At 38.3% G+C, this 62,570-nt stretch overlaps 9 protein-coding genes across 16 annotated transcripts; 5 read left to right on the top strand and 4 right to left on the bottom strand.

Moving 5' to 3' along the window:
* Positions 1–10,396: 10,396 nt before the first annotated feature.
* Positions 10,397–14,522, top strand: LOC108871319. Of its 5 annotated transcripts, XR_004449019.1 has the most exons (4): positions 10,397–11,050; positions 11,150–12,443; positions 12,558–12,642; positions 12,717–14,522. XR_004449019.1 is itself a non-coding variant. In XM_033274367.1 (3 exons), exons 1-3 carry the CDS (start codon positions 10,445–10,447, stop codon positions 11,462–11,464), a joined length of 867 nt encoding a protein of 288 aa, XP_033130258.1. In that variant the 5' UTR covers positions 10,397–10,444; the 3' UTR covers positions 11,465–14,522. The 5 variants fall into 5 exon arrangements, 2 of the variants coding, with proteins under 2 accessions (XP_033130258.1, XP_033130249.1); XR_004449018.1 differs by having other exon boundaries at positions 11,150–11,793; positions 11,884–14,522; XR_004449017.1 differs by having other exon boundaries at positions 12,558–14,522.
* An 8,954-nt stretch (positions 14,523–23,476) lies between these two features.
* On the bottom strand, positions 23,477–24,013 carry LOC117126685. Its single transcript, XM_033275486.1, has one exon. The coding sequence runs from the start codon at positions 24,011–24,013 to the stop codon at positions 23,477–23,479; it is 537 nt and encodes a 178-aa protein (XP_033131377.1).
* Positions 24,014–27,325: 3,312 nt separating this feature from the next.
* On the top strand, positions 27,326–28,937 carry LOC103827969 (probable calcium-binding protein CML20). Its single transcript, XM_009103536.3, has 6 exons — positions 27,326–27,452; positions 27,869–28,023; positions 28,098–28,125; positions 28,212–28,364; positions 28,453–28,555; positions 28,644–28,937. Exons 1-6 carry the CDS (start codon positions 27,450–27,452, stop codon positions 28,709–28,711), a joined length of 510 nt encoding a protein of 169 aa, XP_009101784.1. The 5' UTR covers positions 27,326–27,449; the 3' UTR covers positions 28,712–28,937.
* A 796-nt stretch (positions 28,938–29,733) lies between these two features.
* LOC103828540 lies at positions 29,734–30,081 on the bottom strand. Its single transcript, XM_009104149.1, has one exon. It carries the CDS (start codon positions 30,079–30,081, stop codon positions 29,734–29,736), a length of 348 nt encoding a protein of 115 aa, XP_009102397.1.
* A 666-nt stretch (positions 30,082–30,747) lies between these two features.
* Positions 30,748–46,759, bottom strand: LOC103827977. Of its 4 annotated transcripts, XM_033282294.1 has the most exons (39): positions 46,422–46,702; positions 46,239–46,332; positions 43,949–46,173; positions 43,303–43,417; positions 41,951–42,724; positions 41,618–41,867; positions 41,078–41,544; positions 40,840–40,963; positions 40,635–40,759; positions 39,853–40,484; positions 39,624–39,741; positions 39,434–39,550; positions 39,231–39,325; positions 38,795–38,937; positions 38,645–38,700; positions 38,336–38,549; positions 37,669–38,088; positions 37,320–37,597; positions 37,159–37,244; positions 37,000–37,086; positions 36,657–36,921; positions 36,164–36,559; positions 35,978–36,074; positions 35,553–35,872; positions 35,310–35,426; positions 35,058–35,225; positions 34,733–34,858; positions 34,547–34,636; positions 34,330–34,436; positions 34,093–34,241; positions 33,915–33,997; positions 33,737–33,832; positions 33,511–33,633; positions 33,218–33,301; positions 32,990–33,130; positions 32,542–32,904; positions 31,982–31,988; positions 31,671–31,697; positions 30,748–30,825 (listed from the first exon to the last, which is right to left on the bottom strand). In XM_033282294.1, exons 1-36 carry the CDS (start codon positions 46,700–46,702, stop codon positions 32,551–32,553), a joined length of 9,417 nt encoding a protein of 3,138 aa, XP_033138185.1. In that variant the 3' UTR covers positions 30,748–30,825; positions 31,671–31,697; positions 31,982–31,988; positions 32,542–32,550. The 4 variants fall into 4 exon arrangements, 3 of the variants coding, with proteins under 3 accessions (XP_033138185.1, XP_009101795.1, XP_009101803.1); XM_009103547.3 differs by lacking the exons at positions 30,748–30,825; positions 31,671–31,697; positions 31,982–31,988 and having other exon boundaries at positions 32,521–32,904; positions 46,422–46,759; XM_009103555.3 differs by lacking the exons at positions 30,748–30,825; positions 31,671–31,697; positions 31,982–31,988 and having other exon boundaries at positions 32,521–32,904; positions 36,164–36,556; positions 46,422–46,759.
* LOC103828547 (PRA1 family protein B2-like) lies at positions 31,167–31,520 on the top strand. The gene has a single exon (XM_009104159.1). The coding sequence runs from the start codon at positions 31,167–31,169 to the stop codon at positions 31,518–31,520; it is 354 nt and encodes a 117-aa protein (XP_009102407.1).
* On the bottom strand, positions 31,850–32,203 carry LOC103828558 (PRA1 family protein B2-like). The gene has a single exon (XM_009104169.1). The coding sequence runs from the start codon at positions 32,201–32,203 to the stop codon at positions 31,850–31,852; it is 354 nt and encodes a 117-aa protein (XP_009102417.1).
* An 854-nt stretch (positions 46,760–47,613) lies between the features above and the next one.
* On the top strand, positions 47,614–48,588 carry LOC103828570. The gene has a single exon (XM_033275481.1). The coding sequence runs from the start codon at positions 47,614–47,616 to the stop codon at positions 48,586–48,588; it is 975 nt and encodes a 324-aa protein (XP_033131372.1).
* Positions 48,589–55,028: 6,440 nt separating this feature from the next.
* LOC103827999 (GDSL esterase/lipase At3g50400) lies at positions 55,029–59,439 on the top strand. The gene is made up of 5 exons (XM_009103573.2): positions 55,029–57,560; positions 57,661–57,791; positions 58,012–58,257; positions 58,345–58,603; positions 58,978–59,439. The coding sequence occupies exons 1-5, from the start codon at positions 57,299–57,301 to the stop codon at positions 59,199–59,201; spliced, it is 1,122 nt and encodes a 373-aa protein (XP_009101821.1). The 5' UTR covers positions 55,029–57,298; the 3' UTR covers positions 59,202–59,439.
* Positions 59,440–62,570: the final 3,131 nt, after the last annotated feature.

Genomic DNA, 62,570 nt, shown 5'->3' with positions numbered 1-62,570 from the left:
CAATGTCGCAATAATAATTATGAAAAATGTCAAATCTCTTGGTGTGATGAGTTGGTTTTGTAACTGATTTTTCTTGTTGGTTGATGTTAAGAGAACATAGGAGCTCAAGGTTTGGTATATTATACTTCCTTTCGACTGATTGAAAAGATAGAACATGAAAATGACCAAAATAATATCATATATAATTAGTAATTACATATGGATAAATATTAAATCTACTAGCACTGATAAAAGATAATTACCAAACCTAGTGCATATTCTAACTAATTTTTCGAGACTGGTCGGACGACTAAGCCATGATAATTGTATTTGTCCAGAAACAATGGTATGTGTTGGACTTTAGTGGACCAAAGGAGAACAATTCGACCACAAAGGAGGGACCGGAACTGCACCTTCAAGCTTTCCAGAGCGTATATCTTGTTGTAGCCTACTCTGACGGATATAGTATTAGTTTCCGCTGTTTTTAAAATAATTTTACTAAGCGAAATCGAATCCGAGTTGTTTTTGTATCCTATTCAAATTGTAATATGGAAGAAAACATTATAAGATGTATTGATTTGATCGTTTATTCTTTTTACCTTCATTTATCGCATTTTAAGGCGAACCACTCAATATAATAACAAAATCTACAAAGAAGACATATCTTAGTCATGGACTAGTATTAATATATGCTAAAACCTCATAACCAATACAAATGATATATAGCTATATATATATAAATTGCAAGAGGGTTAAAAGCTCGATCACGCAATTAATTTATACCAAAATATCACTACCAATGTGCTCAGCACCTTATCACACTACCTTCCACAGTAAACCTACTTTACGAATAATGATGAGAAGTAGACCGTATTATAAATGTAAACTAGGTCTCAACCCATACAACCGGACAGATTTTTGTTTTTGTATATATTTTGTTTTTAATTTTAAATTGATATATATTATAATATATATGTATCTATCAATTTTTAAAACATAATAAGTTTACGGTATATATTTTTTATTGAATAAATTATTTCAAACTTTCACATGTATTTGTATCTTCTTCTATATATACATTTTTAGATTATTATTTCATTGTTAAAATCGTAACTATATATATAAAAATTAGAAAAATATTATTTATTGTTATATTTAAAGATATTGTAATATTTCACAAATTTAGAAATTAAACTTTTCGTTTCATATATTTATATTATCGAGTAAATAATTAAATATTTAGTTTCTGTTTAATTTCTAAAATAAACTATATAGTTTAAAATTTGTTTTCATTGGTTTTTTTTTTTTTTGACAACAACAAAGAGACTCATATAGTCTTTGAAAACCAAAACGGTAACTCCACATCCATATGGACAACGAAAGACGGCTGTCTCCTGGCACTCCGTGCTAGGCTGTCCGCCTTTTTATTTTGCGTCCGCGAGATATGAATGATCTGTGAGCTGTGAAAACTAGCCTTCAAAATCGTGAGATCTGCCAAGTAAGCTTCAAAAGCTGGCCATTCCTCTGGTTCCGAAACCATCTTTACCAATTGGGAACAATCCGTTGCAAATGTAACCTGAAATTGACGTAAGTTTCTCATACATTCCATAGCCCAAAGTAGTGCTTCCATCTCTGCGTGAAGGGGAGACAGAGGAGCCCTAACATTCCTTGCACCCATCAAACCGTCAAAACCTTCTAAAGTACTATACCAACCTTGTCCGGCCATTGGATCACATTCTTTCCAGGAGGCATCCACAAAACACCATCGTCCTGGTTTTGATTGTAAAGTCCCCACTTCTATGTTTGGTACCACCTTTGTGTGCAGAATTTGTGCCTCCGCCCATAGAGTGGATTCGACCTCTGCCAAATTAAGAGTGTCCCTGGGGTCTATATCAATATTACTAAATACTTTATTATTCCTGTCTTTCCAGATATACCATAGAATCCATGCAAATTGGTGATCATCCATTTTCGGGATAACTCTCGAAAATAGGTGATCCATATTTGTGAAAAGCGAGCTTGTTGGAAAGATAGCCGGATTTGATGATATTTTAGAGAGAGCCCACACCTGAATCGCTGGAGGACACTCAAAAAACACATGGTTTATCGATTCCTCGGGATTTCCACATCTCGCACAACACACATCCCCTTTTATTCCTCTCGCATTCAAATTATTTTTAACCGCTATACATCCTGAAACCAACTGCCACAAGAAATGTTTTAACTTTGGTGGACATCGTATAGTCCAACAAAGTGATTTCAAAATGTCCACTGTGGGGCCAAACACTGTCAATGGTCTTTCCCTATCTGGGTAGGCCCGTTCCACCTGGTAACCCGATTTAACCGTGTATCTCCTATTGTTTGTGAAATGCCATCCATCTTTATCTGTACCCTGAATCCGACTCAAAGGTACACTTTCAATTATCTTCACATCCTGGGGATCCACTAAAAACCGAAGAGCCTGCGAGTTCCAAGTTCGCGAAGTAGGATCTATTAAAGAGTCCACTGTAAGGTCTGGATAGTTATCGTGCAAATTTTTAGTTGCTGGTCTCGGGCGGGTGGTTGGGAGCCAAAGATCATTCCATACAGAGATGGATGATCCTGGTCCCACCCTTTTGATGAGTCCTTTGCTTACCAGAGATCTAGCTGAAATAATACTCCGCCAACCATATGATGCGGAATATGAGCGAATCGGCTCCAGGGGTGATGCATTCCTGTAATACCAACCTTTAAGAACACGTGCAAATAAGGTGTTTGGCTTGTCTATCAAGCGCCATAACTGCTTGCCGAGCATTGCCGTGTTAAAATCTGTTATGTCCTTAAAACCCAATCCCCCCCTCCTCCTTGCTGACACAAATTTTGTCCCATGATTTCCAATGCATGCCTTTTGTACTCCCCCCTGGACTCCACCAAAACTGAGCTACTGCAGCGGTTAATTTCTTCGCGGTTGCCTTTGGCAATCGATAACAGGACATAACATGATTTGGTAGTGCCATAACTACTGATATGATGATTACCTCCTTTCCTCCTTTGGAAAAGAATTTGAAAGTCCACCCATTTATCCTATTTGCCAGCCGTTCCTGTACAAAACTGAAAACTTGTATCTTTGATCCGCCAATATTCTCTGGCAGTCCGAGATAAGATCCCATTCCTCCTAGATTTTGTATACCCAATATGTCTCTCATCTCTTGTCTCTGAGATTCCTCAATCTTGTGTCCAAATTGGATCGAAGATTTTTGGAAATTAATAAGTTGGCCAGAAACCTCATACTCTTTTAAAATCCGTAGTATTGTTTGACACTCCTCTCTTTGTGCCTTGCAGAAGAAAAGACTATCATCTGCAAAAAGCAAATGAGAAATCGGGGGGCATGCTCTGGCCACTTTCATACCCGTTATTTGTTTCTCTCTCTCTGCCTTTTTGATATTTGCTATTAAAGCCCCAGTACACATAATAAAAAGATATGGGGATAATGGGTCCCCTTGCCTTAAACCTCTATTTGGAATTATGAGCCCCCTCGGTTGACCATTAAGTAACACCCGATATTGCACCGACGATATGCACTCCCTCATTAGTTTAATTCAATGAGGATTGAAACCCATTTTCTGCAGTAAAGCATAGATAAAACTCCATTCCACTCTATCATACGCCTTACTCATGTCCGTTTTGATTGCCATATATTTTCCTTTGCATGCCTTATTGGTGCGCAACCCATGAAACATCTCCTGTGCTATTTGAATATTGTCAGAAATTAACCTTCCTGCCACAAATGCCGATTGAGTTTCCGAAATAAGAGAGGGAAGATAAGATTTTAGGCGTTGGCACAAAACCTTGGAGATAATCTTATATCCTACATTGCATAAGCTTATTGGTCTTAGCTCTGTCATCCTCGTGGGCCTCTCTATTTTTGGAATCATACATATATTCGTTATATTTAACCTTGGATCCAATTCCCCTGTAACCAGAAAGTTGTTTACCATTTCCACTAAATCGTCTTTAATTATATGCCATGAATGTTGAAAGAAGAGAGCCGTCATTCCGTCTGGACCTGGTGCCTTCTCTGGATGCATCATAAACAAAGTTTGTCTTACCTCTTCCTCCGTTGCTAACCTTAAAAGCCTTTGATTCATTTGTGCCGTAATACCTGGTGGTACCTCTGCCAGAAAACTATCGAACACCGTTGGGTTTGTAGTACTAAATAGGTTTTCAAAATAGTCCACTGCCACTTTTTCAACCCCATTGTCCTCTGTAATCCAATTACCTGTCTCATCATGGAGGCCCACTATCCTATTGCGGGCTCTTCGTTGCTTCGTTAATGCATGATAAAATTGTGTATTCAGATCACCGGATGTGTACCACATATTCCTGCTTTTCTGATACCAGTATTCCTCTTCATCCTTATATGCGTCCTGTAGTTTCCTGGAAACTTCCAATATTTCCTCCTGAGATCTGTTATCATCAGTCTGCACCTCTTCCAAGGCTTGTTGAAGATCTTTTATCTTATCCTTCCCATACGGTGGATTGGCTTTCCGCCATTTTGAAATCTCGTGACGGCAATTAGTGATTTTACTGACAAAATCCCTTGTTTCCCCATTGCCATCCTTAGACCAGCCTAAAGTGATTGATTCAATGAGTCCCTCCTGGCCAAGCCATCTTTTGTCAAACCGAAATTGTCCTTTTTTCTTTATTACTTTGTCCTCAAGGTAGGCCACCACCGGTCGATGATCAGACCCAACCAATCCTAGATATTCTGTGTAAGAACATGGAAATAAGGTATGCCATTCTTCGTTCGCCAGAGCCCGATCTAACCGGCATCGAACTGTCACTGCCCCTTTCCCTTTACCTCGACGACCTTGCCAGGACATTTTGTTACCCTTCGCCGGAAATTCTATTAAACCACTGTTTCTGATCATGTTATTAAAAGGAACAAAAGAGTCAGCACTCCTGACAGCTCCCCCATCTTTTTCGTGATTACCGGTAATCTCATTTAGGTCGCCAATAATGAACCAAGGTTCGGTACGTGCGAGCCCATATCTAGTTAACCTTTCCCACACATGCTCCCGCATCTTCTGTACCGGATCTCCATATACAAATGTTAAGAAATACTTTTACCCAGTGCCACCGCTTCCACGTCTATCATTCGATTGCTTGTATATAAAATGTTAATTTGAAACTCATTATTATAAAAAAGCGCCAGACCACCACTTCGTCCAATTGGGTCCACTGTAACCATATTATCATAGCCAAAATGAGATTGAAAATACTGAACAAAATTAGTATCCTGTTTTGTTTCAGATAAAAATAAAAAATCCGGTTTGTGCTTATCCCATATTTCCCTGAGGTACCTAATGGTCCTCTTACTTCCCACTCCTCTGCAATTCCAACTTAAAACTCTCATTTAAAAAATAAAATCTGGTTGCTCCGTGAAGCTAGAGACTTCTAATTTAATGAAGTTCTTAGTCTCATTGTTTCCCTTTCTAACCATACGCCAAAATCCATGCCTCCTTATAGTTTTCCTTGTATTTATCATCCCCGGCCATTCCTTCAAATATTCCAGTTGCCTGTAGCGTTTATATACTGAAAAGAATGTAAGGTAATCCCTGACCTTCTAACGTTTACGAATAAAAGAGCTATCATTTAAAAAATTATGTAGCCATCTCAAAATATCAAGTAGCCTTCTCTGAATCCATATAACCAAAATATGGTCCCACACAATATTTAAAAAAACGCTAGTTTCCCATGCTAAGCAATTTTTCCACCTATAATACAAATTACAAAAACCATACTCCGTAAAAACCACAAAGCCCCACACTCGGTTGAAACCTTTCTCCAGTACGGTAATACCTTCAAACCCAAGCAACCTACTTACTACATTCCAGCCGTCATGTGAGCATTCTCTCCCACACTGCCCTCCCTTCACATAAACGAATGTGTTTAAAGAGACACAATTCATCTCCCTTGCCATCTTCCTTTGCATCTCCCATATAAAAACCTTTATAAACGAGAACCTAAACTCGATCTTGTCTCTCCACAACGATTGAGCTTGTGTGTCTACGCCCCCTGCTCCCACCCAAGATGCGACATTCCTATTCTCTCCTGGCAAAACGTAATAGCACCTGCACCACAAACCAACAATATATGCCTGATACCATCTAGTGATTCTCCAAAGTGATCCAATAGTCGTGGCCACTCTCCTATTAAAGTAGCTAACCTCAACTATCCAGGCTAACATAAAAAAGACCCAAGATCCAGGTAACACAATAATAAGCCCTCTAGTTCGTGTCTGTGTTCGGTTTGATGAGACCGAACACAATAGCTTTTCCAATCCTGATACCAATGAATTCCAAATTCCCACACATATCTTACAAAACCAAGTGAACGTAAGAGAATCAAAACAAACCAATACATTATCAATGAAAATGAAATCCTCAGAACACCAATACCAGTAAACTATAAAGCACTTTTTATTCCAAAGCATGATCTTATAAATAGATCTTACCCACAACCAAATCATCAATAAACCTAAAGACATCCAAAAGACCTCAAAGACAAAATAAATCAGAATGCTCAGAGAGCTTATTAGAAAAATTACAACACTTGAAACACTGCAAATACTGAAACCAGAACCCAAGGATACCTTCCTTAACTTCTCAACTGGACTAGCTTGATCCATAACTACTGGCTTGATTCTATCAATTTCTCGACTATCCTGATATCCTATATCGATGATGATTGAATTCTGAATCCTTTCCTCAGACCTTGATGATTTACCAGATCTGTCAGACTCTGCCATTCCTTTCCTCAAAAATCCCTTACTAGAATCGAAACGAGATCTTATTTCCAGATCTCTTTCTCGCTTCCGTAAGTGCCTGTATCCACCATCTGGATGATGATCGATCCAAATCCTCTGAAACCGTATAAACCGTTGATTCCACCGTTGATTTCCCGGATCCCACCGTCGTATGGCCATAGAAACCCTAGATCGCCTGCATAGTCGTCGGCGGCGCTAGTCGAGAGCATTTGTTTTCATTGGTTTAAAGTAGTAAAGATTAATCATTGTTAGATAATACTTCCTCCGTCCTTTAATGATAGACTTTCTAGAAAAAATGTTGTTTCAGAAAGATGTATTTTTTTGTGTTTTCTATGAAAAAAATGTAAACTTCAAGAAAATTAATTGACTTTATTGAATTACTATTGGTTTAAAGTTATTGAAAATTGAAAATTACTTAAACAATACATTTATTATGGTAGTTTAATGTGTTTTCTTAATATATGTGAAAATACTAAAAAGTCTATCTTTTAAGAACGGAGAAAGTATAATTTTTGTTATTTAAAAAAATCTTTATAATTTTAAAAGTTAACATCGACAAATATTTAACATATGGATGTATAGTATTACAACATTAAATTATATATATTTCATTTATATTATCTATAAATCCAACTATTGATAACCCAATAAAAATTCTGGTAGACTAAAAATTTAAATGATAAGATTATAAATTAAATGTAATATAACTTTGTAGGAATTTGTCCATAATTCATTAGGTCAATTTAAAAAAAACATACATTGTGACTTCTGTTTTAATATATATAATAGATATATCAAGTTGCTATTTATAATTTAACTCATATCCACAACAAAATACAGTATATCATGTTCTAATCAAATATACAATCTATTACAGTTAAAGTCGTCTGAAGTAAAAAAAAAAAAAGTCTTATGAATTCTATTTAAGGTCTTATGAATATTTAGAATAAATATAATAGCAACACACAGAGCCGGCCTATATCGTTTCAACGATAGACTAGCATGTATTACTAAAGATGCATAGCAATACAAATAAATTCAAATAGGCTTTAATGCTTCCCCATGTGCTTAATACATCATTAGTTATTATCCTCCACATAACATGTCTGCAAATAAACCTTTTTTTTTTGCAAGTAGAAGCAAACCGTAAGATAATTCGGTTTGTGACTTGTTGCAATTAATGATAAATGATTAAACAAAAAAGTAGGTATATGTTAAAAAAAAAAAAAACATGTCTGCAAATAATTATGAGAACACGTAGACCGTATTGAATATGCATGTAGTTTTTTTTTTTGTTGTCATCGAATATGCATGGTAGTTATATAATGTTTTTTGGAACCTTTAGATACATATATCATGTTGCTTAATTTAAATATTTCTCTAACTTTTGTTTTGGTAATATTACAGATATAGTTATCAACTTATCATTACTATTTCAATTGTATTGGTAAATAGTGCCAATATTTTATTGTTTCTAAATGAAACGGAGAGACTTTGATCGATCATGCAAAAAACAACGGTACAAAGTTCATTTAGTAAATTTTTTTTGTTATGGCTATGTAGTTAGAAGGGGAATTGCACTGTATGACGTCCAATAACCGCATAATTCACTCGATGGCTACTTTCCCTAACTCACCGATATATGACTCACCTTTTATAAAATATTGCCATTTTGCTCTCCTTATTTACCGGGAGTAACGAGCAAAAAAATAAAGATTAAGTAAAAATTTAAACTGTTCACGCAACTGTCGTGGCGCATCGTTAACCCACATTTTTTTTTTTACTTTACCATTCCTCTCTCTGTAAACTAAGCACTATTCTTCTCTTTCATCACCACCGCAAATTGACATCGTGTTTTCCCTGACAATAAACTACTCGTCACCGCGATACTACTTCACGGACCGACGAATCGGAAAACGAAAAGCATTCTACAGTTCTTCTTCCGGCAAAGAAGACTCCGGTACTCTTGTAAGTTCGAATTTACTTTTCTATTTTCTTGAAATTTTCAGTTACTCCCACCGGATTTGAGTCTTCTTGTCCGTTTCTTTGTTCTTTTCAACTATAAGAGAGATTTAATTGCCTATTTCTTTTCTGTACTGTATCGTTTTACTGGTCTCTCCACGTGGTAGGTCATTCGAAGAAAGATACAAAAATCGAGTCTGTGCCTTCGTTTGGAATGTTATAATTGTGATTTATGCGTCGTCGCTTTCGGTTATCTTTTTATTTCGTTTTCAACCGTCATTATCTGAACACGAAAAATAGATTTTGAATATGAAAGTGGTTTCATTGTTCAATGCGGGATTTAGGATATTTCATAAATATAACCATACTAGACCATTTATGTTCTGCAATTGTAATATAGTATGTGAATAATATAGTGATGCCGTGTGCTATTCCATTTAGTAGGAATTTCGTTTTTTGTTAGGTTTGCCGAATCTTGTACTTCATATTTGTGCAGTTACTAGACCATCTCCGTCACTGGAATCGCATTCAATATGTATATGGAATAGTATTGCAAGTAGCTACTCTATTCCATGTCTCTGTCAAACTAACTGGTTGCATTGTTTTCATGGTTGGCAGTGCCAAAATGGACGAATTAGGTCTTCCTCTGAGAATGTTTGAGGCGGGTTCGGAACCATCAGAGCGGAAACGGGTTAATAACTACTTCAACCTACGATGAATTGACATCATAAAGAGTGCACTAGAGGAAGAAGACTTGGAAATGTTGAATCAGTCGCAGTTCTGGAGAGTTTTGCAAATGGGCTCGCATACTTTTTAGTAATGTTCCTCCATTACTGCCTCTCACGCCAGTTGGTCACTGCAAAAGAGTATGAACTTTGGTGGATCTTCGTTGGTAAGCCGATACGCTATGCCATACAAGACTTTGCTATGGTCACCGGACTGAACTGTGCCGACGGGGTTGGGTTAACTGGAGAACCCCCGAGAAAGGTAAGCCCACACCTGGATGGATCATGGGGCGGCTTGTGAGGGGTAAAAAATACAAGGATCGGTTAACCCGTTTGCGGCTTTCGTTGTTGGTTTTGGTGGAAGGAATTCTGTGTCCAACATGTGGGACAACTAATATCAGACCCAAAATAGTGAGCATGCTTGGTGATCTTGACGCTTTCCTGAAGTATCCATGGGGCAGGGAGTCATTTTTACTGACGGTTAGAAGTACAAAAGCAAGATCTGCAGTTAATTATGTGAAGGATACAATGGCCCTTCAAGGATTTACCCATGCTATGGTATTGGTTACTCTGACTGCATGTCCTTCTATCATTATTAAGACTGGCGGTGCGGATCCTCTAGCAGATTCCAATTTGTCCAGCGAAGAGATTATCAGGAGAGTTGTTGAGAGAAAGGTGGTAGTCAACATTTTCTCGGCCAAGTCGGTCGATCAACTGGGACAGGTTAGTCAACGTATTTGTCTATTTCATATATATATATCATTCCATATGTCAATTCATACCATACTATTTCCGTTTCAAAAACCTACACCTGTTTTTATTTGACCACACTATTTACTTACTATTTCCTGCCTTTCACTATCCTGTATTTGTGTTGCAGGCATATGTACGGTCTTTGATTAGCACAGATGAAGTAGGGGAGGATCTTTATCGTGGGTTGGGAGATAAGGAAGATACGAGTGTTGATACCATGGTTGCTTTGATTGACGATGATTACCCATTTGAGCATAACACTTGGTCAGGTGGTGTGAAAGCGGATGATGTTAAACTGAAGAAGGGTCATGCACAAACTTCGGAGTCAAGTGATGAAAATGTTCCTGACCCGGTTGAAAAGGATAATGCTCATCGTGGTGGCGTAGAGAGTGGTGGTTACCCTGGAGATCCGAGAGGGCAATCATCAGCTAACCCCTCGGGTGCCCCGCATGGTGGTGAGAGTTTCCATGTTGATGTCGAAACATTACTTAGGCGTGCAGCTGAGGTATACGAGGATAAGGTAATTGCAATGTTTGAGGGCTATATTCTGAGTTTGAAGGGACATTTTAATTCTGAAATGGGAGGCCTTCGAACCGACTTACAAGCAGCTACCACCGCGATTGCCCATTTGGAAACTACAGTCACAAGGGAGTTTGATAAGATCAATCAGTTACTTAAGTCTGGGCTTAGAGGTGCGGATATGGGAGCAACGTATGGGTTCAGTCCTGGGAGACATTCGTCACCATTCCCAGGTCAGAATGATGATTTCAACTATACAGAGGTTAATCCCGATCGACACACTACACATACTGGTGTTCCCGAGGTAAATCTCAATACAATGAAATTATTATTCTATAGTATAACATTCCATTAGCTCATCAGACTATTCCATATCATACTAATTGTTTGTATTATTCTCCAGTCAACACCGCGAGATGGAGAGGATGTTGCGGCAACAGAGACCGCCTCGGTTGGTTTGGGACAGAATCTGGATGAAGGAGAAAGGGGTGGAGGACTATCTCCGGGTAAACAGACCGACTCAACTCATGGACCCGAATTTAGAGCTGAGACAGGGGTCGAGCATGGGGGAGATGCTGACATTGGACATGACCCCATAAACGTGGAGGTGGGCGAGCATGGGGGAGATGCTGACATTGGACATGACCCCATAAACGTGGAGGTTTGTCCTTTAAATTCTGTTGTGTTTTATACCATTCTATGCAGTTCATGGGAGTAGACCCTTTCCATATTGAGATTTGTCACTGACATTACCATACTATTTTAATTTAGAATCCCTCGCCTTCGGTAAACGTCGCATCCCCTAACAATTCTGATGCCTCCAATCCTCCTTCTCCTCGAGTTGATGTGGTAAGAATGAGTAGAAACCTGATAAGCAGTCAAATTGTCGGCTTTGTCTTAATATTATAATAATGTATATTGGCTCAGTTAATTGAAAAATGTGGTTAATCTATCTAGGACGAAGTGAATGTATCATCGGAACGCCGCGTTGATGACCCAGTGTCTGGCGTCGTTAATAAAATTCTATCAGAAGCGGGCATTGATAAAGTAAGTTCTCTATACTATATTTGCATATATAAATCTATATAACTACTCCATTTGTTAATAGATTCCATTCTATGTGCTTTACATTGGCAGAACCCGGTCCGATCCTTCGCTGGTTCTGGAACTGATGTACCTCAGACATCATCAGATGTCAATCCGGAGAAAGTGGGTCTTGATGGTGTGCATGCCGATCGTGGTGAGGCTGCTGTTGGGAATAAGGGTGAGGATGTGGCTGAAGATGATGTTACAATTACTAAAGTTCAGGTATAATGCTTTACATTCTTCCCAGCTCAAATGTAAAGTGTGTTTGCAGAGGTGATAAGTTTATGTTAATAGGCTGGACGAGTGAACACTGATGCAGCCGGTGGTCAAGCCGATGGTGGCAGGCGTTTTAGTAGACGTACGCATACAAGTACGAAATGCTACACTCCTCCTGCACCCGCCGTCCGTAAGAAAGATGGAAACAAGAAAGTGGCGCGTCAAACTGATGATAATCCTGCACCTCCTAAACGGGTTAAAAAGGTGGCGGCTGAGCCAAGTAACCCAAAGCCTCGTCCTCAAGAAAAACACACCTTTATAGGTGGCTTCTCCCCATTTTCTCCGCCAACCCCAGCTGCAAGAGAGGCCTTCCTGAAGACAATGGCGGAGGCAAAGTAAGTTGAAAGAATAGCATGGTTACTATTCCATTTGAAAACTATATATTCCATATGACATAATATGGTATAGTCAGGCAATAATCAACTAACGGTATTACCACTTGCCTTCAGATCAAATGCGCCATCCCTCGGGTCAATCAGTTCCATTGCTTCTTTGGATGATCTGTTCAATTGCACCGGTGTTTGTTCGTATGAGGTAAGTTATAATCCTCACTCCTTTGCATAAATTTTGTTTCTTTGTTTTCCTTCTTATTTATGTCTACTTTGTAGGCTGTGGATCGTGTTGTAGGTTGGATAAGAAAGAGGCGTGACAGCAATCCATCTTCAAAATTTGACTTCATCCCTCTACCTTTCTTTATCGATCTGATCCGAAGTTATCTTGCTTTTGAAGCCATGCAAGATAAGTCCGCCTTCACTTTTCCGGTGTCTCTGCGCAGTCAGTTCATGCACCGGCCACAGTGGTTTACGCAAGTAGACTTTCTCTACACTCTGATTCTGGTTAAAGACAGACACTGGATTGGTATGATAGTAGATTTGCCTATGTGGGCCATCTATGTGGTGGACGCGAACCAGACATGTCCTCCTATTTCAGTGTTGAAAGATGTCGTCAAACTTCACGACCTCGTGAGTTGCCCCACATGGTATCGAGGTTCTGTCTAACTTCACGACCTCGTGAGTTGAATTAACTTCCGTTCCCCATATCTCGCTTAGACATACCAGTTCTACTAGAACATCCAGGTATTAATCGCCTCTCATTTAAATTTTTATTTAACACACCGCACTATACCATACGCATAACCTCCTATACTATGTGAGGTAAATAGTATAGCATTCCCCAAAGTATTTATAATAATCATTTTCCTGTTGTTAGGGTACGCCGCGGTTGTGGCACTGATTTTGTTAGAGATTGCTGCCGTGGGGAAGCCTTTGATTGATCTGGCTCTCACTGAAGACGAGGTCCGTGTTGCAGCGGAGAACTATGCGATCTCTACCCTGGGTATGTTTAAGGTGGTCCCCCCTAATCCTGCAGTTTAGTCGTTTTCAGAACTGTACTACTTTATGTTCATTCGTGTTTGATGTAATCCACATTGTGTTGCTGTATTCCCTTTCTCCTACCTCTTTATGTTTTACTCTGTAATCCTTTGTTTCTTCAGAATAACAAACGATGATTTCTTATGTTTAACTTATGATGTCCTCAGTCCCAGGTTTCTTTATTCCATGCAATGAAAATAGTATATTTTTCGGGAGTTAGTGTTTACCGTTTAGAGTACTGATAGTACAACATGTGGAACGAAGGATATGCTAAGTCAGTCTCTCTTGAGTCATACCCAAGTTTATGTTCATCTACAAAATCCTATGTAAATTAAACACATCCCATATATGACGGTTGATAAATTCACATTGGAAGGAGTAATGGTACTATCTATATGATTAAGGGGTCGGGGAGGGTTTGGGTTTAGTTTTCAAAAATGGTGGGGTTGTTGGTGTTTACGTTTGTATCAGACAAGTGGGTATTGTATTGGGTTTAGGGTTTTTTGGGGGGGGGGGGGTGGGGTGGGGGGTTTGGGTTTAGTTTTCCGGACGGGTTGGTTTGTTGTGTTTAGGTTTTCTTTTTAGTGTTAGTGAGTGGAAATGTATTGGGTATAGTGTTGAGGATGTGTTCTTTGGTTTCCTGGGGTTGGATTGTTGGGTTTGTGTGTCTTTTTAGGGGGTGTTTTCCAAATTTTTTTAACTCTGTAGAGTTCCTTTTGTAATGGTTATTGGTTTGTATGCGAATTTCAGCTTAACCATATAAACCGTCGTATAGTATAGTCTTCTAAAGAATGGTATAGTACGTTGAAGCTTATGGGTTCATTATAAGATATTTATGTTGTTTATGGTTATTGGGGGGGGGGGAGGTTTGGGTTTCGTTTTCTGTAAGCGTGTGGATGTTATGTTTAGTATTTCGATTGGTAACGACTTAGAGGACTAATTATAGTATAGTGCTGGCAAAAACTGTATAGAATAAACAATGTAAACACTAAATGCTTGTCAGATATGTGGACATAGTACATAACTGCACTATTAATATTACACAAAAAAAGAGGTCTACCGGTGTTCCGTACAACAACCACAACATGTCTAAAAGGGGGCATTCTATTGGGTTTCGGGTATATGAGGGTGTGGTGGGGGTTTGGGTTTAGTTTTCCATACGGGTTGGTTTGTTGTGCTAAGGTGGAAATGTTAACGTCTGTACAGGTATTGGGTTTAACTGTATAGAGTTCCTTTTGTAATGGTTATTGGTTTGTGTGCTTATTTCAACTTCACCATATTAACTTTAATATAGTATAGTCTTATAAGAAATGGTATAGTACGCTGAAGCGTTACTTGTAGGATATTTATGTTGTTTATGGTTATTGGGGGGGGGAGGGTTGGGTTTCGTTTTCTGTAAGCGTGTGGATGATATGTTTAGTATTTCGATTGGTACCGACATAGAGGACTAATTATAGTATAGTACTGGTAATAACTGGTATAGTATGATCAATCTACACACGAAATGCTTCTAAGATATGTGAACATACTACATAACTGCATTATTAATATTACACAAAAGAAAAAGTCTACCGGTGTTCCGTACAACAACCACAACATGTCTAAAATGGGGCATTGTACTGGGTTTAGGGTTTATGGGGGTGGGGTGGGGGTTTGGGCTTAGTTTTCCCTACGGGTTGGTTTGTTGTGCTGAGGTGGAAATGTTAACTTGTGGAAAGGTATTGGGTTTAGTGTTGATGAAGGGTTGTTTGGGGTGTTGGGGTTGGATGTTGGATTTATGGGTATATTTCATGTATGACGATTTATAATATCACGTTACATTGGGTAATCGTAATGTGTATAGGGTTACGGGTGTGAGGGTGAGGGGGGAGGGGGGGTTGGGTTTAGTTTTCAATAAGGGTGGGGGTGTTGATGTTTAGGTTTTGGATTTAAAATCATATATGAGTGTTATTGTATTGGATTAAAATGTGTTATTGTATTGGATTTAGAATCATATATGAGTGGAGATGTTGTGTTTAGGATTTCTATTGTTAACGGTTCGAATGTATTAGCAATAGTATAGTACTAATCGCAAATGGTATAGAAACATCAACATAAACGCTTAAGGCTTATAAGGTGTGAGCAAATAGAGGAGAACGGCATTATTAATATTAGACAAAAGAGAAGGTATGGGGTGTTCCGTACAACAACCACAAGAGTTGTGATTTAAAGGGGTCTACATAACATAATATGTACATACCAAATAGATAGATATATAACCGTGAAGCATATACCATTCTATTTGGTTAAAACACTGTTTTCACCCATTTCCACTTCCTGTACATGCCCGGTCTTTAGACGATACTGGCTACTGCATAATCACCCAGTTCCCAAAATATTTCATCGAACTGCCTTCTGCTGCCTTCTCCTTAGTTATAGCTTATCATATTGGGTTGCGGCATGATGCCCTGTTGTGTCCCGAACGGCCACAACGTTTGCATTTTCTGTTTGACGAGCTTCCTCCTTTCTACATACCAAAGTTAAACGGATATCATTCTTGCCTAAATGTAGAATATATACCGTTTGTGGGAACCGAAATTCACACTGTCGATTTCCGTTTAAATAAGGAAACTAAGAAAACCCTAGTTTCCCAGAGGACCCGGATATCTGTTAATTACCACACGTTAAGCAATCAGAACACGAGAATAACAACGATAAAAATAAGAAATCGAAAAGAGAGCAAAGTAGATCTTATTCCGAATCTGCGTATGAGCGTTACAACAAGGTATAAGCCTGGGCTCGAGAGCTGTCGGCGAGATTCCTAGTTCTAGCAACCCTAAGACGGCTAAACCTAATTGAGTCGCAGCTCGAAATAACAAAAACGGAAAATTGCCTAAATTGCTCTAAGTGCTAAGTTTGCTCTGAAAAAGTTCATCTCTTGCTCCTCGCCTAGGACTCCTTATATACTAGCTCCAAGGTCGGTTTACGCTTTTACTCTTCTGCCCTTAAGCCGTCATAGCATAAAAATGGAGATATTCCATTTTTCCCGATCTTCACAATTATCTTCAAAACTTCCGTATTTATCCGCGGAAACTTGACATTTATCCTTCCTCGTGGGCCAAGCGTGAACCATGCTGTGGTTCACGGGCTTTTGGTTAGGAAAAATCGTAGGATGGGCCTCGAGTCGTGTTTTAGGTCCCTTTGGGCCGTTTTCCGACTCGACACGTTTACTACGAGTTTTCCGCGGTTTCTAATCCGCGAAGTTTTATCGATGAATTAGAATGGCGGGAAACATGGACTGAGCTTGCTACGGTCTTCGGGAGATAGCATTCGAAGGTTTGACGAGAATGCATGGACTGGTGTCGTATCGATGTTCGGAAAGGTTCAATCGCTACACAGCGACCGAACTTTGGCTCGAGCCCGGTCGCTACGTAGCGACCGAGTGAGACGAGTGCTCGGTCGCTACGTAGCGACCGAGCTTTGGCTTGAGCTCGGTCGCTACGTAGCGACCGAGCGGGACGATCGCTCGGTCGCTACGTAGCGACCGAGCAGGACGAGCGCTCGGTCGCTACGTAGCGACCGAGCTTGGCTGAGCTCGGTCGCTACGTAGCGACCGAGCTTGGTTTGTTCGGTTTGAATCCCAAAGGATACTTCTTTGTAAAAACCTCGTATATGTTATTTTTACGAAAATTACGTCTCTTCTTTTACTAACTCTTTCAGAAATACGATCTACGAGGATTTTCGGGTGGTAATTCCGTCGTAACCGTTTTTGACCCCAACAACGTTCCATATTAATAGGTATTACGACAATATTTACATATTGTACTATATATTTGGTCCATTTGAACAATTTCCTATTCCGGCTGACTATTCCATAAGTTTAGCTAACTATTCCGTTCTTTGATTACAAATTTCATCAATGGTAGAGTAGATTACCTTGTACTCCCCACGTGATAGGATGCGGACTTTTCTAGGACGCCTAGGTGGGCGGCGTACTGCTGGTGGAAGTAATGGAGCTCTAGTTCCAGATCCGAGTTCTAATCCACCAACAGATGGGACCGGATAGATTTTTCCGATGAAGCCTTTGCGCCATGTTGGTACGCGGTAAGCCGGTGCCACCAGCGCATCTGATGGAAATCCAACCCTGGTGGAACAAGCTAGCGCATGCATACAGGGTATCCCTATTAGTTGATACTCACCACATGTGCAAGTACCGGGACCCAATAAAACTGTGAAGCACTCCCCGGCGGAGTCCTGCACTTGGTATTCAAGATCGGCTATATCACGTACAGCCATAGCGGTGGAGAGATCAAAATTTTCCTCCACGAGTTTCCTGACATTTGGGGTGATAGTTCCTTGCTCCCGGGTTGATTTCGCTCGACGCAATGCGAACCAAGACAGAACTGTTGTACGTATGTACTCAAACATGGTAATGAGGGGATATTCACGTGCTTCCTTAAGCACCCCATTCCAGGATTCAGCTATGTTTGAATCCATGATGTTAAACCTATTCCCCTTGAAATGAACCCTAGTCCACTGGTCGAACCTTGTTAACAACTTTAATAAGTAGTGGCCAGTTTTATATTTAGTACTTTATTGTATTAGATAGAATGGAAATAAAGCAATATAGTATAGTATCGTCCGAAATTATATAATATCAGATATAATCGTCACCTATATCAACCAAGTAAGCCGCGCAATTTGGGCTGATTTTCTGAATTTCAATAAACTTCTTATTAAAGTCAGTCACGGTGAAAGCTCTTGCAGCAGCGGACATAAAAGCTCTTGCAGCAGCGGACATAAGGTTGGCGAGTCTGCTACTCTTGTATTTTGCCATCACATTTCTCCACAGATGGACAACACATATGACATGCTGAGCATGGTTGTATACCTGTACAAGTACAAAAATATTATATAGTCAGTTAATGTTACATATAGTATAGTTGAAAAATGGAATATGTTAACTTTAAAGTTCACTGAAGATTGTCCGGATATTTACCTTCCTCAGTCCAGTGGCGATACTTGGATGGCGATCAGAGATGAAAACCAAGCCCGGGGTATCGACAACAAAAGCTTGTAGCCTCTGGAAAAACCATTCCCAGGCATCGTCGTTTTCGCTATTAACAACAGCAAACGCAAGGGGAAATATTTGGAAATTCCCATCTTGTGCTGAGGCTGAAAGTAGACACCCACCATACTTCCCTTTAAGCTACGTCCCATCAACAACAATAACTTTCCGCATACACGAATACCCTGCCACCGATGCTCCATAAGCAACAAAACAGTATTGAAACCGTGTTCCACCTTCTTCTTCATCCGTACTTTCCACGTAGCATACGGTTCCTACATTAGAAGACTGAAGGAGTGCCAAATATGGAGGTATCAGTGCATAACTCCCAACCATGGTCCCCATTGCCTGCTCCATCGCCATCTCTCTAGCTCTCCAAGCTTTCCAGTATGAAACGTTGACATGAAATTCATCTAGCAATATTTTCCTTATTGCGGCGGCAGTGGGGCCCTTCTTAATACCAACAAAACGAGATTGCAATATCTGGCCAATCACGATAGTCGTTGCAAGTTTGTGGTAGTTTCTACGGTCCTCAACGGTGCAAGAGTGAACTAGGTTAGCTTGTCTGACTTGGAAGTTCCCACTGGCATCTAACAAGACCGCATACACGCGCCATGGGCATGCATCACCAACGCATTGTGCAAGTAGTATGGAAGGGCTTGAACGAGTTGTCTTGAAATGGACCTTCCGGTTTATAGCATGTATTGCAAGTTTGATTTTGCAGTCGGCTTTGGATTTGAGAACACGACCCACATAAAAGTCATCTCCCTCGTATTGGATGTCGGCCAGAGCCGTGTCAACCCCTACAAAGTCAATGAAACATTCAGCTGCATGTCAATTGTTTTATATAGTATGGAATTAGTTACTACATTCCAAATATAGTATAGAAAGCGGGCATTAGAAATCCATTCTATCAAAATTCATTCCTTATGATGTAGGTTTACATTTCTATTTACTTAGAAGTTATTTTTTACCTGTTCCCTCCCGATTGTTGAATACAGGTGGAGCATCCCTTCCAAAAAAAGCTGGCGTATACGGGTTGTTTAGCATCTCGTGGAGTGCTTCATCGAATTTACCCCAGTGTAGACCATCGTCTACTGGTAATTCTTCAGAATCATCTGAACCAGAGTTTGAATCTCCAACTCCACCGTCAGTGTCTGGAATGCCAACATTTCCAAATAATAGACGTCTCCGGACCGGCCTAGACCCTTCTCCGGTTTCACCACCAACCGGGGGAACAACAGGAACGACCATGTCATCATCTGAGTCAGACTCTGATTCTGTTTCCTCTTCCACAGGACGTTTGTTTTTTTCCCTATCACTCGGGCCTGTCTGACGACTGGTAGCGCGGGTGGGATCACCTCTTTCTGTGATTACTATTCCACCTGGAGAAGGTGGAATAGTTGGGAGTCGTTCTCTAGATCGCACCGCCTTTGAAACAGAATAGTCCGGAACTTCATGTGAAATCGCCTTTGTTTTCGGTTGAGTGAGTGGAATGGTCAGTGGGGTTTCGGATAGTGCAAAGGTATGCCAGTCTTCTTCATCGATTCCATCTCCACCATCCTCGGCCATATGCACCCTCTGTTCTGTCTCGCGCTTCTTAGTAAGTAGCTTCCCTCCATGTGATTGGCGGTAGATAGAGACATATAGAGGAACTTCTTCAATAGATCTCCTCATGTTTAGAAACACACCGACTTCGGTGTCCTCGGTTATGTACTGAGGCATTTCGAGCTCCGCATCTCCAAAGCTCACCCATTCGGGATATTGATATGAAAGCTTGAGCGTAGCATCTGTCGATGATAGTTGATAGCGTTCTCTCACCGAAGTCAATAACTCTGTCATCGTCATCCCGGAGAAAATTCGAATGAAATGTTCTACTTTGGCCGTTATGTTAGGTTCAAATATCCACTGTTGATCGCTATCACGGACCCACGTCCCATGGACAAGTAAGACTTTATCCTGCCCTGTCATCTGTAGGTTGGAGGAAAAAAATTACTATCTCAGATCTACATCAAATGGTCCATTCCATATTGAGACAATCGTACATATTAAACACTATACTGATCATCAACTACAAATACAGATAAATACAAGGATTAGTTGGTTGTTACTGATGATTACCTGTTCGAATCTGCTGAGCATTAACTCGTTCTCTGCTTTCACCTTCGTCAATGTCTTTTTCTTACTTAACAAGAGATGGACAGACTGTCAAAATATATGGAATGCTAGATATTTTCTGAGGGTGGTCTATTCTCATCCACATATTTACTGAACTCAGTAAATAGCATGCGGTTATTTTCATGAGGACGTGACTTCTACTCTCTCCTTATGATATGCACAGTGCATGGTGAATATCATCCATTCCTCCTTCCCGCAACGTCATCTCTTTCTCTATCACATCGTCATCTATTTAATTTCCTAAACGTCATTTATCTCTCTCTCACCGAAGACTTGTAAGCGTGGAGGGTAGAACCAGATGAGGTGAGAGACAATTGTTACCCATTTAATTATGTCAAAATCATGTTCATATACTTAATTTCTCTTCCAGACTTAGCTATTTCGCCAATTAGCCCTAGTTACAATTCATAATTTTATTTTAGGATTTGACATTAAATATTAAATAGGGGAAATTATTTTTTTAGAGCAAAAACATGATAATTATGTCCCTTTAGACTAATATCTATTTTGTGTCATTTTTACCTATAACACCCTTTAATATTTTTGAAAATAAATATAATAAATAGTTTTACAAACAAAAAAAAATTAGAAAAATAGTAACTTTTAATAAAATACCAATATGAACTTAGTGGTATTTTTTCAGTTCTAAAAATGTTTAAATCATAAATTTCAAATTATGTTCTAAATAAAGTGGAAATGACATTCTACGAAATAGAAAACAAAATCCATTTTTTTTCATTGAATCTACAATGTTTAGAATATGTGATATACGTAAATAAGAGTATTCTAAAAATATTTAGAATACACATTTCGCGCTTCACCTACCGATCTAAAATATTAAAAAAATCAAAATCTACACATTAATATAAATCTACAACACGTAGAAACCGACTTCTACAGATTTATTGTAAATCTAAAACATATAAAATCAAAATCTACACATTACTATAATTTTAAAAACCTGTAGAAATTGATTTCTATATATTAGTTGTATTCTACGGATAATTAATCAGTTCCTAAAAATATGGAAACAAAGTATTTGAGAATATTCACTTTCATATTTTGAAAAAATCGATTTTTTTATAAAAAAAACAAAAAAAAACGAAAAAACAAAAAATTACAACTTTAAGGGCATTATTGCCATTTTGAAACTAATTAGTCTACTAAAACATAAAGTATATGAGATTAGTCTAAAGGGATATAGTTATCATTTTTTTAATTAAAAAAAACAATTTTCCCTATTAAATAAAGGGATAATTTGCAAAATACCCTATATAGGATTTGAAATTTGAAAATTGCATTTTCTATTTTAATTTTTGAAAACTACACTTCTTTAATTAAGAATTGACTTTTTTACCCAATATATTTCAATAATTAAGATATTAATTCGAAATTAATATATAAATTCGAAATTAATAAAATAATATCAAAATTATTTTGTTTAACATAAACATGTTATTTTATCATTTATAATAACAAAGATAAATATGTGAACTATGATTTGTTTTGACTTTATCATGAAGTTTATACAGATTTTCTTTTATTTTTTTTCTTCAACTTATATAAACAAGTCACGTTGTTAAAAGAAAAAGCAAATCACGTTTGTCTCCTACTATCTTTTATTTAGTTATATTGAAATTTTGTGTTCGTTGGTTTGACATGGTATCATGATGGGAGGATGAAACTTGCGGATGTTAAATTGACAGAGTTTGAACCGGGAGTGGAGATGGAAAAGGAGGGCGAGCTGCCTTTGTCGAAAGTAGCAATTGATGATATCTTCTGATGGAACAGGCTAAGTAGGAAAAATACATTAACAAATGAGCAGTCTCATCATTCAAAATTCAAGTTCTTTTATCTTATCATTCCACCATTGCTCTTCAGTTACTTCCTAGTCACTTAACACACAAGTTCCACGTTTATGAGGTTCTTGCAGTTGAGAGACTAGTACTAGTCACAATAGTAACAATACTAAATATTGCAGGACTTATCCTGTGTCAACATGACATTGTAGTCCCTGATTGTTACAACATTTATAAACTCCAATATTCACATGATTGTTTTCACACCTCCTCGAAGTATTGTGTTGTTGTGCGTGAATCTTCTCCACGTCTTCTTCGGTTGTCTCTACAACCGGATAATGCCTCCTTTCACTCATAGGTAAGCATCTCCTTCTTGTGCCGAGTAGCCTTGCTCTGTTTCTTCCAACATGCGGCCTCTCCCGTGTAGTCGTTTTTAATAAAAGACTCCACACCACTCTCGTTAATGAGCCAGGGGTTATGCGTTTATCTTCTCTATGGCGGGGAGTTTCAGGTATAAATGTAACAATCTCTTAGGTTATAGTTTAACTACACCACTGTGCTGTCTTTGGACTACTACTGTCTAGTTTCTACCAAATCTATGTTTTTAACTTCTTTAAAGGGTAACAAGTGTAGCAGAGACAAACGGTCTTGGACAAAGTAGGAGCTAAAGAAATACAAAACAAAAAGTAGGAGCTAAAGAGTTCTCTCATGGGATCAATCAGATAAGAGTATGGAACTAGAACGAGCATTTACAGATTTTGTGCTCTGCAATTTCAGAGTCCATCTACCGCATAAACGACACTTGCATCGAACTTGAACAGAAGCAGAGTTCTTCAAAAGGTGTAGAACAAATGGAAAACATAACAAATGTTGTGAAAATAATCAACCTTATTACAAAATAAAAACTAAAACAATTACCAAAACCTAGAGTAACCAAAACCAAACATTGCAGAAAAAATATCTAGAACAAACGTCTAGAACAGAACAAACTTCAAACTCCAAAGTCGCAACTGACACGATTGTGTCCTGAACGATGACATCTTGAGCAAGCTTGTTTTCGTGCTTTTTTTTTGAGCTGTTGCTTGTTCTCCAAAGCATTCATATCTTCTTTTCACAGGTCTTCCAGCACCTCTTTTAACATCAGGAGGAAAGCATTTATAAGCCACAACATGTGGAGGTATTTCGCTTGCTTCCAGCAACTCATCTATGGGTCTTATACTCTCTGAATATGCAGCACACATGTTTGCCTTTGAGTAGTACTGATGCATAAATAACCCAGGGTTAAAGCCTCGACTTGTTGCAGCCTTAGCAGCATGCTTACAAGGGATCTTGTCAACATTAAACACATTACATGTGCAAGTCATTTGTTGAAGATCAACCAAGTAATTTCTTGACCCATCAGTAACCTGAAACTCATGTTGATTTACAGACTGAACATCAAAAGTAGACGCCAAATCACACCTTCTATTGAGCTTCTTTTCAACTTTAGGCGTGAGAGAAGATTTGAGCATCGCATCACTTTCTCGACGGTTGAAAAACCACCGTGTAAGCAGAATTAGAAATTGAAATCTGATTGATGAATCAACAAATCTCTTGAGCTGAGAGGAAGAATCTGTAAAACTAGAGAGAAAGGAAAAAATTTTCATAAATTGAATGGATACGAGAAGAAGACGAGAAGACGAGACTAGTCTTGCGTTCTTTAATTTTTTTTCAAAATAAAAAAATAAACTTAAGATATATTAAAAATATATGGGAAAGATATTGTGTAGTATATTAAGAAGATATTCCCTATTCTCTAACGATTTTCTTTTAAAATAATTTTTTTTTAAAAATTTTAATAGGAATTGATAAATATTAAGATTGGGCAATTTGGTAAATTTATATATAGATAAGTGTATTTTTCAAAAAACTTAAACAAAAGTGTATTTTTCAAATTATATTCTTATTGAAGTGCATTTATCCAAATTTTCCCTTAAATATAACCAACGATTCTTTCTTTTTTTAACAATACAATTCTAGTTTCTTCATATTACTAATGCAGGCCTATAATATAAAAATAGACGATTCTATTCAAAGTAGAAGACACTTTATTGCTTGATTCGCTACCACTTTGTTATAAGAAAAATCATTCACACTTTGTTGTTATTAAATTGACACTCGTGTGGCTGATATATCTCAGATCTCTTCTTTACAAATCGATTCTGGTAGGTTATATGAAGGCTATAAAACCTACAACTGTAGAAGCAAGCGTGCGTGTGGTGGCGAGGACTAAAGTGAGTTTCTCAATGTTGTCTTCATTTTTTTTGTCCAAGATATGTTTTCTTTTTTAGTTTTGAATTTTGATATTTCTTTTATTTTTATGTTGGAATGAGGTTTGAAAATTGCAAGTGTGAAAGTTGGTTCACTCTATTTTTTCTTCAAAATAGAGTAACTTTAGTTAGATTCTACTCAAATAATATTTTATTTGTGAAAAATAAAGTGATGAACAAAATTTAAAGAAATTTTTTAAAATAAAGTGATGAACAAATAAAATTTTAATTTTTCTCAAAATATTATATAAAGGAAAGTTTTAATTCTATAAGTTTGATACCACTTTTTAAATTTACTTTTAAAATATAATCATTTTCGAAAATACCACAAAATTTTGATTAAAAGATTAAATTAACTCTCATAAATCATTTATAAATATTTAAGAATGATTTATAAGACATTTATAGAAGTTTATAAACTCAATCCCACCCCTAAATACTAAACCCTAAACAATTATCATTCAACCTTAAACTCAAAGGTTATAGTATTTTTTGATTGAGTGTATTTTGGAAAGCGGTAGTCAACTTAGGATATTTTAATCAATTTCTTATGATATAATAGCTTTCTTACATTTTCTGTTTATATTTAATAAACGAAATTATATATAAAATAGGCTATAAATATATATTATTTTTATGTATTATCTTCTATAAATATGTTAATAGAAAACTATGCATATTTAGCTAAATATACAAATATTTTTACAGTATAACTTCCTTGCACTAAGTTATTATGCATGTTGTTTCTACATCATCTAAATATGTAACTTTAGTGTTTGTTAGTAGGTTCTAAGGATATCAGAGAAAGTCTTCGGCCATTTAAAAAAGAGAAATTTAATATGATAATCTTCAATTTTTTAATTAAAAGAAATCTAACTCATAAGCCCATCACTTTAATCTCTATTTTTAATCAAATACAAATAAATCTCTTTTTTTTTACCTATCCATTTTAGTCTCTTTAAAAATTAGATCATTTTTTTAGTTATATTTAATGAATGATTTTTGATGGGACCGTAATAGATTAGTCAACAAAATATAATAATTTTTGGTTCCAGTTTTAAAATTTAAGGAAATATATTATTTTTAAATTTAAGTTTTTTCAAAGAATTATGAAATTTTTAATATGTTACAAATAAGTTAAATTTTATGAACAATAATATTCAATAAAAGTTTTTATTTGTTTACAACATATATATTATGACACATGTATGCATATTTTATTTTCTTTTAGTTAGAACTAAAATTTTGTTTATATATCTAACTTACATCATATTTAAACATTCAATATTCAATCAAATATAATAATTCTGTAAATTAGTTTGATTAGTTAGATATACATGTATTCTATTTTGAGTGTGATTGGTTATTTTTATAGTAAATGAGAGAAATATAAATAGGTGGAATATGGAGGAAAAGTAAAAGTGGGAAAGAGAAAAAAGTAGAGTAAATATATTTACTCTTGATCAATTTTAGAATCTTCGATTGCTGATATATGTGTGTCCCATTACTTCAACAAAAATTTTATCAAAAAGATTTGAAATTCTGAAAAAAAATATAGTATCATTGTAGCATTTACAACTCTTTTCTGAACATGAATATTGTATTCCAAAAAAATCGCACAAAATCCTCTATTTCTCGTCCAGACTCTAGATATCTTTTCAATAACACAATATACAGATACATGACATCGATTAAATATTTCTTTTTATTCTTAAGAGGAAGACCATTGTTGAAATGAAACATGTGATACCTAATAACCTCATTCCAAAAAGATTTACAAGGAGCCAAAAAAATATCTCGTATTTACTTACATGCATATGTTATACGTAAAAACTGTAAAATGTATCATATATATAGAATTTTCCAATTAACTATACTATATTTTCGGTTATTAATATGTATTATATAAATATAATAAAACAAAAATAAAAGGGTAATCTTACCTTACACGAGAGAGGAGCATACTTCACCACAACAAGAGAGTTTTATTTTGTCAAAGTATAGAACTAGTAAGATTATATTTATGGATAATGAATGAATATTTATAGAATTAATTTATTTTATTGAAATTATTTATTGGCTAGAAAAAAATGGAATAAAAAACAACATCAAAAGCACTAAAGTTAGAAATACATGCAGATGAACTGTATTTGTGCAGAAAAACACAAAAAAAAAAATTATACTTTATGGAGTTTTCCTTCATTTTTTTAATTTTACGTTAAAAAACACTTGAATGATTTTTACAGTACATAAAAGCCCATGTGCGACTTGTCATTGTACTGCTTCTCTGTTTAAACACTTTGATCTGCATTTATTTTGTTTGATGTGCATTTTTTAATTTACATCACCATTCATTCCAAATCTAAGTGTTAAATTGAGTTCCACCAAAAACGGTTCAAAGCAGATTGAATCATGTTGCAAAGCAACACAAAGTTTAGCTGAATGAATTAGTTAGTTCGTTTTTGGATTCAGGAGTCGCAATTTGGGCCGGCGTATTTGTCTTCGTTAATGGGCCTTTCAGTAATAGCTGATCGATCTTTCCCTGGTATGAAAGTAGAGAGAAACGCTTTAGATTACTTTTGGAGAAATCGACGCGGAAAGAGCTTCTTCTTCCATCTCTCCGATTCGCTAACAAGGAATGGTTCGTAACTTCCGATTTGTCTCACTATGTGTGTTAACGATCAGCAATTTCTTAAGATTATTAGATCAAAGTTTTTTGTGCTGAGATATAACGGTTTAAGATCTAAATCGAGATTGTTTGAATCAATCAAGGATGATTGAGATTGATATAGTGTATCTCCTAGCTTGGAGATTCTTATGCTAAAAAGATGTCTTTTCTTACATGCCCGTGTTAAAAGTTTAGATTTTTAGTAAAATTGAGATCTCTTGTCTTGTCTTGTGTTAGTTTCTCTATGAGTGCTTCCTGTTCTTGAAACTTAGTTGTGTCTTAGTGTTAAAAGTTTATATTTTTCTTTTGTTTCTAGTATAGTTGAGCTATGTCTCGTGTTGGTTAGTCTATATGAGATGATTGATGTTGTTTAATTGTTTCTTCTGCAGTCGAGTCTATACAGAGGTGTTTCGAGGAAAGAGAAACCCAGACGTCATCATGGGTTGAATCAGCAGAAGAGGCAAGAGATCAAGGAAGCTTTTGATCTCTTTGACACTGATGGCTCTGGTACCATTGATGCTAAAGAGCTTAATGTTGCTATGAGGTGAATCTTTTTTGGAGTTTTGTAACGTTTTCTTTTTGTTTTTAAATACTAATCTTTCAAGTTATGTGATTTAGGGCGCTTGGTTTCGAGATGACGGAAGAGGTAACAGATACGTTTCTTTTACTTCTTTAAAGAATGAAGATTCTGATACATATCCTCTTTGTTTTGGTTTGGTATAATGATTGAAGCAAATCGAGAAAATGATAGCAGATGTGGACAAGGATGGAAGTGGAGCCATAGATTACGATGAGTTTTATTATATGATGACTGCTAAGATCGGTGAACGTGACACCAAAGAAGAGCTCACCAAGGCTTTCAAGATCATTGATCTTGACAATAATGTATGTATCTATAATGCTTTCTTTCTTTATCTCTGAGAGGATTACAATATCTAGTACAAAAGGTCATTCTTGTACATATTTGTTGCAGGGGAAGATATCTGCTGATGATATCAAACGCATGGCAAAGGACTTGGGTGAAAACTTCACTGATGCTGAGATTCGTGAGATGGTTGAAGAAGCTGACCGTGACCGTAAGTTCCTTAAATTTCTCTATCTCTCTTGGGCAAAGCACGCTTGGTGAAGAAACATGATTGACACTAAAATAAATACAAAATGCAGGTGATGGTGAAGTTAATATGGAAGAGTTCATGAGGATGATGAAGAGAACTGCTGCTTATGAGTACTAAAATATAGTTGTTGTTGTATTGATACTGATGAGGTCTCTGTTATATATACTTCCTTTTAGCCGAGGCATTACTATGTCTTTACCAAAGATACCATGTTTCGGTTTTTATCTATCTTAGTGACAGAAGTTTGGTCTTTTGTGTTGGTTTATGTTGTATAAAAGAATCTCCTTGGATTACTTTGCAAAAGATCTTAAATGTCTAATGAGTTGATGACCCTTCTGTTAAATCTCATTGGTTTATTCAAACTCTTTTGGATTTTGGTGCGCATAAGAATGATGGATTTCATGTGAAATTTCGTTTCAGATAAACCAGGAGAAGTTTTTATGTTTTTTTACCCCATACGTTAAAGGATTATCTAATATTTAGCCCATAACTATTAATTTCATACATTAAACCCAATTCTCTGACTTCAATCATGCAACTTTGTTAGGTTCGACTGGTGACCATTTCGGAAACAAGATGAACGAATAGAAAAGAAACGTAGAGGAATTGAATTACAGGAATGAAAAGGAATGGTTGTTCCATCCCATATTTAATAAAGGAATTAATTTGTTCTTTATTTCTCTACAAAAAAAAAGAATGGTAGGGAATGAAAAGGAAAAATTATTCCTTATGAATGGTGATTTTTTTAAGGAATGTTAGGGAATGCATTTGTTCCTCGTCGTTCCTTGGTCACCGTTCATATAGCCATAGTAAACAATCAATTTTGATTCAAACATGATAGAACTTGACCTTGACAACATGAACAACAGAAGAAAAACGTTATACTTGGCCATTCACAAGAGTTTTGTTATACAATTGTTGAAACCCTAGTTCCCATATTAAAACATATCAATTTCATAATTAGTACCCAACTATATGTCTTCAGTTCACGCAATTAAACAATCAATTTTATTCAAACATGATACAATACAATTTAACCTAGTCAACAACAAATAGATTCATTACAAAACTTTTCAGAAAATAAAAGCCTAGTCTGGATCTTCTACACGCTTCGTGTCTTCCAAGCAAGACCCTTGTCTTCATCTACTTGCAAGAACACCCTTGTTCAAGTGATAAAGAAGGGATTTAGACTCAGACCTGATTTTAGGGTTACCATTGGTGGCGAGGAATTGAAGAGAGCGCAAGGCATTAGTTTTGGTGATGAGACGAGGAGTGAGAGGCATGCTTCTTATCATTCTCAGAACTTCAACGCACCGTATTGCTTCGGGAGAGACGGTGTAGTATCCTTTGTCTCTTGCGATATGAGCGGCTCTTGTAGCGACGCTGAGAAGTACTTCTACGTCTTTACTTCTCACGCTTCTTCTTTTTTTGCTTCTTCTCTTGACATCTTTCGTGAGTTCGGGAGGAAGATCATCGGACAAAGCCATCTTTTTTTTTTCTTGAGACACAAACAAGACGAAGACTGAGAAAGAGAGCGAATGAGGAGTGGTGGGTGTGAGAGGAGAGGAGACTCCTTTTGTTTACTTTATATAGATGGACTTATTTGGTTTTCGGAAAAAAGAACTAATTTCCTTTTCTCTTTTAAAACGAAAACCAATTTCCTTTTTCTGTAGCTTGCGGGTCAAGTATGAAAAAAAAACACGGTTTGGAGACTTATCATTCGGTTTTGCTGCTGGTTCAATTTCCCGTTCCCGGATCTTAGCTGTTTTCCCGGTTTAATATGCATCTTTTAAATATTTTAGTTTTTAATGATAACTAGAAACCGACCTAATGGAACTATGGTGGTAGAGCTTAGGGGCCAAGTCTAAACACACACGGTTTTGCAAAGCTTTAACGGTAGTTACATAAAAACACGGTTTTGAGATTTATCATTCCGTTTGCTACTGGTTCAGCTTCACTTTCGTCGGTTTTAGCTGTTTTCCCGGTTTAATATGCATCTTTTGTTTTTAATATTGATACTTCGAACCAGAAAGATAACCGGTCGGGTCTGGGTTTCGAATCTAGATACAAAAGTTATTATTGTTCATGTCTGAAGAAACTATCGTTTTTCTTGTGTGGAGATAAAAAAAGAAACAGCAAAGAACAGATGCAACTAGAGAATGATGTGGCATATTTTTTACTCTAATTTTGAACATTATTACTCTTTTATTATGTAAAGAGCATTATTACTTGAGTATTTGCATTGTATACACAAACAATATTGACTAATTAAGGATCTACCATTTGACACTATTAACGTACTGTACTTAAAAATTAATGACTCTATTACCCTTATCCACAATCATCATCTTCTTCGTCACTTCTAAATCCTCCGCCTCCACCGCCGAGCGTCTCCACCAATCGATCCGCCTCCGCCACGACGTCGTCTCCTGCCACCCCGAGCTCCTCTCCTAGCTCTCTTCCCTCTCCGACGCGGAGATATCCCTCCTCCGCGCACTCGCCTCCGGATCCCCCACCTCCACCGCCAAGCGTCTCCACCAAGTGATCAGCCTCCTCGACGCCCAGCTCCGCCATGACATCTTCTCCCACCACCCAGAGCTCTTCTCCAAGCTCTCTTCCCTCTCCGATGCGTCAAGCGCGTCTCCGTCCTCCGGCGCGTTCTCGTCCTCCTCTCGATCCACCGCTGCGTTGGTCCCTCTCATGCCGCTTGAAGCTCTCTTTCCGCCGGAACCGCCAGAACCACTGGATCGTCGGGTTCTCCCTCGTGACGCATCCCTTCTCCCTCGTCTTCCTCCTCTGCCTCCTCTGCCTCCTCGCCTCATGGCTGTTCCTCTACCTGTTCCGCCCCTCTGTTCAGCCGATCGTCGTTCTCAGTCGCGCGTTCTCCGATCGCGAGACGCTTGGGTGTTTAATCTTGTTTGGGTAGAGAATGTCGATCAAAGATCAAAGAAGGGCTTTTACGTAACTAGATATATACAGTACCTACCCTGACACACTAAGTTTTACTGTATATGGTATTTTGCTAATATCGTGTTCTTCTTTGGGTTTCTACCAAATTGACTCTAATAATAATGGCTTCCTCTGTAAATATTATATCCTTACAGTGTAAAAGTAATTAGAGTCAATTTGGTAGAAACCCAAAGAAGAACACGATATTAGCAAAATACCATATACAGTAAAACTTAGTGTGTCAGGGTAGGTACTGTATATATCTAGTTACGTAAAAGCCCTTCTTTGATCTTTGATCGACATTCTCTACCCAAACAAGATTAAACACCCAAGCGTCTCGCGATCGGAGAACGCGCGACTGAGAACGACGATCGGCTGAACAGAGGGGCGGAACAGGTAGAGGAACAGCCATGAGGCGAGGAGGCAGAGGAGGCAGAGGAGGAAGACGAGGGAGAAGGGATGCGTCACGAGGGAGAACCCGACGATCCAGTGGTTCTGGCGGTTCCGGCGGAAAGAGAGCTTCAAGCGGCATGAGAGGGACCAACGCAGCGGTGGATCGAGAGGAGGACGAGAACGCGCCGGAGGACGGAGACGCGCTTGACGCATCGGAGAGGGAAGAGAGCTTGGAGAAGAGCTCTGGGTGGTGGGAGAAGATGTCATGGCGGAGCTGGGCGTCGAGGAGGCTGATCACTTGGTGGAGACGCTTGGCGGTGGAGGTGGGGGATCCGGAGGCGAGTGCGCGGAGGAGGGATATCTCCGCGTCGGAGAGGGAAGAGAGCTAGGAGAGGAGCTCGGGGTGGCAGGAGACGACGTCGTGGCGGAGGCGGATCGATTGGTGGAGACGCTCGGCGGTGGAGGCGGAGGATTTAGAAGTGACGAAGAAGATGATGATTGTGGATAAGGGTAATAGAGTCATTAATTTTTAAGTACAGTACGTTAATAGTGTCAAATGGTAGATCCTTAATTAGTCAATATTGTTTGTGTATACAATGCAAATACTCTTATTATTATTGGTCATTGCTTTTGTCAAGAAAACTTAGCAGAAACCCACTTACAATCCGACGAGCTATTGGATTAGGAATCTGTCTACACAGACGTCCGTCGATGTAAGCTACGATGCCTGAAGCTACGAACTGACCAATACCAGCTTTCCACCTAAACTTCATCTTCTTTTTCTCTTTGTCATCAAGTAGCGGTACTATTGCAGTACTGGGACCAGTGTCACTAGCATCTGCTTCTTCTTCTTTCTTTGGCCTACGACCGGATATGAACTTAGTGGCTTGCTGTCTAAGTATGCGAATCGCAAAGCTTACGAAGATATGTTCACATAATGTCATCACTGTTGGCCCTATCTTCCATTCCTGATCATAGCAAATGTTCATATATTACTCAAGAGATCCATCAAAAAATCAAAAGGACAGAGTACAAAGGGATATGAGTTTAAACCTTATCTCCATGGAGACGGCGACGAAGACGAGAGCTTGAAGGATCTCCTTTGAGCAAACCCCTGCTTTCCAGAAAATCTTTGACTCGGTCTATCATCTCATCTATCAGAGAGTTGCTCGGTGGCAGGTTTTTCAGGAAAACCTATAAGTGAGTATATATATATTTGGTCAGTCAGGAAAATAGCAAGTTCATCATTGCAAAGCAAAATCTAAGTTCTTGAAATTTTACCTGATCATCAATGACTTTGACTCTGAGATACTCCTGTCTATACATTGTATCCAGCATAGCTTGAAGGTATCCTTCGATGTATAACTGCAATGAGTGAATATGACCATGAGCATACATACTAACTAAAGTCTCGCAAGAATGTGTGACAACGATTCTAAATATTTTTAAGAACTTAGTAGATATGACGAGAAGCTTATTCTCTCTGGGTTTTACATGTTAAGGAATCCGTGTGATCCTTCTATTATAAAAACGTTAGTTCCAAGTTGTATAAGATAAAGGCCGTGAGAAATCACCTCATCAATACCGGGACTACGATCAAGCTTGATTGTTCTATCAGGTCCACCTTCCATCAAAGCTGTTCCTATCACCGAAGGTTCCATCGCTAATTTTAGGACTCCATGGTGGAAACCGCTAACCTGGGAGAAGATAGAAAAAGAGATGATTAGAAAAAAAACGACTCTATTGCTAATGGAACTTCAGCCTAACTGATCATCAGTATGAAAGGAGAAAAGTCCTCACCAGTCCATCAAGCCCTTTCATTTCTGCACCCCTCAGAATAGAGTCTGAGATTTCCGTAAGAGCAGCGAAGACGACATTCGATCCTGCTGTTCTTAGCTGCGACATGGTAGTTTCATAAGAAATTTAATGGAAGAAATAAACTGGGAAGTTCATGATCGATATATTATATGGTACGTACAGTTTTCCCAAGATCACCAAAGTAACGTCTTGTCCCTGACAATCCTTTGTTATCAATAAATTTGCTGAGGAGTTTGAAGGTGCCTACAACAGATATAAGCAAAGTATATTTACACCTTAAATGATGCATATAGAAGCCAAAGATGAAGGTACTGATATCAGAGATGCACATATCTTACCCACTGTCAAACCAGGGACGTTCACCAAGCCTCGAGAAGGATCAAAAAAGGCATCAAGAGAGGAAGATGCAAAATCATCAAACATGGATGCGAAAGCTGGCGGAAGTAATGGACTGCCTTTTGCAATGTAGATTGCTCTCATTGCATACCTAAATAGCAGTTATCCAAGTTAATAGTATCTGAAAACAGTGGGAAGTGTACTTAGGAACTTTTTAACATACTAGCAAAAGAGTATACCATGAGTAATGTTTTACACATCGGAGAACTAGCTCGCGAACCGTTATCAATGCATGAGTGACCAGTACACCATTTAGCTCGACAACCATGTTTTTTATCTGTGGAACCTACAGAAAACAAAGTGCCGGACACGCATTAGCTCATAAAAAAATGATTTACACGTGAATACACGCAAAAAGGAAAAATAAAAAGAGATGAAATTTTTTGATGCACATACCTTAACAACACTATGCAGCAATGACCTCAGAGTTTCTTGAGCGGAATTATAGCTCGAGTATGAACTCCCAGGAACAAAATTAGCAATTATCTAATCGAAAAGATGAGAAACGGATGTAGTATTTTTAAACACAGTATACAATAGAAATTGAAAAAGAAGACGGTTAGAACAACTGTTAGAACAAACCTTTATTGGGTGAATTTCAAAATTGTCAAAATAATATTGACTACTTTGCGTATTTGTACTGAGAGACGATCTCCAAAATGGCACAACTCTCATCAAAGTCTCTTCGTCTAGGTTCAAATTGACTGGCTGCACATAACACATTCAGAATATAAAAATCCAACAGCACAAGCAGGAAATGTTTGGATCGAATTGCTCTAATATACTCAATACTTGAAGAGTCAGAAGTTGACTCTAGCTGTCTATTTTCTACTAATTGATTTAGACAGTGTGGGGAGAAAAAGGTAAGGTGAAATTCGAAAGGAGTGACACAGTAACCGCCTAATACCTGCAAAACTATTGAGGCGTGCTTGACTTGTGTGACGCTGGATCCGCTCGATGCTAGAACAAATACACATTTGAATAGACAACCATTTCCCTCACTGGAATCTGAATGATGCTGACGAAGCATGGCTGCAAAGGGTGCCCCTACCCATTTGTGATCAACATTCAGAGCCTGCAGTATCCAAAGACAAAAGCCCTGTTTTATTTCTGCAACCAGAAAACCACGCCAACCTATTTGCACTTCATAAAAGTTTACCTCTATACATAGTTGGTTAAATTTCTGTTGGTCAGTAAACATGGATTGTAGACCAAAATTATCTAGCCTTGCCACTAGGATCGGAGAATATGACAGGACAGTTTTCTCCTCCGTATTCTGCATAAACATTTGAACACATAATCAAGTATATGAGCCAAAGGAGGTCGACAAAAACTAATGCAGGAATAGCTACATAATACAGATATGATGGTGGCAAAAGAGAGAGATAGAAGATCAACTTACTTGCTTCACTTTTTCAAGTAACTGAATTCCTAAATGGGTTATCCGGAATTGAACTTTTGAACGTGAACGGAATACTGAGTCTCCCTTATGGCTTTTTGAAACTTCACAGATGCGAATGACTCGAGTCAGACCATCTGCATATACTTCATATCCGACCTTTACCATCGGCATGCTACTCAATTGCTCGTAGGCCGTTTTATGATCTTTGGCTTTCTTTTCCAACATTAAGTGGGAGGCTATGCTTCGGTGTTGAGTTGCCTTGAAAAGGGGTTTCCATGGACGAACCTTATCTAAGCTGACTTCACGCAGAGGTATCATCCCTGAAAAAAAAATCAGCTTTTGGTCAATCAAAAATACCTATGACTGAACATGGAATATACTGCCATTTTTAAGACGTTATGGAAGCTAATAACGTGTACTATTACCATCTACTATAACTACAAGCTTGTGAGGAAGGGTCATATCATCCCATGCATAATCAGCACCATTTCCGGGTCCAAGTACTTCAATCTCTGATGAATCCTGCGATTCAGCAACGGACACTGATTGATGTACATCCATTTAAAAAAAAAAACACAGGTAGCGATGACGTTAATTAGGATGCGACCAACCTTTTGGTAGTAAGTGAGAGATGCAGACAAGAAATTCTCAATTCGATATGGTGGTGGGGTATTTGGTGGTTTTTGGAAGCGCACAGCAAGAGTTGATCCTTCTTCAGTAACATTTACAGTTGCGAATTCAATTGCGCCTCTGCCTGTTTCAGCTGACTGCCTTCTGAACTTGAGGAAAAAACATCCAATTGATGTGATGCATAGTGGGCCTGACCAACTCCAATTTGCCTTGTTCAACCGGAACTGAATGAATGTCAAAGGATTAGCATTGTCACTTCCGTGCTTTCTGATAAAATTTTCGAACAGATGACGTTCTTTTCTCAGTGTAGTTTCCTCCTGCAATCGTAAGGCTGCTCTCTGCTTACTTTTGATGGTGATTATGCCTACAGAGTCCTCCTTCCAAGAAAACCAAAAGTGATAGAAAGACAAGTAAATAAATCATGTTCCCGAGATGAAAGCAAAAGATATATATAAAAGGGGACACAACAAGAACCTGAAAATAGCGTTGGCGGATGTTGATGGCCTCCTCCGATTCATTGATTACAAGATGTCTCGGAACAAAAGTCACAATCCGCGATGGAACAAACATCTTACTTGAGATTGATTTAACTGACAACCCAAACCTTGTTATATATCGAACTCCAGAGTCATCTTTTGTTCCCAAACTAATTTCTGTAAGTCCTGATAAAGCATCCAAATCCAACACTGCTTCAGTTGCCCCATGACCATCAGCCAATATAACCTTAAGCTTGCGAGATCTGGCCAAACAAGGTGTTGAAGTAGTTTATAAAATGATATCGGGTAAAATGACTATATGCTGAGCACGGATAGCCTACCTTACAAACCACGACCCCTCTGTCTTTTTGGGCAAATACAATCCAAACTCAGGGGGTACAATGTGATCAAGTTTCTCCAAATCTTCCCTGCATTTTTTTACTTTAAATGTAAATAGCCATCACCAGGTAAAAAGATATCTTCTTTTAGATTTCATGTACCCGGATAGAGGCTTTTGATCAGGGGGGTAGAAAAACAAGGTGCAATCTGAGTCGTTTTTAAGAATGTACGGCGTGAAAACGGCTGCCTGCACCAACCAGAAAGATATATTTTAAAGTAAAAGCAATCAGGATGGAAACATAATTCAAGATAAAATCATGACCTCCAGTACGCCTCTTTTTCCTAACGACAATCTCAAGGAAGCAGAGTATTTCCCACCAGCAAAATCAAGACCAACATCCAAAGATTCTGCATCATTTTTCTGTTTCTGTAACTTCTTAACCCACTGACCACTGTTGACTGGTTTGCAGCTCGTTTGGGTAGCAGTGAGAGTAACTCTAAAGTATATCATGTCAGGATTAGCATAGAAATCCATTGTTTTTCCGCTCTGTACTGTCGCATGCTTGCCAATGCTGTGCTTCTCCATCGACGTTAACTGATCTGCGAGCAAGATAGCAATGTTAGATGCAGAAATATAGGTTCCCTAAGAAGCGCATACTTTTCTGCAGTACCAGTCTCTGTCAAAAAAATGGCTGCTTCGGAGGACAGGAAGTTGGACACCTGCACGGTGGGCAAAAGAAAAATTTCCTTCTGCTCTCGCAATGCAATACATGCATTCCGTCTCTCAAACACATCAGAGGATGCATCAGGCCGTATAATAGAGACTTCCCTCCCAATGCTGTGGATCAGAAAATGCACCTTGTCGACAGACTGATTTTCAGATGTGACAGAGCAATGTGTAGTAGTCAAGGAGACGTTCACTGATTTGATAGCTAAAGCCCTTTTAACTCCATAACTTAATTTATCAAAAATTCCTGTTAGGCGTACCGCCTTCCCTCCTTCTAGCTCTTCAGACCATTCACTTGCCAGTGACTTCTCACTCTCAGAAACTTTTTCCAGAGATTTAGGTCTGAACGAGAGTGAAAAATTACCTGCCATTTAGTTTATGAAACCAATCAGGATGCCGCTAATAGCAATCAGTGTGGTTAATCATCAGGTCTTATAAGAGAAACTAGACAATTGATATCACCTGCATAACTAAAAGCAGAGAATTATAGAGAAACGAAGAAAATCAAATTAATGGAAACCTAGTTGCATAAGCTATAGTGATGAGCGGACATTTCAACCTTACTTAAAAGTTCAAGTTATGAATATCGTATAAACAAACAAAAATCTTACCAACAGCTAAAGATGTCAATGCCTTCTTCAGATCTCCCGATAAGCTTATGGCGTTAAATGCTGCCACTGAATCATCAATTGAACCACCAGGCTTTAGAGGTACAGAAGCAAAAACATCTTTCTTCTGCTTAGATCGTTGGAAACGTATCTCCATCGGAAGACTAGTTTCATTATGAATCCTTGTCAAAGGAGAAACTGAGATCGATAAACCATCCTACAGGTAGTAGTCAAATACAAAAAAATAAAGGAAAACTGCAGTAATTATTAAATCATTTTATAGAAAACCTTGGGAATCAGCTTTAGACATACCTCAAATCCCTTCTTAACATCAACAACAATAAACGGTCCAGGATGACTCCTTGAATCTATAAGACATATATAATGTTCAGCAGTTGCTGTAAAGTACGCTTATTCAGGTGGGAAAACATGAACATATAGGTGTGAGAAGCATCAAAGTACCTTGGAGTGATACTATCCTAGTTCTCCAAGCTAGTGTTCTGGCTTCTAACAACGAAACGTTGATAGAAGAAGTTACGAAATTTCCAGAAGATAGCTGGACCGCAGCCACTGGAGGAGTTTCTGATTGATGGTTCATTGAATGCCTTTGAAAGATATTACATACAATTAGGGATCTGCCATCCACTTTGTTATCTAAAAGCAGAAGTGAACGTGTTTCTCCACTTTCAGTTAGTTCAAAAAGATTAATTTAGTACTTTTCTTCTGCGCCTTATGTGTAAAAACAAGTATGCACTACACTAATCAGAAAACTGGGAAAAGTTATTTCAGCAATCTAGTTAAGAAAATGCCAAACACTGTCCGCTCTCACTACAAAGCATAAACACATGCATCTTACTGTTTCAGAATAAAATAAAGCATTCAGGGACCAAGTAGTTACCGCAGAAAAATCGAAGCAGTTTGCTTTCTACCAACTGTGACAGTCTGTTTCTCATTGAAACGGCATGTGAGGTCAAGGCCAGAAAGGTTTTCTATCTGAAAAAGACGAATTATTTTCATGGTTCCTCTACATAACAGGTGTAATCAAGGAAAAAAAGTACAAAAACTACAAAAGCAGTGGACTGTAATCAGGGAAAAGATAACCTTGCAACAATTGGAAAGAATAACGGAGGTTTTCACAGAAAATGGTCCAGCAACCTCCAGTTTCCCAAGCATAAAAAGGAGCATATCCAATGACAGCTCGGTTACAAAGACTTCCAACTGCAAATGCGAGGGTAAAAATATATAACGAATTATATAGCTCCAAAACTTCATGGAAACAGTATTTGAGAACCTTTCCAATTCGGCAGTAAACATGGCTAGGTACTTTGTGAATAGTATTTTCAAGATCCTGGGTCTGAAAAGTTGAACGGTAGAAAGCACTAACTTCAACTGGATGTATAAATTCCCGCCTATTCCAGAAGAAAAGAAAAACCATTGCTCAAGGAAATTCTATATAGGCGAGGAAGATGCATAAAACAGGAATACGTATCTTAAGAGATCAGGGAAAGAGAACTTCTCACCATTGGTTTGTCTGAGCATCAAAGTACAGCACTAAAACGTTTGATGTGCTCATAATCCTGACTTTACAAGATAGGATTTGTAAAGTTAGCTGAGACATATTGATTGAACCACGAAACAGGGGAAATCTGTCCCTTGTTTCTGAAAGTTCATGAACAATGGTCAGAGATACGGCGTCAACTGTAACGGTAATAGAAGGGGGAGAAGAGTTCATCACAGATTGCGTTTCAGAATCATTGATCTCAGGAGGTACCACTGATGTAATATTACGAGTCGCCAAACTTTCACGAAACACTTTAAACTTGAATGGATTTCCTGGCTTCCGGACAAATTCTGGAACACCATCGACAAATGCAACACCTGAATCACCCTTCTTGTTGACGAGGTAAAATGAATCTTTCACCAATTTACGGTATGTCTCCCAGTCAATGTCACCCTTATAATTTTGGGATTCACCAACAGAAGCCTGAAAGAGTGTTGGTGCATTGTCATAAAGTCCGGAGACGTTAACAATATCTGACCTTGAATGATAGTTTAACCGTAATGGCTCTCCTTTACTGTTTTTGGCATACAAAGATGTCAAGGAGAACCATAAGACGGATGAATTCCATCCTTGATGGCGGTGGTAGGTGACCTGCACATGAATTCAAAATTTCTAGGGGATATCATCACACTGAAAAAAGACAAGGAACCAAACAAAAAGGTAGCTGGCCTGATTTTATTCTAAAAACAAAGAATACTAATTAATCCACGTCTTCTTGTTCTCAAATTATACAGTACGTACCCTGAAAAGAGCTCTTTCTCCGACTAGAGAATAATGAAGGGTACCAGCCACAACACACTTGTCCCCCCTATCTTCCACTGTGAAGAACATATGTTGGTGTATATCTTGAATAGCAACAATCGCTCCTATACATTTATAAATTTTCCATTAGGAGAATGAACCCAATTTTTTTATGAATGGCTCAAACATTAATATACCTACTTACCATCAGGAACTACAGACTCAAAACTTCTTTCAGGTTCACTATTGAATGAAGGCCTTTCTAAAGAAGCTGGAGTATTTTCTCCTCCAGGTAACGCAGAAAAGGATGAAAGCATTGAAAGGACCATCTGATATACCAACACATGATAGGCCAGCAAACAGGAGTATTAGTACATAAGGAATAATTCAAACTGTTTACATATGTATTCCAAATCTGATAAATATCTCACAAAGAATGATACCTGCAATTCTGACAGAGAAATGGTTATATCAAATCCTAGAACAGAACAACCGCCTTCCCAGGCCTGGCTAAACTGGTGACCGGTAATTTCTTGCTTCTTAACAGATGCAGAGACACGTAGGTCTTCCAAAATATAGTTTTTATACCGAGAGTGAAACTCTTCCTCTAAATTCCTGTTCATAGAAGATTCTCTTAGACCATTAAAATCTCCTGAAACACTTGTGCTATCACCTGAACTGATTACATCCCTTTGCTGAAATGATGTTTCAAGAGGAGCACCAGATATAAAAGAAGATTCACTAAATGCTGGAGAAGAAAATTGTGTAATATTTATGTCCCTTTCCACGCTCTCAAGAATCTTAGAAAGAACTGACAGGCGAGAAACTTCACAAAGAAACTTTTGTTCGCTGCCTGCTGAATCAAGGGAACTGTGCAGAGTGATCTCCAGAACAATTTCCCTTATACCTCCTGCAAAATCAAGAAATTATCATTTCTTTGGAAAATTAGTATAAAATAAGTGGATAAAGATAGTACAACTTACCATATTCATCAACACAGACAAAACCCAGTGCAAACTGGATGACATCTATAGAAAACGCCTCCACGAGGTACCGATTTGCTTGTTGAGAAGGAATATTAACTTCACTGACACCTGTATCAGCTTTTACTTCCTCAAAATCTAGCGCAGAAGATTGAATCACTGACATCTTACTTGAAATGAAATGAAGGTACGCGGAAAAACCATGAATTAACCCTATCAAGGCCTCTGGTTCAAGGACAAAAAGACCACCCTGCCAACAACATGGGAAGTTACTTCATGCACCATATAGAGGTAGTCAATATGTAAATAAAGCGAGCAATGTTTAATATTTACCTTGACTCTACAGAAAACTAACTCAAAATTTCTCCCAATAGAGACCGATGTTACGAAGTTACTTGACCGACGAATTTCAACCAAGACATGTTTTGTTGAGCACCTCGCTACAAGTAAGTTAGTCAATGCTAAATCGATGTGTATCCAACGGGTTGAATTGGACAGTGCAGAGTCTGAAGCAGAATCCAACTGGTCTACTTCTCTTTGAGCCTGAACTCTATTTGTAGTAGGTTCATTTTCTGTTGGTGCGTTTCCTGGAGAACCATCAGCCATACGACAGGCGACTCCTCGAGCTGATCGGCTTGAGAAATTCATACACACACTCAATATGCAGCTAGAAAGACATGCTTCAAACAAGATATCATGTGACCTGACCGGTGAAGATTCTATGATAAAGTTGCCAGAACTCTTCCATATATTATCCCTATATCTGAAGAGTGTAGATTGGAGCTCACAAAAATCAAGATTGACCAAAAACCCCTGTTCTTCACAAGATAGTTCAGCGCATGCTTCCTGGACAGAAGACCAGATTCTCGAATCTGCTAGCTCCGTTGGCTTCTCAAATTTTTCTGTTACAGGAACATCAAATATCACATCTAGAGCCCTCACCTTAATGCTCGCTTTCACTGCAAAAAGAGTTTTGCAAAAAGTCTTCTCGATCTCATGTTCCACATGCACTGCGTCAGACCTGAGAACCCCTTGTCCCAGTGAATGACCCGCAGAGCTAGAGCCGCTCAAACCACGGGATAGCCCAGAAACTAAGCTCAGAAGCATCTGGTAAAAACAACAAAACTTACTTGCATGCACTTTTTAACAATCTAAAAGGTAAAGTAAGATCTTGAAGCTATTCTGATGGTAAGCTCGGAATTTTACACCGAACAAGTACAAGGACAGGCATTTAGATTGAGGAACTCAAAAGTATTTGAGCATCATGTCCAAGCTATAAAAGCCTAAAAGGATCTTTTCTGACAGAACGCCGAACCACAAAGAAAATCCGCATCCTGTCTTTCATTATATATAAAGTTTCTTTAGGCCTCTTTATAATAATCTCTTAGCAACAAGTCATATCCAGAAATTAATAACTTGGGTTAGAACTTAGAAGAGTACATTACTAAAAAGCGTTTTTATCAAATTATACTACTGACAAAGATTAACCCCATGGGCTATGGCATTAAGTAAGCAAGGACAGAAGGCACACATTTAAAAAGGGATATGATAATAATGCTTCCAAGCATCTGAGCCTTATATGCTACCAAAACAAATACGAACTCCTGCGGTAGGAAACTAATTTTCTATATATTTTGCAGATTAAAGACGTGAAAAGTAAAAACTTCCAAGAAAGCCTCTCTTACCTGAAAGTAAGCACTTAGGTCATCTGTTTTTGATACAATAGTCAGTCCCAGCACCAACACATCCAAACCAGTTGAGAAATCGATAATAGCTTCGCTAAAGGAATAAACATGCTCTCTGCAATACATTGCAGTTCTCTCAGATTCAGATGGAAATGCATAATGTAAATGATGTCTGCTACCAATTTACAATGCTTGATTGCATAATGAAGTCATGTTATATGATAAGAGATTCTGAGCAGGAAAATAAAATATATCACATAAAAGGATATAAATACAAAAACTCATGGAAAGAGGAAACGGATAATTAGCTGCCACATAGAGCAAGATAACCCGGGGTAAGACCCTCTTTTCTTTGATGTAGCATCACCGAGATTGAAATATCTTATGGACATACACTCACTAGTTCAATGAAGCACCTAAGCTCAGTCCTATAATTTGGGGATGATATGCAACTTAGTACCAATCTTCAGCGCTAAATGACGTTATTAAACAAATCTCATATGACATGACAAGTAAAACATGTATCAAGCAAGAAGATAAAAACAATGTTTATCTTACTCTAGCAGATATGTAGCAATAAAAGGAAAAAAAAAAGTTTACCAATGACTAAAAGAGAGTAATTTGATATAAGAAGAACCCCACACACCTTAAGGATGAAAAGCAGATAGTTACGGGTCTCAATACAAAAAATTGTCTCCACTTCTTCTCTGCCATTTTGCAGAAAGAACAATCAAAACCAGAAAACCCTAGGTGTGAGGACAGATAATTCCGTCCCTGAGAAACATATTTTCCAGAACTTGGAATCATAGTATCAGTTAGCCCCAGCTCATGAAGCGAAGGCCTATCTGATCTTGTGCTGTCAGGCCCTTGAAACATCCTTAATGGCATCAGGTCAGATTTTGAAGTCGGCCAGACCACAAACTCAAGATCATGGATATCAAATAAAAGAAGATCTTTCTGCCCAGTTAAACAATCCACTTCTTCAGCCTTCTCCACCAGCAATTTGACCTGTGGACCACCAACAATTATGCCAACCTGAATCTTTCTCTCAGGATGAACTTTATGCAAAGACAGTTCAATAATTCTTCTATAGATCCCATATTCGTCAGAACTAGCCATTTCAGGATTAACACCACCTGTTACCAAAGAACTTGAATGAACCCCACCAGTAATTCCGTCTACAACTAAGCTTTGACACTGTTGTGTCTGCCAAATTAGCAGAGCCATTGAAAACAACGATGAATAATCTAAAACAATATCGAACTTCCCCAACAACATGCCGCATTTCCAGATTCCAAAATCTTGGTTACCAGCATCCTCATATGCCATGCAGCTTTTAGTATCAACGAGTACACAAGGGTTATCAGAAACTTTGAAAGTACTTCTATCCAACTTCAAGCATTTGATGTTCCAGTTCGACCACATTTCTCTCAGAAGATTTTGCAGATGCAGAATGCCTTCCTGTCGATCATTGCCATGATTGTTAACTGTTTTGGAAAGTAGGATTGGCTGTGCTGGGTCCATCTCTAGGATAGTTTTCACATCTTCACGCATATGCTTCTTATTTCTTTCCGTAGAAGTACTGGGATCTTTTGTAGATCTCATGAAACGACTGGTTTTTATAAAACTAGAAGACTCAATCTTCAGTTTCCCACAGGAAGCAGACGACCACTGATTAAGACAGTCAGCAGTATGCATTACCAAAAACTCATCAACTGAAAGGCAAAGAATGACAACATTTGAGTCCAAGTGTTCAGCACTATCTTTTGATGACATCGAACCTGAAATCATTTTCTCTGGATAAAATGTGATAGAAAGTCTCCCAAGATTGACAACTGCATGAAACTCAAGAGATACCCGCTCGGAATCATCTTCGTTGTTCCCATCAGTTTGTAGTTCTTGGGTCGACAATTTCTTGAACGAGAGAAAGCAGGCTATAGACCAGAATGCTCTACTAATAAGTCTCCAGATATAAGCTAAACCCCAGGTGATCTGACACAAAAAACTGAAGTGGCCATATAAGGAAGTTTCTTCATAATCATCATTAGCATTCTGAGAATTCAGGCAAGTTCTGTATCGGGCTACTCTCCGCGCCCGTGCGATTGCTTCAGCAGGGAGCTCTTTCTCAATATCACATATCATATCCCATTTACGTCTTGCAGTCACAAACTGCCTTTTGTTTTCTGAAACTTTCCAGAGTGATGATTTCTCTGGCATTTTCCTAGAGTACCCAGCTAAAGATAACAAATACTCATAAGCATTCACGTATCGGATCCAGAGGATAACAGCACTAACTAAATTCTGGAACGAGCTAGTGTGAGGCGAGATCATCAAGCCACTTCTGCGAGCAGCTACTTTCCAAAGATAGCGCCCACTTCTGACAGAATTGCTAGCTTTGGATGATAACTTCGACAATCCCATTAAAACCGGAATATCGGTGGGTCTAAACGAGAAGCTTAACTCTGGAACACGGACGATCAGATCAGTAAATTGAAGATTATGCAGCGTAATCAGAACAACAAGACTGTCAAATGCACAAAGTTCATGGGTATCATCATTACTCCTCTTATATCCAATCTTGAAACCATGGCCACTCAGTGTCAAGGAACTACGGCTCAAAGGGAATAAAACTGCAGTAGCTGAACTCCTCAATAAACCAAGGTTCCCAGAATCCTCAGAATCACTCCTCAGCTCGTTGATTTCAAGAACGCAACCCAAGTCACTCAAACCCGGGAAACAGACTTGAACATTAATACCATGTATCTGAATACGGAAGTGCCTGAGAGCAAGATTCGAGAAAGAAGTCTTGAGCTTACTTCTCTGAGAAGTGCCGTCCATCATTCTTTCCAAGATTTCGTGTAAGAAGCATCCCTGCAAACCACATAGTTACAATTACACCAATCCCAAGAATCAAGAACTGGGGAAAAAGCAAGTACCTCGGGATCAATAGACGACATAACTTTCTTTATCTCATTCGCTACAGTTTCACGTGACGCTTGCACCCTACCTGAGCTTCCTTCCTCCGTCCCTCTACACGCAGAACCCATAAACCCTAATCAGCTATAGACATTGAAACCAAACTAGACGAAATCAACAATTGATCGACGGAATCAAGTTACCTAGCCGTCAATTTGACATGGACACCGCGAATTTCGATCTGAATTGCCGGAGCTGACCACACGGAGAAGCGAATAACCAGGTAGTCGACGGTAAAGCCTTCGAATGAGAAACTAGATCCATCGAGGAGCTGATTAAGCTGAGGAACATCGAATCGGAAGTTCCTTAATGTGAGAAGAGTATCAGTAAACCCTAATTTGACCTGGAGATCAGGATCTTCCCGAGAAAAAGTTCGCAACAGAGTACGGAGTCTCCGTCGGACGAAATTGCAAAGGAACGTCATGTGAAAATTCAAGTCAAACAGATGATGCTACTACGATTCCTCCATTAACGCGTTCGAAGATGGTCGACGAGAAACAAACGGTTGATGAGTTAAAAGATCCTCTTATCTTATCTTGCAGAGCGGGAAAGCAAGAGGACAAAGATGACGCCACGGGAACTAACCCTTGCAGACACGTGACGGTGATGAAGCTTGTCTTTGCCGTTTTCTTCCTAGGCAATAGGACTACATGTAGTTTTCAGAAGTTACTAATTATGCCATTTACAATAACATTCTTGTTATAAATGGATGTCTATAACCGGCCCAATACCTAGAAAAAGAGAGAGACGGCCGCAGCAGGAGAGAGAGTGACGGTTTACCTAGTTAGAGAAAATGAAACTCTATTTCCTTTTTCTTATATTTGTATACTTTCCATATTTATGTATTTTCCTTTATCTCTTTGTAACTCTCATATATAAGGGCACCTTATGAGTGAGTAATAAAATAAGAACTTACAGATTACAATCTCTTAAGATTACAACACGTTATCAGCACGAAACTCTAAATCCCTAAGCTAAAACCCAAATCGCCAAAACCCTAAAAATTCTAACCCTAGCCGGTGAACCCGACGAACCCTAATCATCCGATCGCGTTTCTTGTTCCAGCTCACATCCCAGATCAGCTCCAGCCCAAGGCGTTCCTGATCCTAGACGAACTCAACCTCAGCTACCATCCAGGACAGCTCGCGTTCCCAGACAGCAAGCGTCCCGTTCGCACCAGACGATTAAGCCGTTCGCGATCCAACAGCAAACAGCTCGCATCCCCGATCAGATGCTCGCGACCTCAGCCCCAATCTGTTCTCAGTCAGCTCGCGTCCAGTCCAGCTCGAGGTTCATTCTTTGGTGGTCCGGTTTCAACAATCTACTAATCTAAAGATGTCGAAAATCAACAACTTGGATTTTGCTGCCCTAAATCTCTTTGGAGATAATTACCTTCAATGGGCGCTTGATGCTAAGATCATCCTTAAATCCAAGGGACTCGGTGAGTGTATCACCGAGGACAATAATGCTAGTGAGAAAGATCGTTACAATGCCATCTTGATCATTCGCCATCATCTAGCTGAGAGTCTCAAGGATCAGTATCTAACCATTGAGAATCCATTAGATCTTTGGAACGAATTGAAATCTAGATATGATCACCAGAGAACAGTGATTTTACCTAAGGCTCGGTCTGATTGGAGGGATCTCAGAATCCAGGATTATAATTCCGTGGACGAGTATAACTCGGCACTGTTTAAGATTGTTTCAAAACTGAAACTGTGTGGTGAAAGTATTACGGATCAGGATATGCTTGAGAAAACCTTTTCCACTTTCCACACAAGCAATGTGCTGTTACAACAACAGTGTCGTGATAAAGGTTTCAAGACCTATGCTGATCTTATTTCTTGTCTCTTGCTCGCTGAGCAGAACAATGAATTATTAATGAGAAACAGTGAGATGAGACCTCCTGGCTCAGCACCACCACCTGAGGCACACGCTACAAAGGATAATAAAGAGTCCCATCACGTCCAAGGAAACGGTCATCATGGCCGTGGTCGAGGAAATAGAAACGGACGTGGCCGTGGCCGAAGCTCCTTTGGCTGCGGGCAAGGGAATCAACATGGTCGAGACCATGGGCGAGACCGTGGCTCATTTGGAAGAGGTCATGGTCGCGGCCGTGGATCTTCATTCAAACCTCAACACTCGACCAACCCAAGCAAATCAGTGTGCCATAGATGTGGTATGGGCAATCATTGGGCTAAGACTTGTAGGACTCCCAAGCATCTAGTTGACCTTTATCAAGAGAGTTTGAAAGGGAAGAATCCTGAAGCCCATATGACTTACCAAGATAATGACTTCAGATTGTCTTAAAGACTGAAGTATGATTTCGACATTTGTAATCTAATTTTTGTGTTCTGTGCTTTGGTGTTTTTCATTTCTATGTTGTTATTTCTTTGAACTTATTTTAAAACTTAATAATAAATGAATAATTTTATAAATGAAGTCTCTAAGTAGCATCCTTTTGAATCTTATTTTATAAATGAACGAGAAAAAGGATGTACTCATTGTGGACAGTGGGTCAAGCCACACGATCTTAAAAGACAAGAGATACTTCATAAACCTAACCCTTAAAAATGCCAACATCTCAACCGTTGCGGGTATAGCTAGTCTCATAAAGGATCACGGCCAGGCCAATATCCTGTTGCCTATGGGTACACATCTTGAGATATCAGATGTTTTGTATTCACTCAACTCTAAGAAAAGTCTATTAAGCTGTAAAGACATTCGAATGAATGGATTTCATATTGAAACCAATGGCGAAGGAAACAAAGAGTTCCTCCAGATCATTGATCTCGCCCAATGTCATAAGAAAGTTTTAGAATCCATACCCGCACTATCTACTGGTCTTTACCATGCTAAAGTCAGTATGATCGAGGCCAATGCCACTTTTAATAAATAGGCAATCGACAATTTCACTCTATGGCACGACTGGCTTGGCCATCCTGGTTCGACCACGATGCGTAAACTGATCCTGAACTCAAACGGCCATTCCCTTAAAGAGAAAAGAATCATCCCTAAGCACATATCTTGTGTTGCTTGTTCCCAAGGGAAACTCATTTCTAGGCCATCACTAGTTAAAGTCACTAAGGAGACTATAAACTTTCTGGAAAGAATTCAAGGAGACATCTGTGGACCAATACACCCACCTTGTGGGACATTTCGATATTTCATGGTCATCATTGATGCGCCCACTAGATGGTTGCATGTCTGTCTCCTGTCATCCCGCAACCAGGCATTTGCTAGGTTGCTTGCTCAGATAATTCGATTACGAGCTCATTTTCAAGATTTCTCTTTAAAGACTATACGTCTTGAAAATGCTGGTGAATTCACTTCCCAAGCGATTAATGATTACTGTATGTCCATGGGGGTAAGTGTGGACCACTCTGTGGCACATGTACATACACAGAACGGCTTGGCCGAATCATTTATAAAACGCATACAGCTCATAGCTCGATCATTACTCATGAGGTCGAGACTTCCGGTCTCAGCATGGGGACACGCCGTCCTTCACGCGGCCGAGCTCATACGCATCAGGCCATCAAGTGAACATAAATATTTTCCATTACAATTGCTTACGGGTCATGAGCCAGACATATCCCATCTTAAGATAATCGGCTGTGCCATTTATGTTCCAATTGCTCCACCACAGAGAACAAAGATGGGACCTCAAAGGAGGATGGGGATATATGTTGGATATGATTCTCCCACGATTATTAAGTACCTTGAGCCAAATATGAGTGATCAGTTTGAGGCCAGGTACACGGATTAGGGGGAGAAAGTAATAAGCTGGTAAAAGAGTAAAAGAAATAAAATGGAATCATACATCCTTATATTGGCAAGATCCTCGGACTCAAGAATGAGATTTAGAAGTCCAAAAGATTATACAAATACTAGCTTAAACAATTGCCAGATTCCGTTACTAACCCGAATAGAATGACTAAGTCATATATACCAGCTGTAAATGCACCAAATTCGAATTGATGTTCAAGAAGGACACAATCAAGTTGCTACTGAGTCTAAGGCACTTTTGAAACGTGGTAGACCAATAAGTTCCAAAGATAAGATCTCTCGGATATTAAAGAAATGTGCTAATAAATCCGTGGACGAGGGAATCCTAGACATGGTCGATCCTAAGATAGACAAACTTAAAAGCCACGACCGTGGATGAGGAAACCATAAACATGGTTGTACCTAAGGTGCCTAACAATGAGGCTTGGGACGCCAAGCTTCAGGGTACTGAAGGTGATAATGAAACCTCAATAAGTTATGTCATGTCCGGGACACAATTGGAACAAGAGAAAGAATGTCGACATTGATGATATATTTGCATGCAGTGTAGTACTTGAGATTATGAAATGAATGAAGATCATGAACCCACGTCCATACATGAGTGCACTCAACAAATCATATTAGATCAAATGTAAAGGGGACGTGGAGTTAAGTTCATTAAGAAAAGAGAGGTTTTGGTCCCATAGTTCGGACACCTCTAGATGTGAAACCAGTTGGACAAAAATGAGTCTTTGTGAAAGAAATGATACATGGCGAGATAGCAAGATATAAGGCACGGCCATATGCACAAGGATTCCACAAAGACCAGGAATCAATTATGAGGAGACATACTCCCCTATGGTGGATACAACAAACATTTAGATTCCTAACAAGTCTGGCCATAAAAGAAGAAAAAATAGACTTGCGGTTAAAGGATGTAGAAACCGCCTACTTGTATGGTCCACTGGATAATGAGATATATATAAAATTTCCAGAGGGTATTGAGTTGTCAAATGCAACAGGTTCTCGAGAACTAAAGTATACAAGCATATGTTAATGATCTAAAATATCCTAGGAACCTCTGGAGAGATTTCCCAAACAGTTGAATATCTAAAGAAAGAATTCTAGATGAAAGATCTTGGGAAAACAAAATTTTGTTTGGGATTACAACTTGAGTACATAAAAGATGGAATCTTTTTGCATCAAATGGCATATACAGAAAAAGTACTCAAGAGGTTTAACATGGCCGACTCACACCCTTTGTCTAGCCCCATGGTCGTGATCTCTAGGCCTGGACTGTGACACCTCCGATCATAGATGACCGGAAATAACACGGTCGATGTTCCTCGATGGTCGATCTGAGGTTCTCAGAATACTTCTGATCGCCTTAGATCAACAATCAAAGAACACCAACGCTCCTATCAGATACCACTCTAGGCTTTTCAACCCGAGAAAGTAATACCTGATAGTTAGTTCGTCCGGACAAGGACTAATATCATATGGAACCCGTACTTTAAAAAAAACATTATTTATATATCATTCAAAATCATCTTACAAAATTTGTTATAAATTAACCTCGAAGTTTTCGGTCTACAAATCTTATTCATAAGATATATCAAAATGACTTTGCAAGGATAATAAAACTACCGCTGGCTAATGTCGTTCCTTCCTGTCCTAGAGTAAAGGTCTCCCACCTACTGGTTACCTGCATATCAAATGAGTCATGAGTAACTAGTTTTCTCAGTGAGTCTAATCCCACACCCAAACACATATCAATAGTATCCCGAGCAAGCGACACCATTTGAATGCAGTGGAATTATATTCCATAATTAATATAATTATAAGGCCTGTCAATCCATCCATGTGAATCTATCTTAAACATCACCTCCACGATACCCGCCAATCACTCATACTCTTAATATATATATATATGCTAAACCCGGAAACCCACCAAGGCTAACCGAGCCTAACGGGGAATAAATATAACCATCATCTCCATCAGATATTCCAAGATAGAACATCCAACGCTGCATGCAGTTACACGGCCTCCAGGGTGCGACCCCATCATCGTGTCTTCATGACCTTGATCCATATCGCAGGACCAATTCACGGCAATGCGGGACTTTCGGGAGAGTGAGTATACAATAAGACTTCACATGATTCACACTTATTCATAGAATAATATATATTAGTACTTGAGAACAAGTAATAAGGCTCGGGATAACCTCAAAGAATTATTCTTATTAATTCTTAAGTATTTAAACTAGATAAATACTTCATATATAAATATAGATCAAGGAATAATACTTAATCAATCAACCATAATTACTCCTTAATTAATTCATGATTAATCCTTAATTAATTCATGATTAATCCTTAATTAATCAATGATTATCCCTTAATGCAATCACGCATACTCATTCATAATTCATTCATCATCTATCTAGACTCACCTTTAAATCCATGAGATTGGCTAAGGAAGACTAGACTCGAGCTCAAGCTAATCACACTTCACTTCTGGATCATTCTCGGTTCAGAACCATCACAAGGATCCGGATGATCCGAATACTCTCCTTGGCCATCTGAATTCAAAACATAACAGTTGGAACATAAGGTTCACTAGTCTGGTTCAAGAAGAAACTCAACTCAGTTCATAACATTTCAGTTCAGTTCTCTCATATCAGTTCGGTTCAAGACAGATTGATACCATGTTCAGCTCGGTTCAAGCTTTAACAATTTAACTCGGTTCATATCAGCTTAGTTCATGCTCAGCTAACTCCGGTTCTAATCAGTTCCCAACAGCTTAACTCGGTTATACTCAGACGACATCAGTTCAAGACAATTTCAGACCATAGACAGCTCGGCTCAGATCAGATCAGAACATACTCAGCTCAATTCAGTTCTAAACAAGATCAAATCAGTTCGGTTTAATTCCCATAATTCTAATCAGTTCGTCTACTGGTTCTATGAGACTGATTAAATCATAAACCAACCAAGACTGAAGAGAACAAGACCTTAGACAACTGATCCTGACAGGTTAACCAACATACAGCAATTGGTTCTCATCAAAACATGGCTGAATCAAGAAGCTGAAACTTACCGGTTTTACTCAACTAATTAAACTTGACTGGTTGTCTCTCTTCAAGCTAACCACGAATTAACCTGATCAACACCACAAGAATCCATGGTTGGATTTATTCAGAATTTATCTCCAGTGTAGGCAAACCAACAAAACTTCTCACAGAAACTGATCCACAACCATCTTACCAATCAAAATCAAAGGCTGAAGAACATGGGTGATTCTAAACTCTTGGACACCAAGCCTTCAGCTCTTAACCACACCAGAACACACTGGATAAATTCACAGGATGGTGAGAAAGGTTTGTCCATGCTCAATTTTCTTCTCTGAATTTTTTTCTGAATTTTTCAACTAGTTTTTCTCACAAATTTTTCTCTCTTCTTTCTCTCTTTCTCTCTGAATTTTTCTCTGGTTTTTCTTGCAGGTTATGAACGTCCAGAGAAGAGAAGATGGTGTTTTATAACATAAGAAGTTGCTTCAGGTGAGGGTTTCACTCAGCACAAAGCAAGGCTGAGAAAGGACATGTGGAGAGCAGCTTCAGCACTTCCAACAGCAAGCTGCTGTCCTTTCCCTCCCAAGAAGAAAGCTGCAAGCAGCTGGTGACAATCATGTGACTGAATTAATGAGCAAGTAGGCAAGTAAGTAGGTGCAGGTCATGTGACCTAATTACTGAGGAAGCAAGTAGGCTAGAAGGTGCAAAGCATGTGACTGTTCAGAAATAATTTTCAGAGTTTTGTCGATATTTTTCGGACTGTTTCGACTAAATATTTTTCATCATTCGAATCTCGTCCTTCTCTGAATAAACTCGCCCAGAACGAATAAAAATCGACAATAATAATTAACACTCGACCAGAACCATCAAGAGATGGTTTTTCGACCAAAAGACAGCCCCGTCGAGATTAATTCACCGTGTCGATTTTATGTAAATTCTGATCGATCAATCTTCAAACTGATCTTAAAGAATTTTCTCGACCAAAATCATATCTGCTTGTGAGGGCTATTACATGGACACTGATCCCTTCCGTCCCAAGATGGACGATGAGGATGTCCTTGGTCCCGAAGTGCCATATCTCAGTGCCATAGGAGCTTTAATGTATTTGGCAACTCACACACGGCCTGATATATCCTTTGCCGTGAACCTACTGTCTAGTTTTAGCTCCTGTCCGACCCAATGGCACTAGAACGAGATTAAATATATTCTTCGTTACCTGCAAGGAACGAAAGACTTGGATCTATTTTATACTAACCATAACAAAGATGGTTTAGTTGGCTTTGCTGATGCAGGCTTTCTATCAGATTCACACAATGCTCGATCACAGACAGGATATGTCTTTACACATGGAGGTACGACCATATCATGGCGTTCCATGAAGCAGACGATCGCGGCCACATCTTCGAACCATTCAGAGATCTTAGCCATACATGAGGCCAGCCGCAAATGTGTCTGGTTGAGGTCGATGACCAACATGTCCGAGCCGATTGTGGGATGGCCGAGTGCAAGAAACCAACCGTGATGTATGAGGACAATGCAGCATGCATTGCTCAGCTCAAAGATGTCTACATCAAAGGAGACAGGACAAAGCATATTTTTCCAAAGTTCTTCTTTACACACGAGTTGCAAAAGGCTGGAGAGGTCCAAGTGGTCCAAGTACGTTCCAGTGACAACTTAGTCGACCTGTTCACTAAAGCACTTCCGACCTGCACGTTCAGGAAGCTCACACATCAGATTGGGATGTGTAGACTGAAGGATCTTCAGTGATGATCAGAACAGGGGGAGTATACGTGTTGTACTCTTTTTCCGTCACCATGGTTTTGTCCCACTGGGTTTTCCTGGTAAGGTTTTAATGAGGCAACATCCAAAGCGTATACGATCCCTGTATGGTTATGGCATCCAAGGGGAAGTATTATAAATCATATGATGGATGTCCATAATCGGTCCAGTCCATAACCGGCCCAATACCTAGAGAGAGAGAGGCGGCCGCAGCAGGAGAGAGAGAGACGGTTTACCTAGTTAGAGAAAAGGAAACCCTATTTTATTTTTATTTATATTTGTTTACTTTCCATATTTATGTCTTTCCCTTTATCTCTTTGTAACTCTCATATATAAGGGCACTTTATAATTGAGTAATAAAATAAGAATTTACAGATTCCAATCTCTTAGGATTACAACAATTCTCTTCTTTTTTTCTTTTTTTGAACAACACAATAATATGCTATTAATTTTATCAAATACTAGGTGGAAGGTAGAGGCTTTAAGTGTCTAGTGTTGATGCGAGCATAGGAAGAAGCAAGAAGAACGTGGTGATTGGAACCGAATGGTTCATGTGTACTCGAGTGGTGTGTAATGCAAATCAAGATTATTTTCTGTTCAAACCGTCACTGTATCGATGAGATATTGCTTTTTGATGATATATACATCTGCTCTCTAAGTTCGATTATTGCACTGATTGATGGAATCTCAACACAACATTTAGAGAAGTAACTTATGGCATCTCCAACAATGACACCAAATTTGGTTGAAATTACACCAAATTTGGTGTTTTGGTGTCAATTTTTTTTTGTCATCTCCAACAATAACACCGAATCTTACACCAAAAACAATATTATATATTATTTGATGTTTTCATTTTTAAAACCTTTATATTTCTATTATTTGTAATTGATAAATAATAATTATGTTACATCTAGATTATATTTATATTTTATTATTTGTAAGTGATAAATAGTAATAGTTATTTACTAATTTATGAATATAATAATAAAATTAAAATTTTAATTATATGAAAATAAATTAAAAATGCAAATAATATTATATTATTTATGTTTAATTACAAATTTTATAGTAATTGATCTATACTATTAAATGAAACATATTAAAATGTATTTTAGAAATTTTGTGTGATGAATATTATTACACCAAATGTGAAAAATTTTAAAATAAAAATAATACAATATATTTATGTTTAATTACAAATTTGATAGTAATTAAGCTATATTTTTAAATGAAACATGTTAAAATATGTATTATAAAGATTTGGTGTGATGAATAGTATTACACCAAATTTAGTGTAACACTATTCACATTACACCAAATTTGGTGGGATAGTGTCAAATTTGGTGTCTTGTTGAAGATGAAATCCCACTAAATTTGGTGTTTTGGTGTCTTGTTGTAGATGGCCATAGGAAAATATTAGCTGAAGCAGAAGAGAAAGTTCGTATTATGGGAAGAACATGCGTTTTTGGTCATTTGATTATTAATACTGTTTTACGTTTTACGTTTCCTTCTCTCTTTTTCAGTATGTTATTGCTAGTTTAAAGTTGATAGTTATTAATCAGTTTGCTCAAACACTAAAAGGCTTCAACACTACTAATTATACAAGCTACCTATATAGTACATACCTCGTATGTCGTATTCATAGAGATTACTTCCGAAATGCACGGTTTTAATTCTGAACACTATACATAGAACGCAATAAGATGTTTTTTAATCAAAAATTTTATAACTTAACTTTATAAGATCTTGTGATATTATTAGGATAATGGCTGATAATTTGATAAATAAAAACTTCAGTGTTAAACAGTCAAAGAAGTTGTAGTATAGTGGTAAATATTTCGCCTGTCACTCGGGTGATCCGGGCTCAATCTTTGGCAGTGGCGATAAATTTAACAATTTTTTAGTTCTTATAAAAGCATTTTAATATCCTCGGTGTTGATTCTGATGGCAATCGAAACAGAAAACATAGTTCCACGTAATTTATCAGCCCAATAATGATAAGCCCATACGAGACTTTTAGTATTTTCTATTTTATATTCCAGCTAAGATTTTTAAAATAACAAGTGATAATAATCATAATATAGAAGCATGATGATGTAATAGAGCTAAGAGTAAATACCAAAACAATGGTCTTCGATTTTCAAACTTTTCAAACCATAAAACACAACAAATATTTGGTGTCCTAACTTTCTGTATATTATGTAATAAAAAAATTTAAAATTTGGGAACATGTTGACCATGAAGAAAGCTTTTTGTTTGTTAAACAACCCAGTTCTAAACCGAACACATAAAGGTTGCTTCTCCTACCTTCTTAACCAGTCAGAAGAGTTATCTATATAAACTCTTCTTTGTCAAAGAACACCAAAACACACAAAAGTCAGAACTTCGGAAACCATTTCATGACAATGAACAAAACTAGTGTCTTCGTCCCTTTCTTCATATTGTTCTTCTTTGGATCAAGAAGAGTAGTTACTGCAGGAGATCAAAACGCCTTAGCCGCGTCCTTCGTTTTTGGCGATTCGCTAGTGGACGCAGGGAACAACAATTACTTGCAAACACTGTCTAGAGCCAATAGTCCTCCTAATGGAATCGATTTCAAACCATCTCGTGGGAATCCAACCGGCCGGTTTACTAACGGTCGCACTATAGCTGACATCGTTGGTAATTTAGCAAAACCATAATTTCGGAATATATAAATCATTCTCATTTTTGTAATGATTATGCTAATGCTTTTGTTTTAACTATGTTTTGTTGTCTGTAGGAGAAAAGCTAGGGCAACCAAATTATGCAGTTCCATATCTAGCACCAAATGCAAATGGTGAAGCATTGTTAAATGGTGTGAATTACGCATCAGGTGGTGGTGGAATTCTCAATGCTACTGGAAGTGTATTTGTAAGTCTTTTAGCCTTCATGCACACGTATTTATCGTATATTTCATGTGACAACCGTTTGATTGGATGGAAAAGTTTACTTTAAAACCGGTTAGATTAATTTTATAAATATGTGTTTAAAAATGTTTTTCAACTCAAATTATTTGCTTGACTGTGTACATAGACATGCAGTAGATTTTTGTATATACCTAAACCTAAAGGTTCAAATTACGATTTTTTAGGTTAATCGGTTAGGAATGGATATACAAGTTGATTACTTTAGTATTACAAGGAAGCAATTTGATAAGCTTTTGGGTGAAGATAAGGCCAGAGATTACATAAAGAAATCTTTATTCTCCATAGTAATTGGCTCAAACGATTTTCTCAACAACTATTTAGTCCCTTTTGTTGCGGCTCAAGCTAGATTAACACAAACTCCTGAAGCTTTTGTTGAGGACATGATTAGCCATCTTCGTGATCAACTCAAGGTATGTTAGATAGATTATTAAAAAAAAGTAATTATAATCGTTATTGATGCTAATTAGAATATATATGTTTTTGTGATAAAAATTTAGAGATTATATGCATTGGACGCTCGTAAATTTGTGGTCGGGAATGTAGCTCCAATCGGATGTATACCGTACCAGAAATCAATCAATCAGCTAAAGGATAAACAATGTGTTGATTTGGCAAACAAGTTGGCTCTTCAGTACAATGCTCGTCTCAAAGATCTCTTGATGGTGGAACTGAAAGATAGTCTTAAAGACGCACACTTCGTGTATGCAAACGTCTATGATCTAGTTATGGACCTTATTGTCAACTACAAAGAATACGGTATGGATATTAGTGGCCCATGGGTTTTTAAACAGCGAGTGCACACTTGGATGTTTCGGTTCTTTTACTCTAAAAATAATATTTTACCATTTTTGCAATTCACGTTATCGTCGTATTTTTCTATTTTGTGGTTTTCTATCAAATTGTAAATTTCTAATATCTGATATTATCCTCAGTGCAGTTTTGAAATGAAGTAATAACTTGGGTAGTATATATATATATCAGGAATTCAAATTACTACTTTTAGTAGGGATATTTTATCGTGGTTTTGGCCTTTTTTTAGGTTGCGTTTTAATTATGTTATTTTTACTGTGTATATAGACACATTTTCTTGAATTAATTTTGAAATAGTTATTGTGAAAAAATGATAATAGGGTTTAAGACATCGAGTGAGGCGTGCTGTGGGACGGGAGGGAGATTGGCCGGGATATTGCCATGTGGACCAACCTCAAGCCTTTGTACGGACCGGTCAAAGCATGTGTTTTGGGACCCGTACCATCCTAGCGAAGCTGCTAATCTCATCATCGCTGACAAATTACTCAACGGAGACTCCAAATACGTTACTCCCTTTAATCTCCTCCACCTTCGTGACCTTTAATAATCTCTTTTTATACAAATATTTTTCTTGCCAAAATTTGTAATTTCTGTTCTGAGAATGTGAGATTTATTCCTTGTTTCTATTTGTTTCTTTGGTTATATTACCCCTAAAAACATGATATAGTCGTTTTCATTTACGTTTTGCTGATTTTAAAAGTGTAGCCATTCTAGGCCGTAGTTCAATTTTCATGTGGTTTGATTTCATGTATGTTCAAGTGCAGTACAACCAATTGATGCTATATGGTTCTTGGTTTATTGATATAATTAGTTGTTAATTTGCAGATATTTTTGTCTCGGGGGTATAGCAGTTTTGTCACACTTGTCCAAAAGGAAACAACCCTTTATCTCAGAACATTAGCTCTTTGCGTATGTAACCAACTAGCTGATTTACATAGTTTATCGAAATTCTCTTGGAGAATAAAATTTAAACCGTTATTATAGCTACGACCTTATACCAAGATCGGTGACCTTGTTCCGATTTAATGGAAGAGTTAATCTAAGATTGATATCAACTGTGGTTTATCAAAGTAAAAAAAGACTAACACAGTTTAGTCTTTTATAAGTGAAGTAACTCAAACTTGAACTCTCATCGGTTTACAATGGTGCTCTCTCTCTCTCTGCGATCTGTTACAACAGTGTTGAATGTGCAGTGCCTTGTGATTCAAGTCTTCAGTATCCGGTTTTACAGATTGATATAAGAAGGTGAAGGCCGGTTTAGCTACTTGATTTGTACCGGGAGCCGTAAACCAAGGGAAGTCCCTCTAGTCGCGATAGAAGGTTTGATCATCTTTAACGGCATATAGAGTAAGTGTTGACTTATCTTCTTGTAACGGAAAAAGAGAGAAAGCGAGTGAGAGAGAGAGTGTTGATCTCATCGCCATTGTAGCTCATGATTGAGCTTGGATTCTTCTTCTGAGTGTATTGCCAGGATTGATCTGGCCCCAGTGAGTAACTCCTCACATCGAGGACGAACACTGGGTGAACAATCTCTCGTGTCTCTGTTTTACATTTCTTTACACGTTTCTTTCAAACGAGTGACAAAGATCGAGAGTGGTGTGAGGTTTACGTTGATCGTTGACGAATCGAATCGTAACAAAGTGGTATCAGAGCACAGGCTCAATGATCAACTCGATGAAGAATCCGATCATCGGAATCTTTGACGAAACCGGAGATTTCTCCTTATGGAAGATAAGGATGATGGCGCATCTCGGTTATCTCGGCTTGAAGGAGGTTCTTACGGATTCGAAGCTGGAAATGCAAGTTCCGTTATCAAAGAGCGAAGAGAAACAAGCACAGACTGATGGCGATGAGAAGCCATCATCAGAACCTCTGGTAAAGAATGTCCCTGATCCTTCGAAGATTGAGAAATCGGAGAAAGCGAAGAACCTCATAGTGATGAATCTTGGTGATAAGGTTCTTCGTAAGATCAATGCAGATGCTTCTACGGCTGAGATCTGGGCTCTATTGAATCATCTGTATACGGAAAGTTCCTTGCCTAATCGTATACATCTGCAACTGAAGTTTTACACCTTCAAGATGGCTGAGTCTAAAAGCATAGATCAGAACGTGGATGATTTCTTGAAGATTGTTACAGAGCTAGGAAGTTTGCAGGTGGAAGTGTCAGATGAAGTTCAAGCGATACTGTTGCTTACCTCATTACCTACAAACTTTGATCAACTGAAGCATACTCTGAAGTATGGAAGAGAATCACTATCTCTTGAGGAGGTTATCTCAGCAGCAAGGTCTAGGGAACGTGAGGTTACTGAGTCAAAGTCTGAACGCGACTCTGGTTCTGCGTTGTTTACTAATGAAAGAGGAAGATCAAATTCTAGAGGGTATAAAGACTCTAAGAATGGGAAGGGACGAGGAAGATCTAACTCCAAGTCTCGGGTGACTTGCTGGTTTTGCAAGAAAGAAGGACACATCAAGAAGGATTGTTATGCAAGGAAGAGGAGTGAAAATGATGGTCAGGGAGAAGCAGGGGTTATAACTGAGAAGTTGGTATTCACAGAAGCGCTTAACATGGATCATCAGGACGCAAAGAGTCAATGGGTTATTGATTCAGGCTGTACATTCCATATGACTTCTCATAAGGAATGGCTATTTGACTTTTGTGAAAAGGATCCATTGATGATTCTACTTGGCGATGATCACACTGTAGAATCAAAAGGCTATGGAACAGTCAGAGTTAATACAAATGGTGGTACTATCAAAGTACTCAAGAATGTCAGATATGTCCCAAATCTCAGAAGAAATCTGATCTCTACTGGTACTCTAGACAAACTGGGGTATTCTCATCAAGGTGGAGATGGCACATTAAGTTTCTTCAAGAATGAGAAACTGGCATTGCGTGGAATTCTGAAGAATGGACTGTACTTACTTGATGGTGAAACTGAGATGAGTGAAAGCTACAATGCAGAAACTCAGCTAAGTAAGACTGCACTCTGGCATAGCAGGCTCGGTCACATGAACCTAAACAGTTTGAAGACTCTAGTCGGTAAAGGTCTCATTGAGAAGAAAGAGATCACAGACTTGAGCTTCTGTGAACATTGTGTGCTTGGAAAATCCAAGAAACTGAGCTTCAACGTTGGAAAGCATAACACTGAAGATGTTCTAGGTTATGTTCATGCAGACTTGTGGGGATCTCCGAATGTTACATCATCTCTCTCAGGGAAACAATACTTCCTGTCCATTATTGATGATAAGTCTAGAAAGGTGTGGCTTATGTTTCTGAATTCTAAAGACGAAACCTTTGATATGTTCTGTGAGTGGAAAGCACTTGTGGAGAAGCAAGTTAACAAGAAGGTTAAAGTGTTGAGAACAGATAATGGCTTGGAATTTTGCAATCGGAAGTTTGATGAATACTGCAGAAAGCAAGGGATTGAGCGACATCGAACTTGTACTTATACTCCTCAGCAAAACGGAGTTGCTGAGAGAATGAACAGAACAGTTATGGAGAAGGTGCGATGTATGTTGAGTGAATCTGGCTTGGGTGAAGAGTTTTGGGCTGAGGCTGCTGCAACGGCTGCTTACATTGTGAATCGTTCTCCATGTACAGCGATTGATCACAATGTGCCTGAAGAGATCTGGTTGGGAAGAAGACCTGGCTATCAGCACATGAAGCGTTTTGGGTCTTTGGCCTTTGTGTATCAGGATCAAGGGAAGTTAAAGCCTCGAGCTTTAAAGGGTGTGTTTCTTGGTTATCCTCAGGGCACAAAAGGATATAAGATATGGCTTCTTGATACTGAGAAATGTGTCATCAGTCGTAATGTGGTGTTTCAAGAACAAAAGATGTTCAAAGATGTTAACGGTCAAGTTCAAGAGTTTCAAGGAGCTGATCTTGATGAACAGGATGTTATTCAACATAGTC

This window comes from Brassica rapa, chromosome A01, assembly GCF_000309985.2.
Source record: "Brassica rapa cultivar Chiifu-401-42 chromosome A01, CAAS_Brap_v3.01, whole genome shotgun sequence".
Classification (NCBI taxonomy): Eukaryota; Viridiplantae; Streptophyta; class Magnoliopsida; order Brassicales; family Brassicaceae; genus Brassica; species Brassica rapa.
This window is presented reverse-complemented; position numbering and strand designations above follow the sequence as displayed.

Bases quoted from the DNA above. Each gene is read 5' to 3' on its own strand.
- LOC108871319 (XM_033274358.1), top strand. From the start codon at position 10,445: ATGGTTGCTTTGATTGACGATGATTACCCATTTGAGCATAACACTTGG. The intron at 11,051-11,149 runs GTAAATCTCAAT...ATTATTCTCCAG, and splicing joins CACATACTGGTGTTCCCGAG to TCAACACCGCGAGATGGAGA.
- LOC103828570 (XM_033275481.1), top strand. From the start codon at position 47,614: ATGTCGAAAATCAACAACTTGGATTTTGCTGCCCTAAATCTCTTTGGA.
- LOC103827977 (XM_009103547.3), bottom strand. From the start codon at position 46,702: ATGACGTTCCTTTGCAATTTCGTCCGACGGAGACTCCGTACTCTGTTG. The intron at 38,089-38,335 runs GTAAGATTTTTG...ACTAAATGGCAG, and splicing joins ATTGACATCTTTAGCTGTTG to GTAATTTTTCACTCTCGTTC. The intron at 34,859-35,057 runs GTATTAGGCGGT...TGTTATGTGCAG, and splicing joins ACGCCTCAATAGTTTTGCAG to CCAGTCAATTTGAACCTAGA.
- LOC103828540 (XM_009104149.1), bottom strand. From the start codon at position 30,081: ATGGCTTTGTCCGATGATCTTCCTCCCGAACTCACGAAAGATGTCAAG.
- LOC103828547 (XM_009104159.1), top strand. From the start codon at position 31,167: ATGACATCTTCTCCCACCACCCAGAGCTCTTCTCCAAGCTCTCTTCCC.
- LOC117126685 (XM_033275486.1), bottom strand. From the start codon at position 24,013: ATGCTCAAATCTTCTCTCACGCCTAAAGTTGAAAAGAAGCTCAATAGA.
- LOC103827999 (XM_009103573.2), top strand. From the start codon at position 57,299: ATGACAATGAACAAAACTAGTGTCTTCGTCCCTTTCTTCATATTGTTC. The intron at 57,561-57,660 runs GTAATTTAGCAA...TGTTGTCTGTAG, and splicing joins CACTATAGCTGACATCGTTG to GAGAAAAGCTAGGGCAACCA. The intron at 58,258-58,344 runs GTATGTTAGATA...ATAAAAATTTAG, and splicing joins ATCTTCGTGATCAACTCAAG to AGATTATATGCATTGGACGC.
- LOC103827969 (XM_009103536.3), top strand. The intron at 28,126-28,211 runs GTAACAGATACG...TAATGATTGAAG, and splicing joins GTTTCGAGATGACGGAAGAG to CAAATCGAGAAAATGATAGC. The intron at 28,556-28,643 runs GTAAGTTCCTTA...TACAAAATGCAG, and splicing joins TGAAGAAGCTGACCGTGACC to GTGATGGTGAAGTTAATATG.
- LOC103828558 (XM_009104169.1), bottom strand. From the start codon at position 32,203: ATGACATCTTCTCCCACCACCCAGAGCTCTTCTCCAAGCTCTCTTCCC.